We start from the raw sequence: 72,089 nt of genomic DNA, 5'->3' as shown, positions 1-72,089 counted from the left end.
GCCTTTCTTTCAGCCTCTGCTTCACACTTGTTATATTTCCTCCTGGGAGTATTTTGTTCCCCCATCTAAGAAGGACTGAAGCATCCATGCTTTGGTCTTCCTTCTTCTTGAGCTCCATGTGGTCTGTAAATTCTATCTTGGAAAATCCAAGCTTTTGGGGTAATACCCACTTATCGTACGTGTTCTTTTGTGATTGGGTTACCTCACTCAGGATGATAATTTTCTAGCTCCATCCATTTGCCTACGAATTTCATGAAGTCATTGATTTTAATAGCCGAGAAGTATTCCATTGGGTAGATGTACCACATTTTCTACGTTCATTCCTCTGTTGTAGGACATCTATGTTCTTTCCAGCTTTTGGCTATTATAAATAAAGCTGCTAATTCTCATTGCCTTGTATAAAGCTCAAGTCCACGTAGATCAAGGACCTCCACATGAAACCAGATATGCTGAAACTAATAGAAGAGAAAATGGGAAAGAGCCTCGAACACATAGGCAGAGGGGGAAATTTCTTGAACAGAGCACCAATGGCTTAAGCTCTAAGGTCAAGAATTGATAAATGGAACCTCATTAAATTGCAACGCTTCTGTAAAGCAAAGGACACTATCATTAGGACAAAGGGCAAACAATGGACTGGGAAAAGATCTTTACCAATCCTATATCTGACAGAGGGCTAATATCCAATATATACAAAGAACTCAAGAAGGTAGGGGCTCGAGACCCTATATGTACAACAATGCCAAGCCACCAGAGCTTCCAGGGACTAAAACTACCTAAAGACTATACATCGATTGGACTCTGACCTCATAGGTAGCAATATCTGAAGAGCACCAGAGGGGGAAGCCCTGGGTCCTGCTATTATAACCCCCAAACTAGACTGTTACAAAGGGGTGGGAACACCCACAAGGAAGGGAGGGGGGAGGATGTTTGCCAGAAACCGGAAAGGGAATCAATATAAGAAATATTCAAGGAAGGTAGACTCCAGAGAGAAAATAACCCTATTAAAAATAGGGTACAGAGTTAAACAAAGAATTCTCAACTGAGGAATATCGAATGGCATTGAATGGCTGAGAAACACCTAAAGAAATGTTCAACATCCTTTGTAATCATGGAAATGCAAATCGCAACAACCCCAATGTTCCACCTCACGCCAGTCGGGATGGCTAAGATCAAAAACTCAGGTGACAGTAGATGCTGTCGAGGATGTGGAGAAACAGTAACACATTGTAAGTGGGAGTACAAACTGGTAAAACCACTCTGGAAATCAGTCTGTCAGTTTCTTGCAAAATTGGACATAGTACTAACTGAGGACCCAGCTATACCACTCCTGGGCATATACCCAAAATATACTGTAGCATATAACAAGGACATATGCTTTCTCCTTAATAAAAACAGAATTGAGCCATTTGTTCAGGATAATCAGTGATAAATGACTGCTGGAAGACTGAGTAGAAGATAAGCTGTCTGAGCATTTCCACTTCTGTAAAATAATCAGAAGATCTAGATTTATTACAGATTAAACATAGCTGCTCAAGTGTGTTATATTTCAATTCTCAATAACCTGGATTATACCTAAGAACAGTGTAAGTGATTTATATAGAAATTAATACATGGAATTCAGTATAAATTTTAGGTGTAAATGTTGACTTCCCTGACAACTAGCTTATCTTTTGGACTTCAATCAGTGTTCAAAATCAAAATACCTGAGACTGATGATGTCAAGTTTCTCTCTGAGGTTGACACTAAAATTGTTATTCCTCTTGTCCTTTTTTATCAGCGCTTCACCCTCAAAGTTTCTTTATGTGTCTCTTTGCTACTCCAAATAATAATAACACCGTAAAAACGGTTCACAGTGTAAACAATGATATAAGAAAACATTTGAAAACAAAATTAAAGATTTTCAGAGTGCTTTAGTGTACATACCTCATTGATTTGAGGAGTCTTTTCAGTAATCAGTGCAGATGCTATTTGAAAAAGTATCTTCATGTCATGCAAGAGTGATCACTGTTTCTTCAAGTGCATTCTTGTCAAGTGTGTGCACACTTAATAGATAACATTGGATTTGTTGTCAAGTGTGCTTACTCTCCTATTTTAAACTCCTTTTCCATAGAATTCTGAAACCTTTTGCAAGGCATATTTGATATACAGATAGAGTTAGCAACATTGATGTCAAGGCAATTCAAATGTCTTTGTATTTTATTTGGGCAATAAGCATGCTAATTCAAAATAGTCATTACATAGTTAAATGCTACTTTACTAATTTGAAAATAATAAATTATATCTTGGGATGTTTCACACGGAATTGTGATTCAATGCCAAGCACAAATGAATTGAACACTCTTGATTCTTCCACCCAAGTTAGTTTCAGCCAAACAGTTAATCAGGATTGAATGCTCAGCTTTGGCTATAAGTAATAAATGTGGTGAATTTGTAGAAATTATTTAAATCTTATAATTTTCAAATTTCATGATTTTTAAAAGAAATGTAAGGATAGTCTCCCTCATGCATTATGTAGGGGAAAATATAAAGTATATTTATAAATTTGTATACACTGGGTATCTAGCACTTGATATTTATTTAATATAAATTAGCTCCTAAAGTATTGTTAAAATAATAATAACTCAAACTTTCACCTCTGTGATGTGTTTCCAGAATCAAATTCTTTTAGCTTGCCAGCTGCATACAATTCCCTCTTTGCCAATGCTCCTAGCAGCTTCCTTTTTATTATGATCAAGAAGCTGTCTCCTTAATGGACTTTAAGTTCCTTAAGGTATGTGAATTCATTCTCGCTGGATTGTCAGTGCTCAACCCACTGTTGACATAGAGTCTTCATTCCCATATAAGTCCTTCAAGCTGAATGTCTCACTTTGATATAACTAGACATTGTCTGAAAGAAACTAAAAAGAAAGAAAGAGATAATCCTGTTATGTAACTTCAATGTAAGTCAGCAGTGTAAAACTTTTCTACTTACAATAATCTGTAATTTAATAAAATATTTACTTTTGTTATGTTATTTCCTGGCATAAAGCAATGTAAGAGCTAGATGAATGTGATACCTTTTGATACAACGTACAGATTAAAATGAAGAAGATTGACTGGCTGTTGTAATCCCCCTGCAATACAGTAATAAACTGAAAGAATAAGCCCCCAGCATAAGCAAAACTCATCATAGTAATCCAGAAACTAAATAACTTATGCATATTCCCTGAAACTCACGTTATATCTCCTTCTAAAGAAAAGGCATTATATCCTGTTCTTTAAGGGTTGTTTGTTCTCCTGACTTGATGCATGGTTAATTCTAGTTTCAAAATTGATTAAACCACCTGATTGATTGCAGTGATTACGTTTCTCATCTCAAGCTTGGAGATAGCATTTGTAATTCTTATTAAAAATTGATTACTATTTAATACTGATAATCTTGTTGAATGCTGCATAATAAATTCAAAACTGAAAACTGCATGACCAATTATTAAATATAAATATAGAATAAATCACATTATGAACTGACAGAAAAATTCAAAGTCATAACATTAATGGTAACACAAACCTGAAAAATAATCATAGTAAAGGCAGTATTTCTCTGGTCTTAAAGAAGGCTTTGCATCTTCCTTGTGGGCATTTATGACTTTAAGTTGTGAATAAATACAGCCTTTTTAATTGTTTATCTGATTAGAATTTGCAAACATGAAATTGTATAGTTATCTATTAGCTTTCTCTGTATAATTATGACTAGATACAGAGTTGAAAAACACCTTGATTTAAGGTGTGTCTTCCCCGTACATGAAATCAATTACTCATAATGCGGTGTTATGATGGAAATACTGAACTGTGCTTTTTAACTGTGTACTGAGAATCCGAATGCTTGTAACTGATTATACAGAATACTAACATCCTTGAGAGAACAGGTATTCCTTCTATCTGTTAAACAGTTCTTAGTGAAAACAAAACTTCAAAATATCTGATAAATGAAAGGGCTTTCAGGAGAGTGTGGGAGGACAGAAACTGGTAACTTTAAGGTGTCTGATGTCCTGTGAGTGAATGCTTCAATATCTCCTGTGCTCAGATCTTAGCACTGCTCTTTCCAGAACAGCTTGAAGAGGATCATTAGGCAGAACCTGAAACTTGCTGCCACTAGCAACCACACACAGAGTAGATGTCGAAAATTATGCCAAGGAGAGAAAAGCCCCTAATGAGTAGACTACACTGGTGCTGGGACCTGTAAAAGAACAGTGTTCAAACTTCATGCAGTGATGGTCAGAACCACCCATTCTGAATCTTGCAGCCTGTGCATATCAAACATGTCATTTTGCTACAGGAGACATTTGAGATTAGTGGGAGTGACATGCCATGCAGAAGAAGGCTGAGTAAGCAGAAAAGGAGAACAAATGGGAAATAAAATGACCTCCTAACATTAGATGAACGTGACTCCATCAGGCTAGAAATCAATGACCTGAAGGGAGCTGCCAAAGAAAATTGGTAGGGTACAATGCAACCAGCCAAAGGACTTTGTAGCCTTTGGGGGTCTTGTCTTGTACTAAGTACACTTCTTCTAGGTCATAACAGTCCTACCACGCCAAGTCATAACCATAGTAACCTCTGGCTCCAGTGCTAGAGAACACAAGGCCCTCTATGATCTCATGAGGACTGAGTGAGCCAGAGACAGGCTGACTCCATAACAGGCTGCAAGCTGGCAGTTTGTAAAACTAGGTCTAAGTTTCTAAATTTTTGTTTCCCAGAATTGGAAAGGTCCAAAGCACAGCAATTACAAGAAAAACTCCTCACAAGAAGCCAACCAGGAAGCTGTTCCATTACCTAGCCTGAGCTAACTCAAGGGAAGTCAACCAGGAGCTGTAGAGGCTGCCTTACCACCTAGCTTGAGACATGAGTGTTAATCAGCAGAAGTCCCCTAATCACCCAGGACCCTAACAAATCACAAAGGCACCCATACTCCAGGAGATAGAGCTAGACAATCAAGGGGGGGAAAGATAAAATTCACCTAACAGGTTTTAAATTGACCCTGCAGAGTCCACACCTCTGTCTCCTATCCTGAAGTATAATGGACAGCTGCATGCATGTTCTCTGCAGAATAACTGCTCCTTGCCAATGCTTATCACTTGAGTCTGGGTTATCATTCCTTGAGAATCACGGACCCTTATAATTTAGTGCAAACAAAGGCACTTTGCTATCGTTTCCATCCCCTATGGAAAAGCAGCTAGTTTCAAACATCATCTATGGAACTGACTTCAAAAGAGAAGAGGCAATTAGACTTTGTCTTGAGGGCCCACAACACATTTCAGTGTAGCCATTAAATTGTGTCTCCACATCAGTTAGGCATTAAATCTCAATTACTATGGACATTACATGGACAGTTAACCATAGGTTGTCATACGCTGGGGTAGAAATTGTTTCACATACACTTCAGTTTCAAAGTTACATGGTATCAACAGTGAATTAAGTAAATGTTATTGAGAGAAAAGGGATCCTTCTTCAACAAGGGCAAATAAAGGTTATCAAATAAATTGTGCATTTAATACCAATGTTTGAAGGTTTATTATTTTTTAAGGTGGGCCATGGTGGTCAACTGTGGGAGGTGGAGCAAGGTGACAAATGTTACTGAGATTAATTCCAGTTCTGGAGGTTTAGAACTATTCAGCCTTGTAGTGTGTGGTCTTTCTCAGTGACAATCCCTGCCTCTACTACTGCTGCTGTGGCTACCCAGGGTTCTTGAAATGTGCAAAAGAGAAAAATTCCTCCAATTCTCTAGAAACATGTTGATTTTAAATGAATCGTTAACTAGCCCCTGTGAAGGAATGTTAGCAGAACCATTGTTTCCTTCCCTCCAGTCAACCCCAAGGCCCAGTGTGGGAAGTCCTGCTCAGGGCACCCCTTTACTCTTGTTTCCCTTTTCCAGCAGGGTTGCTGGCTTTTCCTGATAATTGTCTACTCCTAGTTAACTGGTTTAGACTGGAAATGATTCTGTTTCCCTTTTAAAATCTTTGTTCTGATTTCCATGACATTTGCCTCAGTAGATTGTAAACATTCATGTAGATTGACTGTGCCTAAACCTTAGTTTTTCTCACTGCATCTGGATAAGTAGCTCATTTGAGATTAAAGGTTTGGAACATTGTGAACTGCCTAATTTGCCATGTTTATAAATCATGCATATATACATGTGTTATATATATGTGCATATATATGTGAGTAGGTGCATCTGTATGTAGATGTACATGCACATAAAACAGTTTTGTGTACATTAAGACATTTACTAACCCCTATGAATTGCCTTTCCTCTTTATTTTTAAGAAAGCCTGCTGTATGACAGAACTCGAATTGCCCTACATTGCAAAGCTTCTAATAGAAAGGACCAGATCTCTCTGCAGCTTCTTTCTCTTTGTGCCAAGCGAATCTTAAATATAGAGTTCTCATTGCAATAATGGTTCCTTTGAGACTTTTCTTGGAGTCTTTCCTCCTTCAGCCTGGGGACTGTCTGTTCTGTTTGGATTTCTTTCTTTAGAGAAGACCCTCACTTCATATATTCTTGAAAGAGTTTATTTTTTACTTGATTTTTAACTCTAGATGTCTTACTTCAGAAGAAATTCATCTGAAAAAATATATTTTAATTCAAACAGAATTACATCATCTCCTTCCTTTCTTTTTTCTCACTAGCTTCTCACAAGTAGCTTACCTCCAGCCATTCCTGACTTTCAAGTTAATCCCTGTTCTTATTTACTCTTTACATATTACTCATTACATATATTCATGTTTATGTGCACATAAATGTAAACCACAGCTTGCTGACTCCACTCTTGTTGATGTGTATATGGTTTCTGAAGTAGAAATCTTCTTAGCTCCTTTTTCTTTCTTTTTGGTTTGTTGTTTGTTTTTTTTACATTTCAAACTTCCGTGGCTTTTGCTTACTGAGTAGTAAAATGTCTCTTTCCCCCAGTAAGTGGCTCATAGTCACAAACAGTTAGTTCTTCAGTTTGAATTAATAGAATAAAGAATCACAATTATTGCCTCTGCCTTGTTGGACTCATTTGCCCTTTGCTCTGAATATTCTACAAAATGATAGTCTGGAAATTTGAATTGCGTTTTTTTGTGTAAAATATTGTTTAAAAAATAGTGTCAAATATTTATTGGGTTATAGGTTCTTCTACAAGATCATTGACTTTACTAGGTCTGAGCCTTTGGCTAGATTTCCAGTACCAGGCATGATTTCTCTCTGATATACATACATACACACACATACAGACATACACATACATATATACATGTACATTCACACAAGCACATGTACACATACATTAGACATCTAACAATAATTTTAAAAATAGGTTCACAATTTGAAAGTGAACAGGGAAAGGAAAAGAAAATGGAAGACATTGGGGACAAGAAAATAGAAGTATGATGTAATTTTAATGTGAAAAATAGGAAAAAAAGAGAAAAAAGTAGGTTTTGTTGTATCTCTTTTTAAAAATGAAATAAGGAAGAGCAAAAACATTCCTCTATAAATTGCTGAGTCCATAGTCCCCACAAATGGTAGCATGTGACGTGGTTAAAATTGCTTGTTGTATTAACAAATTGTCCAAAAGGATAGCGAACGCATTGTGTAAAATAGAAATGTTAGTACTAACCAAATCTAGCAAATGTCTTTTCACTTATACTGCTTTGGCAGATTTTGTATGCACTCATCTCTAACTCAACCTCCTTTTATAACCCAGATGATAGAGCATGTAGCAGAGAGATAATGGAAATTATAACAGGAACCTCACTCTCGTGAGGAGACCATTAGAGTGAAAGGAAATACATGTATCAATTAACCTCCCAATAAAAGACAATAAAGTGGTGGGAAATGTCGTATAAAGAGAGTGATGTGCCTTAAGCTTGGATTTTTGGAAACTGACACTCAGAGCAACAACTAGGACACCGAGATGCTAAGGAAACAATTATAAGTAGAACAAAATAAAATATTCTTTTTTTCTGTAGCTTAAACCCGGGGTCTTACATATAGAAAGTAACAAGTAGTGTGCTGCCGAGCTATACCTCCAGAGAAGTAAAGCATTTCTAGAAGCAAAAGAAATGAGGATGTATGTCCTTCATGCTAACGAGCACAGAAGATGGCATTTCACTCAGAGCAAAATATTAAGCAACAATGTAACTTAGATTCTGGGATATAACAGTAGAAGACAAGCAAAGCAACAGGAGATTGTAGGTTGAGTAAAGGATGTGGCCTAAGGAAATCATATAGCTAACTAGTTATAAAAAAAGTAATTGAAAGATGTTATTATGTGTCTCAGTCTAAATGAGAAAAAGTATACAAAAGAAGGTATGATATTATTAGTCAAACTAGAATAGATACTGAAAAAGCAATCTCAGATGATAACGTTATGATACTCTTGATTCACAGCTCCTGACAAGTCAGGCAAGGCATTTGATATGTTTCTGAAAGTATGATTAGGAAGCATCATCAAAGTTGATTGTGAGTGGTAAAAGCAAACATAAACCTCATACACATACACATAAATTCCTAAATAATTACTATATTTACAATTTTTTACAGTTTATAGTTATAAACTATATCTTCTAGTTTAAAAGAGAATGAAATAATTTCAAGAGATTAATATTTAAGAATACTATGGCCAGGGAAATGACTCAGTAGTTAAGAGTTGGTCTCCCAGAGGACCTGGGTTCAATTCTGGGTATACATATTGCGTCTCACATCCATCAGTAATTCTACATCAGAGGAAGAGAGTTGATACCCTCACTTGGCCTCTGTGGGCATTGCATATAAGTAGTGTAGAGATATAAGCAACATACTCAGAAAAGAACAAATTAACAAAACAAAACAATCCCCTAAAGAATATATAAAGTTGGTCAGGTATAAAGCCTGTAGGACTATGGGAGATCCACAACTCTCAGATTCTATAAGAAAACTGTGGATTCAGGAAGGTGAATGATATCAGACACAGGTTATGCTCCATGGGCAAGCTTGTAGTTTCATAAGTCAGTGCAGAAGTTATGTATCCAGCAAGGAAACTAAAGCATTCATAGAACATGGCACACAGGTTTAAGAAATTCAAGAGCTCCCAAATATACTATAAGCACAGGCAGAAGGTCCCTGTTGACTCAGGACAGTATCTGATCATCTGAAGACAGTGGATAGAGGATCTGGCTAAAAATACCAATCTCTTAGCAGGAAAATGACAGCTCAATACTACTAAGACTTAGTAATTTAATGAACAAAATAAATGCATCCATTAATAGAAGAAAAAAAGACTTTAGTTTAGAGAAGGAATTAATGAAGACTTTCTGAGCAGTTGAAAGTAAGTACAACTATTTTAGAAGGCCAGAATATGTTTAACAGAACCTATGAAATATGCTTCACACTTTCTGTAACTCCAGTTTCAGCAAAATGCAAAGCCTCCACCCTCTCTGAACTCATACACTCATATGCATACAGAGAACTAAAAGATAAAAATAATCCAGATACAGACAAAAAGAAAAAGAAAAATTTGATCAGTGAACTGACTCCAGATGAAGGCCAATGCAGAATCAGACCAAATTTATTTTTTAAAACTAGTAAATTCAATGATCTTAAATAATGTATAGATACTTGAAAAGAAAAATCACACTTATGTTTAAACAACACAATGAGTATATGAATGAAATCGGTATAGGAGAATAAAATCTGAATACAATACCTTGGTGTAAATCCAAGACATGAGAAAACCATTAATGGGTTAGAATTGCTGAATACTAACTAAAAGGATATGATGCTGGAAACAAAAGCCTCAGTTATCCAGGCTGGATATGGTGGTGCATGCCTCTAAATTCAGGAATCTGGAAGCATAGGCAGGTATCTATGAGTTCAAAGGAAGCCTGGTTTACAGAGAGTTTCAGACAAGCCTCAACATAGATATTGCAATAAAAACAGCATGATATTGCCAAAAACATCTGCACAGTGATCAATAGGATATAATTGAAAATGCTGTCATTATTCTTTGCACCTATGGACACCTGAATTTTTTCTAAAAAGTCAAACGTATGGACTAGATAAACATCAGGATCTTCAGAAATGGTGTTGGTCAAATTAGAAATCTGCATATAGAAGAATGAAACTACAACAGTTATCATTTTTCCCAAAACTCAATTCAGAACAAATTTAGGACCTTGCTATAAGACCTGAAACCATGAATCAGATAGAAAGGACAGGAGGTAATAAGCCTGAAGTTATTAGTATAGGAAAAAAATTTACATGGGACTTTTTAGTGCAGACTTTAAGACAATTAATAAATGATGCCACATGAAACTAAAAAGCTTTTTCACAGCAAAGATTACCTTCATTAAAAAAAGTCAGCCTACACAATGGTAAAAGACCTTTGCCAATTATAGACCTGAGAGAAGGTTTAGTATCTACAGTGTACAAGAACTGCAATACCTAAACATGAAGAAAACGAGTAGTTCAATTAAATAGGTGGTATAGACCTGAGCAAAGAGTCTCGAAAGGTGAGACACAAAATGCTTGAGAAGCACTTCAAAATGTTCAACATCATTAGCCATCAGGAAATGCAAATTAAAACTACTTTGATATTTCAACTTACTCCAATCAGTAGGGTCAAGATAAGTAAAAGAAACGATAGCAGATGCTGACTAAGATGCACAGAAATGAGAACACTTATCCATTTCTAGTCTGAGTACACAATTGATCAGAGTGGAGTTTTCTCAAAAAGCTTAGGATATATCTTCCACACAATAATCTATGACACTGGGAATGTTTATTGAAAGGGCTCTACACCTTACCACACAGATACTTGATCTTTCATGCTCATTGATGTTCCAAACAAAACAGGTAGAAATTGGAAACAACCTACATGTCCACCAATCAACTGATAATCAAAATGTGATGTATTTGAACAATGAAATATAATTGAGCTGGTAAGAAAAGTGGTATTATGAAATTTCCAGGTAAATGGAGGGATCCAGAAACAATCATCCAGATGAAGTAACTAAGACCCCAAAGGATAAACATTATTTTCTCTTATGCAGTGACGTTCATTTTTAAACACTAGATAGGATACTTTTGTTCCAAATGCTAATAGAGGTTATACAGCTAATAAGTGACCATGGGGTAGGAAGGCATCCTCCAATGAAAAGGAAATATGATATAATATTATAAACAGATAATGGGGAAATTAGAACAGGAGGATTAAAATGGAAGGGTGATGAAAGAGTACAAAGTTAATATTGGAAGGAAGCACTAACACTACAGGCCTTAAAGTCATATGGAAAGACAGTAATTTTGAAGCTTATTAAGTATAAACATATGTAGAAAAATTTTAAATGTAATCACTACATGTAATGTGGTTGAGAGTAGAGTATCATATGCAATCAAAGTTTCTACTGCCAGGATCAGGTAACACTGTTTAAGTGCTTTGCCAATGTTTCCTATAGAAGTCCCAAACATGCAATAGGGACTAATGCTATTGCCCGTGTTATTTGTTAGTCTTCATAACTTTACAGTATGACACTACTGCTGAAGGCATGCCTAGAGCCTAAAAAAGTTATGCAGGTACTCAAAAGAAATCTCACTGCCACTAGCTATCCTTCATGGTGATGAAAGTTTCTATGCATGCTCTAGGAGGAGAAAGTCACTATCAATTTTACATTGCTTAATCACAAGGAGTCATAGTAATGAAAATGCCTGCCAGGTATTGACATCGGTACAAGAGTGGCATGAATGTTATGAGAACAACCAATCACCACCTCTAAATTGGCTTTAAGATCCACTCCACAAGATGAAACAAATACATAAGCCTTTTTAAGTGTCCAAGAACCTGAAACGAGGTAGAGGATGGTGTTAGGGGAAAAGCTGATGTTATCTGCTCAAGGAACATAACAATAAAATCACTACTAATGGAATATTGGATATAAAGGATAAATATTGAAGACATCATCTACAGAATTGGTGATAAATTTAACAACCATTTATCTTAAAGAGATTTGCCAAAACCACTTTGAAGTCTGCATGTAGAAGAATGCAAATAGACCCATATCTATCACCTCGCACAAAGCTCAAGTCTAAGTGGATCAAAGATCTCACCATAAAAGCAGACACACTAAATCTAGTAGAAGAGAAAGTGGGGAACTGTCTTGAAATCATTGGCACAGGAGACAAACTCCTGAACAGACGCCAATACTTCAGGCACTAAGATCAACAATTAATGAGTGGGGCCTCATGAACATAAAGAACTTTTGCAAGGCTAAATATGCCATTAGTAGGACAAAATGTCAGCCTACAGAATGGTAACAGACATTTTCAACTCTTAATCTGACTGAGGATTAATATCCAAAATATACAAAGAACTGAAAAAACTAAACATCAACAAACCAAATGGCCCAATTGAAAAATAGGGTAGAGAGCTAAACAGAAAATTGACAACAGAGGAACCAGAATGGATGAGAAACACTTAAAGAACTGTTCAGTGCCCTTAGTTGACAGGGAAATGCAAATCAAAACATCGACTTTGATATTCCATCTTACAACTGTCAGAAATGCTATGATCAAAACCTCAAGTGTCAGAACAAGCATATGAAGATGTGGAGCACAGTGGTGGGAGGGTAAACTTGCCCAACCACTTTGGAAATCAATTTGAAGATTTCTCAGAAAACTGGGAATAGTTCCACTTCAAGACTCAGCTATAACATTCCTCAAACATGCCCAAAAGATAACCCACTATACAGCAGGGAAACTTGCTCAACTTCTTTATAACAACTTTATTAATAATAGCCAGAAACTAGAAACAACCTATACGTGCCATAACTAATGAAGTAAATATGTTACAGCTACACAGTGAAATACTATTCAGATACTAAAAATAGAGACATCATAAGATTTGTAGGCAAATGGATGAAAATGGAGACTTTTATCCTGAGTGAGGTAGTGCAGACCCAGAAAGACACAGTTGATATGGACATCAGGAATAAAGTGCAAGATGACCATTTTCCAATCCGTAGACATCAAGAAAAAATATAGTAAGGAGGAATCAATGAAAGTTGTGTGAATATCACTTATTTATTTATTTCCTTTACATCCCAGTATCAGACTCTTCTCTCCTCTGATTACCCCTTGCACAGATCTTCCTGCAATTCCCCTCTCCCCATTTCTTCTGAGAAAGGGGAGCTGCCCTCTAACCCGAACCTCACACCAACTCTTTCCAAGACTAGACTCATCCTCTCTCTCTGATACCAGAGTAGGCGGCCAATTTAAAAGAACAAGATTCACCGGCCAGCAACAGATTCAGAAACAGACCGAAAGCCATTTGTTGGGGAACCCACCAGAAAACCAAGCTGCACCTCAGCTACATATGTGGTGTGTGTGTGTGTGTGTGTGTGTGTGTGTGTGTGTATGTGTGTGTGTTCTTTGGTTGGTGGATTTCTTGAGGATGTTATTCCCACTGTGATAATTTGACGGAATATCAAATAATATCAAATAATAATAACAATATCAAATAATTTTAAGTTGCATTTTTATGATTAGTAATGATGTTGAACCCCTTTAAAAACATCTATTAGCCTTTATCAATTTTCTGAGAATTCTATATTGATTTTTTTCTTTTCTTTTATTGGATATTTTCTTTATTCACATTTCAAATGCTATCCCCTTTTCAGGTTTCCACTCTGGGAACCCCCATCCCATCCCCCCTCCTCCTGCTTGGATTATTTAATTCTTTTTGCTTCCACCATTGAATTCTTTGTATATTCTAGATATTAATCCTTTTCAGAAATGTAGATTTTCTTCATTAGGTGGCTCCTTACTTGATTGTTTCCTTTTGATGCTCAGAAGCTTGTTCGTTTCATGAGATTTTGTGTGTCACATGTTTGCCTTTTTTCTTGCTTGAATCGAGTTCTATTTAGAGTGTCTTTTTCTCTGTCTACATGTGGTATTACCCTCACTATCTTCTCCTCCAGCACATCCAGAATTTTAGATATTAAGTTTGATCATTGATCCACATGGAGTTTATTTTTAGGCAAGATAGACATAAGGATTTAATTTCACTCATGTCTATATAGACATTCCTTTTCCCCCAATACAGTTTATTACATAGGCCGTCATACATCCACTGTGTGTAATAGTATCTTTGTTATAAACATGTTGGTTATAATCATGTAGACTTAAAGGTATATCTACTATGTCATCCCACTGACTAAAATTTCATTTTGTGCAAACACAGTTCTGTTTTTATTATGACACATGTATGGCATGCTAGGTGAGGTGATCAAGGGGTTGCTGACAGAAGTTGATTATTATTTTCTTTTGTCAGCTCATGTGAGTCATGAGGATTGATATCAGGTTTCAGTTGGCAAGAAACTTTTACTCTGGCAGGGCTGTTTATTTGTGCTAAAAAAGCAAACAGAGCAAAACAAACAAACACACAAAAACCAAAAAAAAAAAAAAAATGTTAAAGGTCAGAAGATTGCTTAGATGCCTTGAACAGTATATTATTGTACAACTTATCCACACAGATACATGTGTATAAACAAAAAAATAAAATACAAGGTAAAAAAATTTCCCATCAGTTTCTTGGTGGTAAGAGAGTAGATGTTTTCTAGAGGACTGTAACAATACTTGGTTTACGTACTGGCAACTTCATTCTGTGACTTTGTAGTGGATGGCTTTTGATATACATTATACATATCATCCTCAGAGGGGTCCTTAACCACTTACCATTCATCATTCTATATTACAGCTAAGAAAATGAAACCTTGTTTAAAGATGCTTAACTACTTTTCAGATCAAATAAAAAAAGTTGTTCGTATGATACTTAAATTCAGCCTAGAACTCTGTAAAGATGAGGCTTTCTGTTCCTGAAAGATATCTCTTTCCTATGTGTCTCATAAATACCTGAAAGATTATTCAATCCCACAATCCCTTAGCACAGGTCCATATGAGCAGTACTGAGTTAATAGGATAATATAACCACTCTGGAAATCAATTTCACAATCATTCAGAAAATTGGAAGTAGTTCTACTGGAAGACCCATCTACCTGTATTGTTCCTGGCCAAAAGATGGTCCACAATATCACAAAGACACATGCTTCAACGTGTTCATAGCAGGCTTATTCATAATAGCCTGAAAATGGAAGCAACCTAGATGTCCCTCACCTGAAGAATGACTAGAGAAAATGTTTCATTTACACAATAGAATACTACTCAGGAATTAAAAACAAGGTCGTCATGAATTTTGTAGGGAGATAGATGGAACTAAAAATGTCATCCTGAGTAAGGTAACCCAGATCCAAAAGAACATGCATGGTATGTACTCACTGTTAAATGGATATTAGCTAATAAGTACATAATACCAGTAATACATTCCACAGACCCTAAGAAGTTAAATTATAAGGAAGACTCAAGTGAGGATGCTTCAATCCCTTTTTAGAAGTGAAAGGAAAATAACCAAGAGATGTAAAGGGAGGGAGTGATCTGTTTAGGAGAGGGGATGGTAAGGGCAAAAGCAGGAACAGGGTCATTTATGAAGAAAGACAGGAAAGAATACCAGAGGGCCATGGGAATGAATAGAAATGTACAGCTGGCAGGTTAAGGATGGGGCAACCTTTAAAAATTCCCAGAGATCTGGGGTGAGAGAAGCTACCAGGACTCAATGTGAGTGACAATAGCCAAAATGCCCAACAGCAGAAATATGGAACCTGAAGAGACCACTGCTAGCAGTCAGACTAGACCTCCATTGGAGGGATGGGGAACCAACCTCACGTCAATATTTTCAATCCAAAATTCAAGGAAAAAAATGAAGCAGAGATTAAAGGAATGGTAGACCAGTGACTGGTCTAGCTTGGCAACCATCCCATGTGCAGGCACCAAACCCTGTCACTATTACTGATGCTATGTAATGTGCTTACAGACAAGAGTCTGGCATGGCTGTCCTATGAGAGGCTCTACCAGCAGCTGACAGAGACAGATACAGATATCTACAACCAACCATTGCACTGTGATTGGGGACCCCTCTGGAAGAGTTGGGGGGAAGGACTGAAGGAGCTGAAGGGTATGGCCACCCTATAGGAAGGCCAAAAATATCAAACAATCTGAACTCCTGGGAGCTTCCAGAAACCAAGTCACCAACTGAAGAAAATACACGGGCTATTCCAAAGCCTCAGGCATATATGTGGCAGAGACCTGGCTTGTCTAGCCTCAGTGCAAGAGGATGCTCCTAATCTTGTAGAGATTTGATACCCCCCAGAGAGGGGGATGACCATATGGAGGCACTCTCTCAGAGGCAAAGTGAATGGGAGTGTGGGGGAAGACCTCTATGAGGGGTGACGAGATGTGGTTGAAACATTTGTGATGTAAATAAATAAAATAATTAAAAATGAAGAAGAAGAAGAAGAAGAAGAAGAAGAAGAAGAAGAAGAAGAAGAAGAAGAAGAAGAAGAAGAAGAAGAAGAAGAAGAAGAAGAAGAAGAAGAAGAAAAATAATCAGGTACCAGCACAGCTTCAAAGGGGGTAAAAACAACACAGAGACATAAATATGACTAAAGTCTAACCTAACGGCCCCAGCCTCCCTTCCCCAGCCACCTCTCTATTCATACAACAAAATAGGATATGTTAGTCAAACACACTGCAACACTGGCAAATTAACTGTAACCACTAAACTTTAGATCACTAAAAGGGAGATGCTTCTAGGAGTTACAAAATAACTTCTGACATTCTGAATTTCTTTCAGAATAATCCTGGAGTTACAGAAATAGCTGAAATGAAATGAAATAAAATGAAAAGCAAGATACTATGAAGTATAAACCTAAAGTATCTTTCATATTTGAAAGAAAAAGTACCTTCAGGGGATGGCAATGCTGACATTTTCTCTCCTCTTTTATCAATTGGAATGGTAGTTTCATTATCTACTATTGCAGCAACCTACCCTCTAGTCACACTGACTCAACAATAAAATGCACAGCACTGTGCCCTTTCTTCTGTCCATCTTTGCCAAAGTTCACAAACAAACATACCGCACAAGCTACCACAGGGCAGGGATGGTTTCTCTATAAAACAGCAGTATGAACAAACTGACTATATTCGTAAGAAGTGGCATGAAAATTTCACTCTTTAATATAGAAAAATGAACTTTTCATTATTGTTAGAAAAGGAAGCTTTCTAAATATCATAATAGTAGTAAGTAGTATAAATAGTTCATTATCAAAGACCTATGATCACAGAATTTTATTATTTATTTGAATTATTCATTAGTTAAATATGTTTTGCCTATTTGTATATTAAGTAATAAAACCATTGAAAAGTGTTCTATAATATGAATAGTACAAAAAGTAGTTGCAAGCTTATGAGGACAAAAATATGTAACATGTAATCAATGAATACTTATGTGAATATAGGTAAATAGGATTAATATAAGAAAATGATTGGAATATACTTTAATTCATATATATATATTAATTGAAATCAACTAAAACATATTAAAGCATCTCACTGAAATACCCACAACCATCTAGAACTTCAATGGTAATAATCTCAAGGACAAAATAAAATATTAAATTACCTTAACTCAGATTTATCCAGGTTATACCCTCAAAGCACTTACTACTTTGAAGAGAGAAGTTAATAACTCAAGCAGAAGTTTAAAATCACTTCTGATAAAGCATTAGTGAAATTTTTCAGAATTCCTTAGACTCTGTGTTAAAATAAAATGTGTTTTGTTTTGTTTTGTTGTTGGTTACCTAAGAACATATATATTCAAATCAATTCAATTCAAAGTTGAAGGAACTTTTCAAACGAATTTCTTTTCTTTTGTTTTGTTTTGTTTTTATCTTTATTAACTTGAGTATTTCTTATTTACACTTCGATTGTTATTCCCCTTCCCAGTTTCCAGGCCAACATCCCCTTAATCCCTCTCCCTCCCCTTCTATATGGGGCTTCCCCTCCCCATCCTCCCCCCATTACCACCCTCCCCCCAACAATCATGTTCACTGGGGGTTCAGTCTTGGCAGGACCAAGGGCTTCCCCTTCCACTGGTGCTCTTACTAGGCTATTCATTGCTAATTATGAGCCCAGGGTCAGTCCATGTATAGTCTTTGGGTAGTGGCTTAGTCTCTGGAAGCTCTGGTTGGTTGGCATTGTTGTACATATGGGGTCTAGAGCCCCTTCAAGCTCTTCCAGTCCTTTCTTTGAATCCTTCAACGGGGTTCCCGTTCTCAGTTCAGTGGATTGCTGCTGGTATTCGCCTATGTATTTGCTGTATTCTGGCTGTGTCTCTCAGGAAAGATCTACATCCGGTTCCTGTTGGCCTGCACTTCTTTGCTTCATCCATCTTATCTAGTTTGGTGGCTGTATATGCATGGGCCACATGTGAGGCAGGCTCTGAATGGGTGTTCCTTCTGCCTCTGTTCTAAACTTTGCCTCCCTATTCCCTGCCAAAGGTATTCTTGTTCCCCTTTTAAAGGAGTGAAGTATTCCCATTTTGGTCATCCTTCTTGAGTTTCATCTGTGCATCTAGGGTTATTCAAGCATTTGGGCTAATAGCCACTTATCAATGAATGCATACCATGTGTGTTTTTCTGTGATTGGGTTACCTCACTCAGGATGATATTTTCCAATTCCATCCATTTGCCTATGAATTCCATAAAGTCATTGTTTTTGATAGCTGAGTAATATTCCATTGTGTAGATGTACCACATTTTCTGTATCCATTCCTCTGTTGAAGGGCATCTGGGTTCTTTCCAGCTTCTGGCTATTATAAATAAGGCTGCTATGAACATAGTGGAACACGTGTCTTTTTTATATGTTGGGGCATCTTGTGGGTATATGCCCAAGAGAGGTATAGCTGGATCCTCAGGTAGTTCAATGTCCAATTTTCTGAGGAACCTCCAGACTGATTTCCAGAATGGTTGTACCAGTCTGCAATCCCACCAACAATGGAGGAGTGTTCCTCTTTCTCCACATCCTTGCCAGCATTTGCTGTCCCCTGAGTTTTTGATCTTAGCCATTCTCACTGGTGTGAGGTGAAATCTCAGGGTTGTTTTGATTAAAGATGTTGAACATTTCTTTAGGTGTTTCTCAGCCATTCGGCATTCCTCAGCTGTGAATTCTTTGTTTAGCTTTGAACCCCATTTTTTAATAGGGTTATTTGCCTCCCTGTGGTCTAACTTCTTGAGTTGTAGGATTGATAAAGATCTTTTCCCGATCAGTTGGTTGCCGTCAAATGAATGTCTTTACTGCTATCTAAGTAGTATTTCTATGGTAGGATTCAAATAGAAGAAAATAATGGCTAAACATGTAGGATATTTTCAGCTTTCAGGATAGCCACAATAATTAACAGATAAATCAATGTAAAAAGAGCTAGTTATGCAGTGAGTATATTTCTGGGCATGAGTAATGTGTATTCATATTATACACCAAGACAGACAGACAGACAGACAGACAGACAGACACACACACACACACACACACACACACACACACACACAATCACACCAGTTCCTACAATATTAAAACACAAAAACTGGAGACAAGCTAGCTTTCTTACAAAATATCAAATGCAGTCTTGAATAAACTCAATTTCAGTGAAATTATTTTTTCAAGAGAACAATACTATATTTGGAGTATCAATTTACCTCTTCTGTGTTTTCATTTTAAAGGAGCAGTTATTGATTTCTTTTTAATTATTGGATTCCAGAAGACAAAACCAAGCAATAAACAGAGGGGAGAAACAAAGGGGATAAAGTTGTACATATTGTGCTGGCTTCAGCCAGGCAAGTGAAGTGAAGGGATGAAAGGAAGTATACACTGCCAAAATCCAAAACAGAATGTAGGACACAGAAAACCACAGACAAACTGTGAGAATCAAAGAGGGAATGCTAAAAAGTAAAATCGAAGATATATTAATGCCCACCTTTTCCTTCCAGCTAGATAGACAAATAATTGGATAAACAGTGAAGAAATCCTAACTGAGGATATATCCACTTAGTATCCATAAATCCACTAAGGGGAACATCGCACAAACAGTTTCAGACAAGTAGTAGGGGCACTAAAGTTGGGAAAATCTACAAAGCTCATTGTTCTCTATCCCATTCCTGCTTTTGATTAATGAAACAAGGGATTGGTCAAGATCACTAGAAAGGCACTATAGAATGCAGAGTTTGAGGAAATAACTCAATAGAGGAACTAGACCTCAAGCTAAAATGGAAACAAGCAGAAGGGGATATGAAGCTGGGAGAGTCTCAAAACCTTGCATCATGATCAGAGCAGAGCAGAGCCACCTGATCACAGGATGCCTGTAAGGAATACACAGGCAGCATTTGGATGGCTAGAACTAAGGACAACACCAGGGCTGGTCATCCCTTTGCCAGAAACAGACCATTTTGTTGCTTACTTCAGTTTGGAAGGGGAATAACATTTGAAATGTAAGTAAAGAAATATATCTAATAAAAAATTTAAAAAGGTTTGTATTATTATAATTTTATTTCCCTATTTTACATGCATATATATGTATAATTTTCATTGTTTCTAATTTTAGTATGTACCGTTTTGTAATTTACTTCTATATACATATACAGAGAGTATAATTTTATGGTAGAAATAAAAACCATATGAAATTTAACATATGCTTGAGGTTTAGAAGCTATTTTTTTATTGAATTGTTCTTTTTAACCAGTCTCAATAAAGTTACTTCTTTTTTTTTTTTTTTTTTTTTTTTTTTCTTTTTTCAGCTGGGGACCGACCCAGGACCTTGGTTTGCTGGCAAGCTCTACCACTGAGCTAAATCCCCAACCCTAAAGTTACTTCTAATGTTCATGAAGATTATATTTCTAAATGGCCTTGATCAGTATCAAAAGCCAATATAATTTAATTTCAAATGGAATGCTAGACCTCTCATTCTTGATATAATGTAGAAATAAATGAGAAAATAATTGAAAAAAAAGGCTTATTTTTAGAAAATTTGGGCATTTACTCATAAATACTTCATGGTTGAGGAATCATCAAGTAAAATTTTACTATCCTTATTACTATAACTAGTCAGACTTTACTAACCCATCCTAGGTCATTCTAACACACACCTCTCCTCTCTTCCTCTTAGTATCATACCTGCACATCTATTTAGTCTGTTTCTGCCAGATTCAGATTCAGGCACCTTGTCTCTTTGCTTTGCTTAAGAAAGGATCTCTTAGTGTTGAAAATTGGTGTTTGGGTGTGGTCCCTGCCTAATCCACAGTGTAGAGGTGAGTACCCTCAGTGCTCTGGTCCCTTTATTAAATGCCTACATAAAACAATGGAGATTATACCATAAAAACCATATACATGGATGCAGGAAGTGCTGTTGGATAGTTAGATCAGGTACAACTACATTGTGGGTAAATACACAAAGTAATTTTACTGATTTCTATTGTGATTGGTTTCCCAGGACTCTAATAGAATATGTAATCAATTTTGGCATAGAAAATTTCCTAGTAGTAGTTATCTAGGCCTTAACATTTTACTTAGGCCTTAACATCCCATCTAGGCCTTAATATTTTATCTAGGCTCTGTCAATACTGAAACAACATAAAGATACAACATAGAAAATTACAGAGCAATTTTCCTTATGAATGTATCTGCTAAAAAGTTCAAAAATGAAATTCAAGAACACATCAAAAAGATCATCCATCAAGTTCAAGTAGGCTTCATCTCAGAGATGCAGGGATGGTATAACATAAAAACAAAACAAAATAAAATAATGAAAAAAAAAGACAGTAAATGTAATCTACCATATACATAAACTGATAGAAAAAAAAACCATAAGATCTTCTCATTAGATGCCAGAAAACCCATTCAGAAAGTACAACAACTCTTCATAATAAGAGTCTTTGAGACTTTAAGGATATAAGAGAACTACCTAAACATATAAATTGAATTTGCTGCAAAACTATAGCCAATATAAAATTAAATGAAGAGAATAAAAGGGGTCTTTTATTCAACAGATGTAATTGTCATCTTGGAGGCTTTTTGTAAATTAGCCCACCATTTTTAGTTCTTTCTGATCTCTAGCTTGCTAGTTTAACCCAGGTGTTCTGCCTCCAAACTCTTCTCAAAGCTGACTGATTCAAACTGGCTTCTCTCTGTTTCTCAATAAATTTCTATACTTTGAAAAACTACTTCTGAAATCCACAATCTAAATTGAACCAAACTGAACTGCCCCCTCTCCCTGCCCTGGTCTTAAGTAGCCACTCATTACTGTCTTTTCTCCTGAGAGTTGGGCATATCCTACATCCGCCTCTATCACCTCTTTCTCTGATTCATCACTTTGTTTGCCCCTCAATTAGAACATTAAACATAGTGGATTCTGTCTACAAACTAACTTTACCATCATTATTTAGGATTAAAGGTGTGTATTAAGTTTTTGTCTGCATCCCAACCAGAGGTATTAAACATGTGTGGCACACAGACTTTGAAGGTTCTTGGCTGTAATCTTTTGCCAGAGCAGCCATGCTGCTGTAATAGAAATCCTCAAAATGACAGAAACTCAAAGCAACTCCAGTAAAATCAAGAACAAAAAAAGATTATACATTCTCTCTATATCCATGCAAAATAGTACCTGATGTTCTAGTTAATGCAACTGAAGGAAACTGAGAGGATATAGATTGTATAGGCAGAAGTCTATATATCGTTATTTGTAGGCAACATAATAGTATATCTATTGACTCGAAAAATTATAGTTGCTAACTTCTACAACTGATAAATACTTTTAGTAAAGTACCTGGATTAACTAAAAAATCAGTTGCCATCCTATATAAAAATTATAAATGGGATGAGTAAGAAAACAATACCCTTCCCAAGATAGGCAAATAATATAAAGTATCTTGGGGGTATTCTACCTAAGAAAGTATATAACTTGTGTGATAAGAACTTCTTCTTTCAACACAGAAACTGAAGAATAGACAAGAAGCTAGAAAGATCTACTATATGCATAGATTGACAAGATTTAAATAATAAAAACACCTATCATACAAATGGCAATCTACAGATTCAACACAACACTCATCAAAATTTCATCATAATTCTTTACAAATATTGAAATGACGATTCCCGGTTTTATGTAGCAAAACAACAACAGAAAACTAATGAATTCCAATCAAATCTTGAACAAGAACTGCTGAAGATACTCCCATCCCTGGTTTGATGTATTATCACAAAGTGTATATGTTTAAAAAACAAAACAAAACACAAAGGTATTGGCATAAATTAGATAAATTAGTCAATGAAGAAAACTGAAACCCCAGATCTTAATCTGTACATATATGTGCACTCATATCTTGATAAAGAAGACAGAAATACACATTGGAAAAAAGAATACATCTTCAACAAATAGTACTAGTCAAACTGGATGTTGATATGTAGAAGAATTTAAATAGATTCATATTTATCATCAGCACAAACTCAAGTCCAAGTTAATCAATGACATCAATATAAAACCAGACAGAGTGAATGTGAGAGAAGAAAGAATAGGGAACAGTCTTGAATTCATTGGCAGAAGAGACAACTTTCTGAACAGAGCACTAATCGTGTAGATACTGACATCAAAAATTAAATGGGAACTCTTGAAACTGAAAAGATTCTGTAAGCCAAAGGAAGCCATCAATAGGACAAAGAGACACTCTATAGACTGGGAAAAATATTTTTATCAACTCTACATCTGATAGAAGTCTAATATTTAAATTATACAAGGAACTAAAGAAATTAAATGTTACAAAACAAATAATGCAATTTAAATGGGGTATTGATTTAAATGGAGGAATCTCAAATCTCCGAGAAACACCAAAGAAGTGTTCAATATCCTTATCCATCCAGGAGCTGTAAATCAAACTACTTTACTATTCCATTTTACACCTGTGAATGGCTACAATCACTACCTTAATTTACAGCTCATGGTGATGAGATTTTGTGCAAGGGAAAACTTCTCTATTGATCATGGGAGTGTAAACTTGTACAGCCATTATAGAAGTGAATATGGTGGCTCATCAAAAAAGCGGGAATATCTTTTTCAAGACCCAGCTATACCTCTCTTAGGTAGATCCCACAAGGATGTTCCATCTTGCCACAAGGGCACTTGCTCAACTATGTTCATTTTCAATTTTTTCCTAATAAGCAGAGACTGGAAAAATTTAGGTGTCCCTTAACTGATGAACAGATAAATTGTTGATCATTTGAATACTGAAAGTTTACTCAGGGGTTTAAAAATTATATCATGAAATTTGTTGGAAAATGAATACAACTAGAAAAAAATAATCCTGTGTTAGGTAAACCAGGCACAGAAAGATAACCACAGTAAAAAGTCGCTTATAAGTAGACATTAGCTGCTAAGCAATTGATAATTACGCTAAAATACAAAACCCAGAGAGGTTAGGTAAAGAGGAGACATTGTGGGAAGTATGGATCTACCTGAGATGGAGAAATAGACTAGATTCTACAAATGGACTGGTGGCTGATGGGAACTGGAGCAGGGAACATGTGGTGTTAGGGGAGGAATTGGGGTATAGAGAGACTGCATAAAAACAGCTAGAATTAATAGTCAATTAAAGGGAAGTGTGGAACCTCCTGCAACAGAAACTTCATGGACTCAATGAGGGTGACGCTAGTTAGAATGCAATGATTAAAGTCTGAACTGCCCATATTCTATAGGTAGGGAAATTTACCAGTTTTGGGACTGGGTATTATTTGGTTGATTTGTTTGCCTGTGGGGTCCTGTTGAGATCTCTAAACAACACATACTGCTGTAAGACAGAAGTAGTAAAGTAAGGACAATTTCCACTTAGCTAATTGAACTTAGAAAGGTGAACCTGGCACAGGCTTGCGCCCTTCACCCTTACATTCTAGTATCATTGGGGAAAAAGGTACTCCCTAGACTATAGAGAAACCTAGAGAGCAATCCAGCAACAAAACTCTCCACCTACAATCTGTCCTGTGCTGCCTGGAAAATATGATAGAGTATATGTGGCAGAGAACATGTGAGAAAGGCCAACCAATATATGATTTATCTTGAGGGCCACCACAAAATAAGGAACCCATAACCCACATTGATTAGATGGCTAGGAATTAGAACTGGATATCAGAGGCCTACGGGTAGAAGTAACACTACAGACACACACACACACACACACACACACACACACACACACACACACACACACACACACCCCCTTAATCCAACCCCCAATGAAACCCAAAGTAAAATCAAGGAAATGATTCTTAATTAGATTTTGCTATGCTCATAGATCAGTTCTTTCCAGTAGTTATCAGAAAGACTTCCTCTGGCAGCAGATGGGCGTGTGTGCAAATACCCACAGACAGACATGGGGAGAGAGGATATAAATTGGAGCGCTCCATCTGGTCTCTTCCTTTGGAAACTGAGGAACTCCATGGAAGAAAGAAAGGAAAGACTATAGGAGTCAAGGTGAATGGAGGACACCAGGATGCCTTGCCCCACCAAAGCATGTAAGCAGAGGACTCACACAGGTTCAAAGTGACTGAACAGATAAATATGGGCTCTGCATGGGTTTGCATGATGTCTTCTACATATATGCTATGACTGTTAGTATTGTTGTGAGACTCCTAACAGGGACTTGGTCTATCTCTGCCTCTTTTGATTGCTCTTTGAACTCTTTTCCTCATATGGGATTGCCTTGTATAGCCTCAATGTGGGAGCTTTTGCCTTTTGTATTGTATCTTGTTTTGCCTGCCTGTTGTCTCTTGGAGACCTGCTCTTTTTTGAAGTGAAAATAGTGGGTAAGTGGTTTGGAGGAGTAAAAGAAGTGGGGAAACATAAGAGGAGTGGATTGGCTGGAACATTTGATGTAGATGTGGTGTATCAGGAAAAAAATCTATTTTCAACAAAAAAAATGAGATTTTAAACTACAAATATATACTATTATGTATTCAAAGGAAATGTAAGGGAAAATTTCATGTTTCTTAAATAAGTTGTATATATAATGAAAAAAATTTAACATATCAAAGACTAGATTTAGATATCAATAATGTACAAGTACACAAAACAGTATTAGAAAATATAATTTATACTGACTTATTCAAGACCTATTAGAACACAGAAAGGAAAAGACTTTAAAGATCAGTTGATTAGTATGGCTTGCTAGACTCAAAGTGTAGAAGCGAAAATGCAAGAAAATATGTCATTAATATTAATAAAAATAGTTATTTAAAATATAAGATAAATCACAAGTCTTTAAGTTGTAAAATGCAAGATCATTTAATACTTGGATATCAACAGAGTTAAACTCTATCTATACACATGTACTTTATAAAGCATATGAACTACTTAGCAGATGAAAGGATTTGAATGAAGTGAAATACCATGGTAATGTGAACAAAGTGACTGCAGGAATTTAATATGCATGAAGCAACCTCACCATCAGTACTATAACACCAATGAGGCACTGCAAGTTTATTTATAATGGGATAAAAAAGACTTCAGTCTTACTTTTTAAAATAATATTAAACTAAAGTGCCAGAAAGACCTAAAAACTGAAGAGCACATGTGTATCAAGGGGAAATCTTATTTTAAATACACAAAGGGCAAAGGAGCATATGAGAACTCTAGAAGTCTATAAGAGCTATTGACATGTTTTCTACATTCATCAGACAGGACTTGTAGAAATTGAAAGCTTTTCTATGATCAGATCAAGGAGGAAAGAGGCTGTGTTTCCATCTGAAGAGATCAGATATGAGAGAAGTCAAATATTGGAAGTTCACAAAAGAGGTGTGATGCAATAAAAAAGGAATGTGCCCTTGATTTTTTTTACTATAAAATGAGAAATATGTGTGAAGCTCAACATTTGGTGTGTCAGCCAAAGCCTTAATAAGGAAGCAGATGTAAAAAATTAAGTGTGACTGTTTCAGACACAGCAGACAGGTGCTCTGCGACTTCCAGAACAATGATGTTTCAGTAGAGATGAAGAGTTTTCAGACATCTTGTGGGTTCAAGCACTTGTGTCAGCATCTTTGCCACTTGAGTTAGAACTCTCATCAAACGTGTAAGAGATTTTTTCAGTTTCATATCATGTCTGAAGCCTGTGAAAAGACCAAAAGTTATCCCAATTTAAAAGTTTTCTTCAGATTTCAGTTTTCCTTGTGTTAATTTTACCCCACTATGATGACATTTTGAGGGGACTAGGGGATTTTATAATGATGGTTTATTGAGTCTAACACAAGAATACGAGAAGTATTATAGCAAAATTCATACAAAGATAGTGAACATTTTCATATGTCAGTGAGTATTCCACATATCCCGCAAAGGAAATGCAGTCAATTTTAAAAAATTAATTTTTCTTTTGCATAAGAATGTTTGGCTGCATTTACGTATGTATTGCACACAAGTGCCTAGTTTAAAAGAAAGTAAAAAAAGAAGGGATTTGGACCTCTGAAACTGGAGGTAAAGACATTTCTGAGCTTCTTTCTGGGGACTGGGAACAGACAGTAGCTACTCTGAAAGAACAGTCAGTATTCGTAATCAGGGAGCCATCTCTCCAGAACTGATCTGGGCTGCTCTTACTAAGACAAGATACTTGATGTTTGTTTTGATGACTTGCCTTAGGTGTTCAAAACTCATCAAGAAACAGACAAATAAGTCCTCTGCTTTATCCAAAATACTGAAAGACCCCCAGTGTGGGGAGACCCTCACTCAAGTCTCGGGATGACTCGACCCCCCAAGAACTCACACAAGACTGTCCTTGCTGTAATCACATCAGGTTTATAGGATAGGAACCAGTGCACTGGGGTCAAGACTCGTATCCCACGCAGGGGCAATAGAGTTCGACTACCAGTAGTTGGGAGAAGGGGTATTTAAAGGAAGAAGCCACAGCCCAAGGGGACAGGGATGGTGTCATGTGAAAAATCACAAGTTTCCTGTCTCTCAAGATTGCTTAAGTTTATGGTCCGCTAGTTCCTAGGAGGAGGTTTTTGCTTCTCAAGGTTGTTCTCTAAGATTTTAATCTAACTTTATGGTCAGCTAGTTCCTGGGAGAAGCTTTCTGTCATCTTTACTAGGTCAGGAATTGCATATCTAAGGGCCTTATCTTAAGTCCTTTAACCTAGTTCCTGGGAGAGCAGGCTCAAGAAATGTGACCTTTTACCTACTTACAGGGAGAGAGCAGGGTCTGGAATTTGAGGTATTTAGGGCTTCTTAGGGGTGAGGTAGCATTTTTAAACTTCTGACTTCTTAGCAGCATTTTTTTATTCTTTCAAGATCACTCCAATAACTTTTATTTTTTTTTTTAATTTTGTATAATCTTAGAATATCAAGGGTGTTCAGTATTAGGCATTGGGAAGATTGTCAAAATGTTTTCTTTTTTCTCAGTCATAAGCTATATGAACCTGAGATTTTGAAAAGATCTGTACCAGTCCTACATCTGACAGAGTGCTAATATCCAATATATACAAAGAACTCAAAAAGTTAGACTCCAGAGAATCAAATAACCCTATTAAAAATAAGGTACAGAGCTAAACAAAGAATTCTCAGCTGATTAATATTGAATGGCTGAGAAGCACCTAAAGAAATGTTCAGCATTCTTAGTCATCAGGGAAATGCAAATCAAAACAACCCTGAGATTCCATTTCATACCAGTCAGAATGGCTAAGATCAAAATCTCAGGTGACAACAAATGCTGGCGAGGATGTGGAGAAAGAGGGATTGTTGGTGGGATTGCAAATTGGCACAACCACTCTGGAAATCAGTCTGGAAGTTCCTCAGAAAATTAGAACTTGTACTACCTGTGGACCCAGCTATACCACTCCTGGGCATCTACCCAAATGATACTCCAACATACAAAAAAGTCACTTGTTCCACTCTGTTAATAGCAGCCTTCTTTATAATAGCCAGAAGCTAGAAAGAACCCAGATGTCTTTCACCAGAGAAATGGATGCAGAAAATGTGATACATTTACACAACGGAGTACTACTCAGCCATGAAAAACAATGACTTCAGGGGTTGGGGATTTAGCTCAGTGGTAGAGTGCTTGCCTGGCAAGCACAAGGCCCTGGGTTCGGGCCTCAGCTCCGGAAAAAAAAATTCTTTAAAAAAAACAAAAAACAAAAAAACAATGGCTTCATGAAATTCTTAAGCAAATGGATGGAACTAGAAAATATCATCCTGAGTGATGTAACCCAATCACTAAAAACCACACATGGTATGCACTCACTGATAAGTGGATATTAGCCCCAAAGCTCGGATTACCCAAGATGCAATCCACAGATCATATGGAGCTCAAGACGAACTAACAAAGTGCCCATGCTTCAGTTCTTCTTAGATGGGGAAACAAAAATATTAATAGGAGGAAATATGGAGTCAAAGTTTGCAGCAGAGACTGAAGCAAAGGCCATCCAGAGATTGCTCCACCTGGGGATCCAGCCACTACACATAGAGCCACCAAACTCAGACAATATTGCTGATGTCAAGAAGTGCATGCTGACAGAAGCCTGATATAGCTGTCTCCTGAGAGGCCCTGACAAATACAAAGGAGGATGCTGGCAGCCAACCATTGAACTGAGAATGAGGTCCCCATTGGGGACTTACAGAAAAGAATGAAGGAGCCGGGTTTGCAACCCCATAAAGAGCTCCCAGGGACTAAACTACCACACAAGGAGTACAAATGGACACACCCATGGCTCCATCTGCATATGTAGCTGAGGATGGCCTTGTTGGGCACCTATGGGAAGAGAAGCCCTTGCTTGTTCCTGCCAACACTCGAAGCCCAGGGTGAGGGAATGTCAGAGTGGGGAGGCAGGAAGAGGTAGGTGAATGGGTGGGGGAACACCCTCATAGAAGGTGGAGGGGGATGTGATAGGGGGTTTATGTATAAGAAACTGGGAAAGGGGATAGCATTTGAAACATAAATAAAAAAACATCGAATTAAAAAAAAAGCGAAAGAAAAAATAAATCATTTATAATTGTATCCCAGGATCTTTTTTTCTTGCCCACCCCCCCTGCCTCACATGTAAACAGTTTGACTTGAACTTCATCAAATATTCATGTGCTCTACTCTATAACTATTGGCAAAAGTTTTCATAAGTAGCTTGGGCATCTTATACTAATTTAAGATTTTTTCTGATTCTCAAAGTAAATAACACTTTAAGGAGGCCCACTTTAAGGAGGAATTTAACAAGTGAAACAAAGAGTTACCTATTCCAGAGAGAAGGTTAGAGGTCATTCATCAAAGGTGGAGCAGCTCAAGTGCTTCTGTGGTGTTGACTTTTAAGAAGTTTTTATTAGTCGTTGGCAGGCTGATGGAATGAATGGTATTAAAGTGCCTGCTTTTTAAACATGTTAGAATATATCTTCTATTGAAGTTATTTCTGAGCATGATCCCCTTGACAAATTAAATATAGGCTATCAAAATTATAATGCAAATGTAATGTGTAAATATAATATGGGTCATGGAGGATTTTAGAGTCTTTATTATTGATAATGTGTGGCAATTACAAAACTTTCCTGGGGCCTTAGTTTCTGCCTTAGTAGAAATTAACTGTCTGTCTGCCTGCCTGTCATTTGCCTATCTGTCTGTCTACTTGCCTGCTCTGCCATCTGGTTACCTGTCTGTTTGTCTATCTATCTATCTATCTATCTATCTATCTATCTATCTATCTATCTGTCTGTCTGTCTGTCTGTCTGTCTGTCTGTCTGTCTGTCTGTCTATCTATCTATCTATCTATCTATCTATCTATCTATGATCTATCTAATCTGTCCTGTTTTCTTCTACCTTTCCTGTGGTAAAAGGTTTGTTTTTGTTTTCAGTTTATCCTTCTCTCATAAAATACTTCGCAACTGTGGACTCACTCCTTCCTTTCATCTCAGTCTACACACACACACCCACACTGCCACCAAACACATTATTTCTGTTTCCTTTCAGAAAAGAGAAGGACATCCAGAAATATCAACCAAACAAGGCATAGCAAGATGCAATAGCACTAGGTACAACCTTGTTATCAGTGATGGATAAGCCAACACAGTAAGAAGTAAAGGTTCCCAAGACTATGCAAAAGAGTCAGAGATACTCTTACACTCTCACTGGTAGGAGTTCCACAAAAATCCCAAGACACCAACCATAATATATATCAGTTGAGGGCCTACCAAAGACCAATGCAGGTTCTGTGATTGAAGTGTTGAAAGGAAAATTATACAGATTTAAGGTTTAAAAATATAAAATTAAAAGAGTAAGTTTCAAAATCCTCAGACTCAGGGCTAAACTATAAGAAACAAGCCCAGACAAGTCCAGGCAGAACTGCCGCTAGGACTAACAGAACATAAAGATAAAGAAAAGGAATGCAGGAACCAGCCCAAGCTATCAGGACTGACTCATAAACCATCTGGCAGAAGGGCATCTCCCCCAGCTTACTCAGAGTCACACTTTAACCAGATGTCCTTCAAAACCTGATAAGCCACTGGCTTCTAAAATCCCGAACACCCCAGTCAGCACGTACTCTTCTGCTGTGCTGTAATCTCACTGCTATGTTTGAATGAGCCAATCACTTATAGCCGCGCCGACTCTCCCCATGCCCCTGTTCCTCACCCTATAAAAACTCCTTGCTTCTAAAAGTCCGGGTCAACACCTCTGTCTCCTCCATGGGGTACGTGTCGGCCTGGAGATCTCCATAATAGATCTCTGTAATAAACCTCGCCTTTGCTTATTACATCCAAAATGGTCTCTCTGTGTCTGGGGTCCACGATTTCCCAAGGCTTGAGTAAGGGTCTCTCTTTGGGGATCTTTCAGTGTCAGTCTCTATGAGCCCCTATAAGCTATGTTTAACAGATTCTGTGATTCGTGTACTTCTAGTTTTCTTGATCTCTCGAAGTTCTACAATCCTTCCTCCTCCTCTTCTGTGGAGTTCCCCATCTTCCATCTAATTTTTCACTGTGGGGTCTTTGCTTCCATCAGTTGCTTGAGAAAACCTTTCTGATGATAATTGGGCTAGGCACTGATTAATGAATATAGCAAAGAATCATTAGGAATAATTTTCAATGAATCCTCCCCCACCACCCAGGACTCTGGGCTATCCAGCTTCTGATTTTTAGCCATCCATGACCACTAGGTTCTTTACCCTCCATTAATAGGTATCCTCACTAGGATCACCCACATAGGTTTCTATAGGATTCAAAATTACTCTCTAAATCCCACCTAATTTCAGTTATCTCTCTCCATAGTTTCTTCCTCTGTCACTACTTCCCCCACCATTAAGGCTAGGCTCGCAGCCAAACATAGTAGAAATAATTTAAATGTGACTTCTAGGAGTCTGAGAAGGAGAAGAGTTGAGATAAAAAAAAAGATTGTCCCTCAATAGCTAGATTTTTGTTCAGGAGTTTCATAAGCACTGATGACCCAAGCCAGCAAGTTTGTTCTATCAAAACTCCTTATATATCCCTCAAGTGGGGAAACAGACACACACACACACACACACACACACACACACACACACACACCAAATCAGTAATGTTCATCAAACAGCAGAACCAAGAGGCACTCAAGAGTCTGTCTAGTTTCTTTTTACAAGTTACGTGCTATAGAGTGATCAAAACATTTCACAGCTTGGTATCTGGAAAATTTGACCACAGCTATTTAGGGAAACTCTCAAGATCCAGGACCCAAACTCATTCCTGCCTGCAGACTTGGTGCCTATCCATTGATGGCCTTGACAACTATGTTCATTACAGGGAAGAAAATACAGTATCCCACATTCCATGAACAAGATCAGGACCAGCTTTTGGCTCTACCTACCATCCCAAACAGCCACATCTGAAGTATCTATAGATCCATGGATGAAGACCTAAAAGATTGGTGGTGAAGACTGACATGGAAACAAAGTTCCCATTCTGCAAGAAAACAAGGAGAGCATCAGTGGACAAAAGAGAAGGTTGGTCACTGATTTCAAGCACAAAACAAGCAAAACAGAAGCCTAAGAAGCCCAATCCTTGCATGGTATGCTACTCATGGAGGAGGTATTCATTTCAGTTGCAATTATAATAGTTCTCAGAATTTACTGTTGTAGATGTGATGTCTTGAATTTGGTAACACTGTATGTAAAGACAGACAGCAAGATCAAGAGGGAACTCACTAACATCTCATGAAACAAATCATGGAAATCAAACCCATTGTTACCTGAGGGCTTGCCAAGCCTATGTATTGCATGTTAAAGGATCCACAAAAGGGATATATTCATAAGAGATAGAGGTTTTAGCAGAGCCACATATAAATCATGTATTTGTAGAGGAAGGATATGATATTAGTAAGGGAAAAAGGCCTGATATGTTCAGCAGTATCTTCAAAGATTGCCTTTGAGCTGTACTTTTGTTCATATTTGTACAAAGGGAGTTTCGACTACACTTTGGGTTTTTAGAACAAAATTCATTTTAAATTGGATATTGTTTTAAAATGAAGAAAAAGTTTTATGTATCCACTTTTACAATGGATGTGCAAAAAGGTCAAAAATGTAATCAAATTTTTTAGTGCCCATTATACTGAAATGAAGGGTTAAAAAAATCAAAGTGAATATTTGTCACTTAAATTTTTTTCACATTAAAAATAGAGCTATTACATTACAATTAGTTTTTAACTAATTGTCTGAGCAGATTGGTGGGATGTGACAGAATTTTTGGAATGAAACACTGAAAGACTTACTTAAGCGGTCAGAGAAAGCCCAGCACTTTCAAGCAAGCTGCTCTTATAAGGGACCAAGTGAGGTCTATCATCAGCACCAATACTTGGTGGCTCTCAGTGGCCTGTAGTTTCTGACCCCAGGGGAATCCAATGCCTCTGGCCTCTGGGGGCCCCTGAAGAAATGTGCCTACTCACCCACAGATACATGCCACATATAATTTCAAATATTAAAAAATAAATCTTAAAAAAACAGAATTACTTAATTTATAGAGAGCTGAAGGCACTATATTAGATTATCTCTTAATGGTGGCCTCTGTATGGTAAGTACTTCATGCCTTTATATTTAAGCTTTCTCCCTCTGTTGCCAATAAAGAGAAATTTTGGGTAGAGCTAGTATAAGTCCATGAGCCAAATGTTGACAAGAATGACATTTCCACTCTGATTCTAGTTTCTATTTAAATGGTTTTCAAGAGTTACGAAAAAACATTGTGATTCATATTTGGACTGATGCTTAACTTAAATGGTAGAAATGAAATCTTTTTCCTGATTTAGAAACAAGAATAAGAAATAATTTTGAATTGTTAAATGTGGTGTATAGATCATTATTTACTGCTTTAAGTGTATTGTAATTTGAAAAAAAGAATAAAAGTCTTGAAAATTAGTATCAACCTTTGAATATTTAAATCAGAAATTATGACTATTTTGTTGACATCTGAAGGAGATTATTATAAACTAAATTACTTATTATATTTAGGAACATACACAATTTTATTTGGGTTCTTTCAAATGAAAGACACAATGACTTGTCATAGTAAGGAATAGCTAAAACCTGTAAATTCAATTTACTTCCTTTATTTATTATACATTTTCATATTTAGAGAGTAAATATTTTTATTCATATACTAAATAAATATTAAAAATATCTCTATATACAAGGTTGATATGGTGAAGTGTTCGGCCTAGCAGTTTACTTTCAGCTATGTTTTGAAATCACAAGAAGACAATTAACTACACTTTACCTTGCTAGTAACAGGGTGTGGAGCTGACTATAATTCATATTGTAAAATGAGTCCAGCACATTGAACAATATTTTGTCTGCTAAACATGATACAGGGTTAAGTTCATTGGTGTAAAACACAGTTTGAACTTTCCAAATCTACTTACTTGAGACAAATATTTGTAAGTTTGAACTTTCATTTATTTTGTGTCAGAGTTTTAAACAGAGAATTTTAATGTATTTTATGGGGTGTTTTCTCAAATGTCCAATCAGCTTTAGAAACTCACAATGAAGTAGTAGAGTCAAAATGGTTAAAGGAAAGTTACATGCGAACAAATGAATAGCTATATCTTCTGACTTCAGTTTAAATTACAGAATTTAGTCTTCATTAATTTTCTTTTATATTTTAAACCAAAGCATTTATTTCACATACAAAATTAGAAATGTTAATTACTAACACATTTAAGAGAAATAAAATGTAATTATTTTTGCCCTACTGAACAAAGATTTGTTAAATGAAAGACCTTGTTAATTTAAAAGCTATTACAAGTTATGGTTAATCTTAATAGTTATAATTTTATTGAGAATAAGTTGCTTAAACCTTTAATTAAAAGTGGAATAATCATTAAAACTATGTCATTTGGAAAGGAAAGGGTCTTGAGTTCAAATACTTTCTGAATTAACAGTAATCTCGTTAAAATACAAGCTCCACTATCTTGCATTGTACCAATTTTTGAAGACAGTTCTGACTTTCAGATTTATGTAATGAAACAGCGCCAACCAAGGGTACAGAGGGCCAGGAATTGAAGAGAGGTGTGTAGCAAAGGTCGTGAACTGGGGGTAGCCACCAGCAAGCCCCAGATGTCAGAGAAGCAAGAGGCTCCCAGGACCAAACAGGGAGGACATTAGATGAAATACTCAACAAAGGGGAGGGAGAGCCTGTAGAGACCATATCCAGAAGTTAGGCAGGCCCCCAGTTGAAGGGTGGGGCCACTCACACTTTACAAATTAATCCAGAATTGCTCCTGTCTAAAGGAAATACAGGGACAAAGAGTGGAGCAGAGACTAAAGGAAAGATCATCCAGAGACTGATCTACCTAGGGGTCCATCCCATATGCAGCCACCAAACACAGACACTTCCTGATGCCAGGAAGTACTTGCTGACAGGATGTTTCCCGAGAGGGTTTATCAGAGTCTTACCAATACATATGTGGATGCTGGTAGCCAACCATTAGACTGAGCACGGGGACCCCAATGGAGGAGTTAGGGGAAGACTGAAGGAACTGAAGGAATTTGCAACCTCATTGGAAGAAAAACAACATCAACCAAACAGACACCCAAAAGTTCCCAGGAACTAAAACACCAACCAAAAAATACACATGGAAGGACCCAGGGCTCCAGTTGCATATGTAGCAGAGAAAGGCCTTGTTGGGCATCAATGAGAGGGAAAGCCCAGGCTCCTGTGAAGGCTTGATTCTCCAGTGTAGCGGAATGCTAGGGCAGTGGAGCAGGAGTGGGTGGGTTGGGGAGCACTCTCATGGAGTCAGTGGAGGGGGGTTTAATGGGGGGGGCATTGAGGGAAACCAGGAAAAAGATAATATTTGAAATGTAAATAAACAAAATAACCTATTTTAAAAAAGGATAATGTTCAGGTAAACGATGCATGCATTGCCACCCAAGACGCTATAAACTGCCACCTTGGGAACTTAATTGTATTCACCAGAAACACATTTCCTGGTTCTTGATGGGTTCATGAAGACATTCTTTGGACAGGGTAGAACTGAATATGGAATATTCATTCGTAAGGAAGTAGCCCACAACAATAGCACCAGTTAGAACACCAAACCATCTTCAAAATGAGTACAGTATTAACCAGAACTCAATCAAATGCTGCACTGAGCATTTCATTAATTAATTAATTAATTAATTAATTAAACAATCAATTTGCTTACAGATCCTCCTCCCCTGTTTTCTTCCAATGTTTCACTGTTCATTAATCTCTGGAGTGTATTCTACATGATGGATTAACTTTTACCTTAAAGGTAGCAGATAGAATGAAATGTACAATGTAAATTAGGAACTTGATACCTAATCCTTTTATGGGTTGTATATTTTAGGGGTTGTATATTTAAGAAAATTTAGGCATGGAGAATTTTAAAAGACTTTGCCAATCCCTGTAGTTACTGTCATTCAGTTTATTTCTAGCAGTTACACCAGCACCACCTATTTTAGGCCACTGCAGTCCTCACATAGTGGATACAATCTCATCTTTCTCAGTGTGCCAGCACTTGCACTTTCTATAGGGGTTTTCCAGTTTTAATTCCAGGAAATCATTGTATTTCAATTCTTAAAAATTTTTAACCTTCATCGAAACTCAGAAAAAAAATGTCGTGTTGTATGCTTGGGAACAAATTAAAATATTTTTTTCTAAATTTTGCTTTAAAGACTTTGGCATAACACTGATTTACCACTCTTAGTTAAAATAGCAAAGTAAAATGTTAATCTGTCCTTTAAAATTAGAGAATAAATACAAATGAGTAATGTTCTAGTAAAATTTGAACTTATAATATGATATTAAATTTAAGTTTTATCTCAAACATGTAATACGAGATTTTCATCTGAATATGACTATCAGTACGATGAAGGACCATGATACCAACTTTTTTTCCCAAAAGCATTAGAAAGAATTCTGATGGCAAAGCAGGGGTCATACAAAGATCTCAGAGCACATCCTACAAAGTGATATTTCAAGTTAAGTCCCAATCATAGAAATGTGATGGGCAGACATGTTAAATGGGGCAAGCTCCCAGCAGATTTCAGGCCTGTTCTAGTAATGCTGAGGAGAGAGACAAATATACAATATAAACATACAAACTTGTGTCTGAATTAAAAGGCCTGTGCATGATTACACACACACACACACACACACACACACACACACACAGGGATTTATTTGCATCTTTATGTGTATACAAGTCACAGAAAACATAAAACTACTTTCAGAAATATTTATTTTGCCACTTGATTTTAATTTCTATACTGACTATAGCCAGGAACGATTCTTTGTTAATAATTTCAAAATATTCAGAGTTGTCTCCTTTGCCTTACAATAAATTTACATTAAACTTTACACATAAAACTTCAGAATTAACTAAAGCTGCTCTTCCCTAGTTTGGGCGCTAAGTCCCTACATGATTCACAATGGCTAGCATATTCGTGTAATTCTTCAGCCCTCCATTCGTCATGCCCTGTAAAGAGAGTTGTCTTTGTATTTCCCTGGGCAGAACAGAAGATGGATGTGTGGAACCAGCAGACTGTTGGTGTAATCAATGCTGCTAAAGGCAGCTGCCTAGCTAATTGCTTGGGCCCTGGTTGGAGTATGTGATGTACACTGCATGGGCTGCATTTTTCTTCTAGGGAATATGGAAGTGTGCTGTAGGACATTATGAGGAGAACCTGGACTGGCATCTCTGAAAGAGAATGCTTAAGCTATTGATATAGTGGGTGAGGAATGCCAGGAGACTTTTACTGTTCTTGTTTATAATGACCAGAGTATGTTAATATTCAGGACTGAGTCTGGGAGCAAGGACAAATAAATAGAATCTGTATGTTTTGTTTCTTTCTCTCAGAGCATCATGTAACTCTCTGTGCTGTGATGTCACTCCCACATCTCAACCACACTTCAGTTCTCAGATTCAAGCATCCTAGGGAAACTTTCTTCTTTTCCTTTCTTCTTGTGTGATCTTATCTTTGAATGGAAGCTAGACCCACACCTATAGCCATCTATCCTACTCCTCACATAGATTTCAGTCAGCAAAGGTTGAGTTGTGTCCATCCTTCTTCAGTGTATAAGAATGTGGTAATAGAAGAATGAATTGTAAAGAAAAGAGACAAGGTAGAAAATTCTTGAGTGCCAAGGAGTCATTTAAGAATATAGGAATTTTAAAGAGTTAATAATCTTTGGATTACCTATGATAGAATTATTATGTTTAGTTATTTAAAAAATTGTGTACAATATTTTCCAACCAAAGCTTTGCATCTTTTTTTTCCTTTCAAATCCACTGATGCTCCGTAAGCAATATGTGATTCTCTGAAGATATTTAGTCAAGTTTTCACGACTGCCTACAGCTCAGACATTTGTTTAGCCTTTTTCACCCTTTCTGAAACACAGTCCCTTCCTATCAACCTCATTAACTTTGTCAGGCTCTCCTCTCCCAAGGCCAATATTTCTGTTTTGTGCAAGTGGCATTTTTTACAGAAACATTCTCTTCACCCTGGCCACATTTGGCTCATGTTACATATAACATCATATAGTCTTCCTGACGGGATGATTTGTTTCTTTAATTCCATGCAGTTACGGGCACCTGTATTTCTGCTCACAACACCGAGCTAAGTTGTTTTTCCCTCTGAGATTCATAGACTACTTCTATGACTGGAAAGAACACATTAACATTAAATGTCAAAATTACTACATTTAATTTGAAAAGAGTAGTTTCCTTAAGCAAATTCCTAGACAAAAACCAAATTGATCTTATACAATCCTTGTGAGTGAATGGGTTCCTTTTCACAGTCTGCTTGTTGTTCTTGCCAAGAACTTGGAGAGGTTCAACAGGAATAAATTAATAGCAATTTACCTCAGCTATGCCTTCCGAATCCATGTATAATTAATAAGAACATAGCATCTGTAAAGGAAAGAATCTATAAATGTAATGGGGGAAGTGATGATACAACCAAGAGAGCTTTCTTGAGCTGGAGCCATGTTTTAAAAGATTAAATAGACTGGGAGAATATAAATAAGCAACAATTACATAGCCAGTAATAATAATAATAATAATAATAATAATAATAATAATAATAATAATAATAATAATAATAACATATTGTTTTCATCCCTAGTGCCCAGGTGCTTGTGTCATCTCAGAATGTTTCTTTTCAGATTGTCTACTTCTTCTTGCATAAAAATGGCCATTTTGTTTAGATGTCCCCACTACTCTTTTCCTTTTATCTTAATTTGCATAAGCCTCATCTATGTATTTTTACATTTCATTTTATTAACTACTTATTGTTTTTGTCCAAGCTATGTAAAGTATTTCACAATTTTGAGAGGAACAGTTATGGATACTGCTAAGAACTGTGGAATTTCACCTTTGAAGACAATCCTTTTGTGCACTAGAAAGCTGTAACTTTTCGTCCTCTATTTCTGATCACAGAACATTTTAGTCATAAGTATTAACATGCTAAAATATTTAAGTTAAGTAAATGCTACCTTCCTAAACTAGAATCATTATGATAAATGATAAATATTTAAATAGAATGCCTACATATTTATAATGTTTAATAGCAAATACTCATATATAATATTAATTCATTTGTTCTGGTATCTTTTTCATTCTCATACAAACTACCAAGAGTGAATTGCAAGACAAGAAAATTTGAATACCAAAACACTGGGTGATAAGAAGATATCAATAATTAAGAATTTATATTAGTAGTCCAGGATTTGATAGATTTATTTCTCAATTTTGTATATCAGTGTTCTCTAGAGTTTATAGAATCAATACATATCTGCATACACACACATACACACACACACACACAGACATACACACACATATATATACACAAACGTATCTGTTTATGTATGTACATACAGACACACACACACACACACACACACATACACACACTTATGGGGGTTGTTAAAGGACACAAAAGGAACACCCATTCAGAGCCTGCCCCACATGTGGCCCATGCATATACAGCCATCCAATTAGACAAGATGGATGAAGCAAAGAAGTGCAGGCCGATAGGAGCCGGATGTAGATCTCTCCCGAGAGACACAGCCAGAATACAGAAAACACAGAGTCGTATGCCAGCAGCAAACCACTGATTTGAGAATAGGACACCCGTTGAAGGAATCAGAGAAAGAACTGGAAGAGCTTGAAGGGGCTCGAGACCCCATATGTACAACAATGCCAAGCAACCAGATCTTCCAGGGACAAAGCCACTACCTAAAGACTATACATGGACTGACCCTAGACTCTGACCTCATAGGTAGCAATGAATATCCTAGTAAGAGCACCAGTGGAAGGGGAAGTCCTGGGTCCTGCTAAGACTGAACCCCCAGTGAACTAGATTGTTGGGGGGAGAGCGGCAAGGTGGGGAGGATGGGGAAGGGAATACCCATAAAGAAGGGGAGGGGAAGGGGGATGTTTGCCTGGAAACCGGGAAAGGGAATAACACTCGAAATGTATATAAGAAATACTCAAGTTAATAAAAAATAAAAAATAAGAAAAAAAGGACTTACAGATTGTAAGTCAATAGTCCAAATTTCAGTTTATCAGCAGAGATTATAACAATATAGTTTGTTCTTCAAATTTTTTTCTCCATCTTTATTAAATTGGGTATTTCTTATTTACATTTCAATTGTTATTACCTATCCCAGTTTCCAGGCCAACATCTTGTTTAAGATTATAGTAAACAATCATGTTTAAGACTATAGTAAAATATTTAATAAAAATTTTTAACTCAGATTTACAAACTGGATAGTTTTAAAATTCTTTTTAATCCCAAAACCATCAGTATGGTTTATCCTGAGTTGAAATCTAAAACTCCTGGAGAACTCTTCTGGTTGCTGAATGGGACACTGATGAAATGTAATCCTCTATCGATACACAAATCATGGACATCAACAAGACAAGAGCGTGGATGTAGAGAAAGGGAATTTGCACATACTTTTGTTGAAACTTATATTAGTGTGTTAATTGAAGTAAACTGCATGGGTAGCTTTTTAAAATTGGAAATAGAAATTCCACAAGACCAACTCCATCATTCATTTGCAGTAACTGAACACAATGAATTTTAAAGAATAAAGAAATACTAATATCAAGGTAGAGGATAGGAGGTAGCAAGATTGTCAAAGGGTTTAATAATGTAAAACCGGATAAAATTAGAGGTGGGAATTAATTCTTCGGCATTGTCCTATACTAGAGTTACTATATTGGATAATGTTATAGAATATATGTCAAAATAACTGGAAAAAGACTTCTAAGCTTCTAAACATGTACAAATGATAAAAAATTAAACAGAGTAGCTAATATCCTGATTTGATCATTATGTACAGTGCATATCCAGCGAATCATTAAAATAAGTGCAAAGAATGTATGGTAAACATATATATTCATTTAAAATATTATTTACATCACTTTCTCGAATATAAATGTGTATCATAAAGCTATGCCAGCTAGGGGAAGGGGATATGTCTCCTCAAATGATATATTTCATAATGTTTGATGATATTTCAGTTTCCTCCATACCACATAGTAAGTTCATGTTGGTCTTCTCATCATTTGAAACATTTATTGAGGCTCCATATGGTTGGAACAAAAAATAAAGGAGTAGCTTAGTGTGTTCTGCATGCTTATCCTTTCTGACATTAGTCTATTTCTTCTTTTCCCAAACATAATTTTGTGTGTGTGTGTGTGTGTGTGTGTGTAAAGCATGTGCATTTGTGCATGAGAGAGACAAAGACAGAGAGAGAGAGAGAGAGAGAGAGAGAGAGAGAGAGAGAGAGAGAGAGAGAGAGAGAGAGGTAAAGGAATGTAAATGTGCACATACATGCCATGGCAAGTGTATGAGTGTATGAAGCAGTCAGGGGGAAACTTACAAGAGTTGATTCTCTCTTTTATCATGAGGATAAATGCAAGTAATCAGACATGGCACCAAATATTTCCATCTGCTAAGATATCTAGCCTACCCTATATTCTATATCTTTTTGTCATTAACTTAAAATGTAGACTCTCTTCAAATCCATATCATTTTTTATTGTCATGCTGTATTGGGTCACACAGCCATTTTGAAGGTAATTTTAGCTTAGGCAGGATATAGAGCCCTTTATTAACCCCTTTATCCAAGTTGACCAGAATGTTAAATGAAGTTGTCATAAACTGAATTACTTTAAAATAAAGCAATAATTTAAGTTTTACTCTTACATTTTTTCTCTTGTACCTTATCCATTTATCTGAAGAAATCTATGACTAGAAGGAGCTAGCACATTATATAATATCCTGAACCTGAGGATCATTGTGCTGTACGAAAAATTGTTAACATTGCTATCCAAAAATGAGGTTTGCTGAAAACTAGTGTCATTCAAGAAAGATTTTTAGATATCATTGATATCTAAGCACAACATAATTAAATGATTTCTGAATTTAGATGTATGCACTATTGAAATTTAAAAGTAAGAAAATGAGTTAACAGTAGATACAAATCATAGTTTTCATTAACTATATTGGTTTTATGATTTTTTCTATTTGCAGAGGCTCTTAAATATTTGGTGCCAGCTTCTTTGTGGATATGTATGAATTGTGACTACTTACTCTTATACTGAAATATAAATTGCATTTAGTTTTGCTGGCCAGCCATTATTAGCTTTGTAGAGTTTATTATATTTTTGTGCTTCCTAATAACTTTGTGGCTAGGTTAAAGACTCACTTTCAAAATGTAAATAAGAAATACCCAAGCTAATAAAGATGGAGAAAAAAAAAAGACTCACCTTGTTAAATTCAGAAATATCCTAATGCATCTTAACTCAATTATTTAGAACTATGAAATGTCTTCAATTAAACTTGTGTCTAAAGTAGACTAATTTTCAAAAATCATATTTTAAAACAATTATTTATTTATTTAGTTTTACACTCCAGATTTTATCCCTCTCCCAGTCTACCACCCCAACAGTTCCCATCCCATAGCTCCTCCGTGTCTCCAAAGGATGTCCCCATCCCACCCCACCCCCCACCAGACCTCTAAACTTCTGGGGCCTATAGTCTCTTAAGGGATAGGTGAATCTTCTCTGCCAGAATCCAGACCCAGGAGTCATCTATTGCTTAAGCTGAAGTCATCTCAGCTGGCGTGTGCTGCCTAATTGGTGATCCAGTGTCTGAGAGATCTCGGGAGTCCAAGTTAATTGAGACTCCTGGTTCTCCTACAGGGTTGCCCTCCACAGCTTCCTCCAGCGTTTCCCCAATTCAACCAGAGGGGTCAGCAGCTTCTGTTCATTTGTTGGGTGCACTTATCTGCATCTAATTCTTTCAGCTGCTTGTTGGGACTTTTGGAGGGCAGTCATGGTAGATAACACTTTGTGAATGCCTTATAGACCCTATAATGGTGTCAGGTCTTGGGGCCTCCCCATGAACTAGATCCCACTTTGGGACTGTCGCTGAACTTTCTTTTCCTCAGGCTTTCCTTCATTTCCTTCCCTGCATTTCTTTCAGAAAGGGAGAATTATGGATCAGAACTTTGACTGTGGGATAGCAACCCCATCCCTCACTTGATGCCCTGTCTTTCTGCTGGAGGTGCATTCAATAAGTTTCCTCTCCCACTGTAGGGCCACCCCCATTTTGATTCCTAAAAGTCTCTCACTTCCCAGGTCTCTGGTACATTCTAGAGGGTCCTCCCAACCTCCTTCATCTCAAGGTCTCATGTTTCCATTCTTTCTGTTGGCCCTTGCTGGTTGTGGTGGTGCAGGCTGGTAGAATTTGCTAAAAGAGGCAGAGGCAGGAGGATCACGAGTTCAAGGCCAGCCTGGGCTACACAAAAAGCACATTATATCTATTCCAATACCTAGTTGCTCAAATTTAATTTCCTAAAACTCCAAATTACCTAATGTCATCCTAAGGCAATCTGTGCATAATTATTTACTTATTCTGTACTAAATTTTACTTGTCAAAAATCCATCCTTATTTTAAGATCATCTTGTTTATAACTGTTGTTTTACCCCCAAGAAATGCACTTCTTCTAACATTATCTTTTATTTAAAAAAAACTTCTGTCTTTGCATTTTCATGCAACTTTAGATTTATAAATCATTAATATCTACAGAAAAGTTCACCAAAAAAGTTAGACTTGACCAGATTATATCTATACATATCTTTGATCATAGTTAACATCCTAAAATTAACTATCCTTTCTGCCATAACCATAGTCTACTTGTTCATTCATTTTAGCTTTTTTTAAAATTATTTATTAATTCTTTCTATGTATATATAGAAAATATTAAATGTAAGTAATTTAGTAATTTGTGTTTTAATAATAAAATGAATATTTTAAATATACTTCTCATTATTTTTGCTGTTAAAATTGATTTTGTATCAGTTTTTATCTTAGATGTTTCTAAAATTAACATGGGAATTCTCCTTGGAATTATTTGGAAATAATAAAGAGAAGAGGAAGTTGGAAATAGGCTCAAAATAATAGAGGAGAAAGTCAGAAATAGCCAAAAACACCTTGTTAGAGGACGAAATTTTCTGAACAGATTACTAATGGCTGAGGCTCTAAGATCAACAATTGACAAATGGGACCTCATGAAACCGAGAAGCTTGTGTAAGACAAAGGGCACTCTTGATATGACAAATGGGCAACCTACAGATGGGAAAAGTTCTTCACTAACCCTCTATCAATGGATAACTAATATCTTTTTTTTTTTTAAGCCAAATCTGTTTAATATCGTTCTTTTATAAGGCAAAAGACATACACTTGTACTGGGAATGTAATTCAGTTGCTAGAAATTTTGCCCAGAATGCACAAAGTGCTAGCTTTATTTCCAACCCCTCATTTGCCTGGCATGATAGCACATACCTAGAATCTTATTGCCCAAGTGGATATAGAAGAATGAAACATGTTTCAGGTCATCCTGGACTACATACCAGGTTCAAGGTCATTGAAAGACAAAGGGAGGAAGAGATGAGCAGACTTTGGACTTTGCAGGGGCCCAAAAATCCCAAATTTAACCTGAGGTTCCTGAAGGGATATTGAACCAGGCCTGAGAAGCTAATGCCAGTAATCCCACACTGGGGAGACTGGGACAGAAAATCACCTACAGGCCTGCCTAGGCTTAATGGATAACTAATATTAAAATATACAAGAACTCAAGAAGTTGACTTCATAAAACCAATAAACCAATTAAAAATGGTACAAGAGCAAAACAGAAATCTTTTTTTTTAATTTTTTTTGATTTTTAATTTAAAGGTTTTTTTTTTTTATTAACTTGAGTATTTCTTATATACATTTGAATGTTATTCCCTTTCCGGTTTCCGGGCAAACATCCCCTCCCCTCCCCTTCCTTATGGGTGTTCCTCCAACCTCCCCCTTGCTGCCTCTCCCCAACAGTCTAGTTCACTAGGGGTTCAGTCTTAGCAGGACCTAGGGCTTCCCCTTCCACTGGTGCTCTTACTAGGATATTCATTGCAACCTACGAGGTCAGAGTCCAGGGTCAGTCCATGTATAGTCTTTGGGTAGTGGCTTAGTCCCTGGAAGCTCTGGTTGGTTGGCATTGCTGTACATATGGGGTCTTGAGCTCCTTCAAGCTCTTCCAGTTCTTTCTCTGATTCCTTCAACAGGGGTCCCGTTCTCAGTTCAGTGGTTTCCTGCTGGCATACGCCTCTGTATTTGCTGTATTCTGGCTGTGTCTCTCATGGAGCGATCTGCACTCACATTTTGATCATCCGTCTTGAGTTTCATTTGTTCTAGGCATCTAGGGTAACTCATGCATTTGGGCTAATAGCCACTTATCAATGAGTACATACCATGTATGTCTTTCTGTGATTGGGTTAGCTCACTCAGGATGATATTTTCCAGTTCCAACCATTTGCCTATGAATTTCATAAAGTCATTGTTTTTGATAGCTGAGTAATATTCCATTGTGTAGATGTACCACATTTTCTGTATCCATTCCTCTGTTGAAGGGCATCTGGGTTCTTTCCAGCTTCTGGCTATTATAAATAAGGCTGCGATGAACATAGTGGAGCACGTGTCTTTTTTATATGTTGGGGCATCTTTGGGTATATGCCCAGGAGAGGTATAGCTGGATCCTCAGGCAGTTCAATGTCCAATTTTCTGAGGAACCTCCAGACTGATTTCCAGAATGGTTGTAGCAGTCTGCAACCCCACCAACAATGGAGGAGTGTTCCCCTTTCTCCACATCCTCGCCAGCATTTGCTGTCACCTGAGTTTTTGATCTTAGCCATTCTCACTGGTGTGAGGTGAAATCTCAGGGTTGTTTTGATTTGCATTTCCCTTATGACTAAAGATGTTGAACATTTCTTTAGGTGTTTCTCAGCCATTCGGCATTCCTCAGTTGTGAATTCTCTGTTTAGCTCTGAACCCCATTTTTTAATAGGGTTATTTGTCTCCTTGCTGTCTAACTTCTTCAGTTCTTTGTATATTTTGAATATAAGCCCTCTATCTGTTGTAGGATTGGTAAAGATCTTTTCCCAATCTGTTGGTTGCCGTTTTGTCCTAAGCACAGTGTCCTTTGCCTTATAGAAGCTTTGCAGTTTATGAGATCCCATTTGTCGATTCTTGATCTTAGAGCATAAGCCATTGGTGTTTTGTTCAGGAAATTTTTCCAGTGCCCATGTGTTCAGATGCTTCCTAGTTTTTCTTCTATTAGTTTGAGTGTGTCTGGTTTGATGTGGAGGTCCTTGATCCACTTGGACTTAAGCTTTGTACAGGGTGATAAGCATGGATCGATCTGCATTCTTCTACATGTTGACCTCCAGTTGAACCAGCACCATTTGCTGAAAATGCTATCTTTTTTCCATTGGATGGATTTGGCTCCTTTGTCAAAAATCAAGTGACCATAGGTGTGTGGGTTCATTTCTGGGTCTTCAATTCTGTTCCATTGGTCTATCTGTCTGTCTCTGTACCAATACCATGCAGTTTTTATCACTATTGCTCTGTAATACTGCTTGAGTTCAGGGATAGTGATTCCCCCTGAAGTCCTTTTATTGTTGAGGATAGTTTTAGCTATCCTGGGTTTTTTGTTATTCCAGATGAATTTGCAAATTGTTCTGTCTAACTCTTTGAAGAATTGGATTGGTATTTTGATGGGGATTGCATTGAATCTGTAGATCGCTTTTGGTAAAATGGCCATTTTTACTATATTAATCCTGCCAATCCATGAGCATGGGAGATCTTTCCACCTTCTGAGGTCTTCTTCAATTTCTTTCTTCAGTGTCTTGAAGTTCTTATTGTACAGATCTTTTGCTTGCTTGGTTAAAGTCACACCAGGTATTTTATATTATTTGGGTCTATTATGAAGGGGTGTGTCGTTTCCCAATTTCTTTCTAAACTTGTTTCTCTTTTGTGTAGGAAGGCTACTGATTTATTTGAGTTAATTTTATACCCAGCCACTTTGCTGAAGTTGTTTATCAGCTTTAGTAGTTCTCTGGTGGAACTTTTTGGCATCACTTAAATATACTATCATATCATCTGCAAATAGCGATATTTTGACCTCTTCTTTTCCGATCTGTTTCCCCTTGACCTCCTTTTGTTGTCTGATTGCTCTGGCTAGAACTTCAAGAACTATATTGAATAAGTAGGGAGAGGGTGGGCAGCCTTGTCTAGTCCCTGATTTTAGTGGGATTGCTTCAAGTTTCTCTCCATTTAGTTTAATGTTAGCAACTGGTTTGCTGTATATGGCTTTTACTATGTTTAGGTATGGGCCTTGTATTCCTATTCTTTCCAGGACTTTTATCATGAAGGGGTGTTGAATTTTGTCAAATGCTTTCTCAGCATCTAATGAAATGATCATGGTTTTTGTTCTTTCAGTTTGTTTTATATAATGGATCACGTTGATGGTTTTCAGTATATTAAACCATCCTGCATGCCTGGGATGAAGCCTACTTGATCATGGTGGATGATTGTTTTGATGTGCTCTTGGATTGGTTTTGCCAGAATTTTGGAGTATTTTAAATCGATGTTCATAAGGGAAATTGGTCTGCAGTTCTCTTTGTTGGGTCTTTGTGTGGTTTAGGTATAAGAGTAATTGTGGCTTCATAGAAGGAATTCGGTAGTGCTCCATCTGTTTCAATTTTGTGGAATAGTTTGGATAATATTGGTACGAGGTCTTCTATGAAGGTCTGATAGAATTCTGCACTAAACCCGTCTGGACCTGGGCTCTTTTTGGTTGGGAGACCTTTAATGACTGCTTCTATTTCTTAGGAGTTATGGGGTTGTTTAACTGGTTTATCTGTTCCTGATTTAACTTCGGTACCTGGTATCTGTCTAGGAAATTGTCCATTTCCTGTAGATTTTCAAGTTTTGTTGAATATAGGCTTTATAGTAAGATCTGATGATTTTTTGAATTTCCTCTGAATCTGTAGTTATGTCTCCCTTTTCATTTCTGATTTTGTTAATTTGGACACACTCTCTGTGTCCTCTCGTTAGTCTGGCTAGGGGTTTATCTATCTTGTTGATTTTCTCAAAGAACCAACTTTTGGTTCTGTTGATTCTTTCTATGGTCCTTTTTGTTTCTACTTGGTTGATTTCAGCTCTGAGTTTGATTATTTCCTGCCTTCTACTCCTCCTGGGTGTATTTGCTTCTTTTTTTGTTCTAGAGTTTTTTAGGTGTGCTGTCAAGCTGCTGACATATGCTCTTTCCTGTTTCTTTCTGCAGGCACTCAAGCGCTATGAGTTTTCCTCTTAGCACAGCTTTCATTGTGTCCCATAAGTTTGGGTATGTTGTACCTTCATTTTCATTAAATTCTAAAAAGTTTTTAATTTCTTTCTTTATTTCTTCCTTGACCAGGTTATCATTGAGTAGAGCATTGTTCAGTTTCCACGTATATGTGGGCATTCTTCCCTTATTGTTATTGAAGACCAGCTTTAGGCCGTGGTGGTCCGATAGCACGCATGTTTGGCTGAGAAACACTTAAAGAAATATTCAAGTTCCTTAGTTATCCAGGAAATGTAAATCAAAACAGTCCTTAGATTCTAGCTTACACCAATCAGAAATAGATAAGGTAAAAAACTCAAGTGCAGTCTTATTTATAATAACCAGAAGCTGGAAACAATCTAGATGTTTCTAAACTGAAGAATGAATACAGAAAATATTGTTTACTTACACAATGGAATACTATTGAGCTATTAAAAACAAGGGCATCATGAATTTTGTAGGAAATTAGATGGAACTAGAAAATGTCATCCTGAGTAAGGTAACACAGATTCCAAAGGACATACATAGTATGTATGCACTGATAAGAGGATATTAGCCCAAAAGTTCAGAATAACCGTGGTACAACTCACAGACCATATGAAGCTTAACAAGGAGGAAGGTACAAGTGTGGATACTACAATCCCACATAGAAGAGGGAACAAAATAATCACGAGAGGCATAGGGAGGGAGAGACCTGGGTAGAAGAGTCAGGGAGGAGGGAAAAGAATAGAATCAGGTATGTGGGTGAGACAGGAGAGAAGTTCATAGGACCAGGAAAATTAATATAAATATGCAGCAATGTGGGGAGGGGATTGGGGGAACCTTTAGGAAATCCCAGATCCCAGGGATGTGAGAGACTCCCAGGATCGAATGGGGATGACATTCACTGAAATTCCCATCAGTGGAAGATGGAAACTAAAGACACCACCTCCAGGAAATAGATATGGTCCCCATTTGTAGCATGAGGCCACCCACCCATCTTCAAAATTCTTGATCCAAAATTGTTTTTGTCTAAAGGAAATGCAGGGACAAAGAAGGAGCAGAGACTGAAGCAAAGACCATACAGATACCTCCCAGTTTGGATTCATCTCATGACCAGGCACCAAACCCGGACACTATTGCTGATGCCATGGTCTTGCAAATGGAGCCTGGCTTGACTGCCTTCTGAGAGGCTCTACCAGCAGGTGACTGAGACAGATGCAGATACAGCCAACCACTGGCATGAAGTCAGGAGCCCCCATGGAAGAGTTAGGGGAAGGAATGAAGGAGTTGATGGTGGTTGCAATCCAATAGGAAGAACAACAGTATCAACTAACCCAGACCCCTCTGAGCTCCCAGAGATCAAGCAGCCAACCAAAGAATATGTACATGGTCGAGTCTGTGATCCCTGCTACAGATGTAGCAGAGTACTGCTTTGTCTGGCTTTAGTAGGACAAGATGCCCTTAATCCTACAGAAACTTGATGCCCCAGGGAAGGAGGGTGCCCACAGGGTGAGGTAGGAATGGATAGGTGGGTGGGAGCATACCCTCTCAGAATCAAAGGTGAAGGAGATAGGTTGAAGAAATAGTGTAGGGGGGACCAGGAACGGGGGCAATATTTGGAATGTAAATAAATAAAAAGTGATAAAAGGACTGTATTTGAAGATAATCCTGCTATCAACACCAAATAAGTACTGCCATCATTTTTAGCAAGTAAGCACCAACTGTCATTCTTGCCCTGTTGGACTCTTAAGTTGACTCAAAAGAATACTGCGTGGAACTGTTTGCTAGTTTCCAATCTTCAATAGTTCTATTAAGTGTGATGTTAAGACTGGGTCATTTGAGGTACTCAGTTATATTCATTTCTTACTCTTGGTTGCAGAATACTGTCTTCTTCTTTTGTTCTATGTCATGTTAGCTAGAGGCCAGCTGGCCAAACCATCTTTGAGAAAGCATTTCAATTGAGCAAGTGATCTCTTATAGATTTTGGTGACATGATATACATGATTATGATTCAACTGCTCTGTACTGGTGTTATTTGTCCTTCCATTCGCTTCTTCATGAATTTCTTTTTAACTCGACTTCCTGTCATTATTGAAAGCTCAGAACAAGATACAGGAAAACTTTGGAATGTTTTGAAGGACAATGGTAAATTTTAATGGCTTCTAATTCACACTCCAACGATAAAACTTCTATTGGCAGACATTGGATAAGGCACTTCCTAAATATAATTCACAAAATATAATTTAAGAAGAGAAATTTACGATTCAAATTCTTGCTACCATATAACCACTTAGTCATAGATATGCTAAACTACGTAGCACACAGTTTAATTACTTCCTAGCCTTGTTTTGCCCCAAATATCTAAAGTCAATAACTGCCAAGACCCATTTGGAAAAACAGAAACTCGTTTTGTTTTTCAGGAAATCTTGTTGTACCCAATGCCTAGCTTTTTATTACCTATGGACATTACATTTCGCCTTATGAGTTATTGAACTCTTTGTCCATTTGATGGTATTCTGAATGGCTGGGATTGAATGATTTTGTTATTAGGGCTCATTTTGTATCTTTGCCAAGGTTCCTGTATTTTAAACCACACTGCTTACAAATTTAATTCTATGAGTTCATAGTTCATAGACTTATATCAGCCGGTTGAATTTATGCCTCAGCTCTCTGTGTCAGTTTAAAAGGAGAAGTTTTGAACAAATAACAAGAAAATGCCATGTCCATTCATATAATACAGAAACATGTTTGGTATTATTTACAATGCTTGTTTATTCAACTCATAAGTGTTGCTGGAGGCATTTGTGTAGAAACCAAACTGAGCCTGCCTATGTCATTGAACTGAACATTATACTCAATGGTGCCTGCCTCTTGGATATCTATAACTGATTCATTTACATTTATAATGCGTGCATTCATTAACATTGAAAAATGTTCAAAAACACATAGGGAGATGATATATATTCTGTTTAGTACCATAGCATAGTGGAACAGCACAGGTTTAATGTTTTATAATACAATAATAAGATATATGAATTCACTGAAATATCAATTCAATGACAGACAATTTGTGTAGAACAGGAAGTTGATTGTTTAGTTATTTCTCTGTAAATTATGGCACATGTTTAATCCAGAATCCAGAAAATGAACCACCCTTCTCTCATGTGCCATAAAATATTATGTAACAGATAGTGGTATAATTTAATCCTGCATTTCATAACATCTGACCAAGGGAAAAACTACTTAAGCTAAATGAGAGATGTCTGGTGATTTCCTTATGTTTGGAAAATGGCCCCAAACTCTTTGTACTAGGTCCAAAATGTGCTTATTACAGGGTCATTTATTCACTCACAAAATGGAATCTCGGTTCTAGTGCTGTTAATGATGAGGGAACTACTTAGGTATATTAGCAGCTGGTAGTTTTCCCAGTGGGAGCTTAAAGGACCAGATAATTGTGAAAAGACAAGTAGTTTTGATGACTCAGAAAAATAGGTGTTATTAGAGGCAAGATGCAGAATTCCATTTGCACAAAGAATTTGTCTGTACTGTGTGTACATTGTAGATCTCCTAGTGAAAGGGAAAAAATAGTAAAATAAAGCCATTTTATTTAACTTTTGAATTTTTTTCCTCCTATGTTTTATACACTTACAAGAGGGAGCCTATGGGTAGATAACTTTAAAGGTATCTCAAAAAATCAATCCAATAAAGGTCATAGGCATCCAGCTCATGATCCTGTGAGTTACTCAGTTGTAAAACTTAAAAATGTAATAACATTGCAAGTTATGAACTCAGAAGAAAAGGCTACAATCGATTGAAAAATTTATGATAAATTACATACTCGGAAAGTATTTCCTCAATCAGGAGAGCAAATATTTCTACTAACATTCAGTTTTCTTATACCCACATATAGCAGGATTCTCTTCTCACTCCAATTCTGGAGAAGAGTTATGTACGTATTATAGCTGTATGAGTTGGAATAAAATAATAGGACTTGAAGGCCATGACTCAATAGGTAAAGCATTTGCTGTCAAGCTCGATTACTTGAGTTTGATACCGCGGATCCACCTGGTGGATGGTGAAAATTAATGTCCATAGCTTGTTTTCTGACCTCCACTTGTAGTTTGTATCCTTTATATGACCATGTACAGAAACACACATAAATTGATAGTCAGATAAACCATAAATGACAATTGCACAATAATTATTTTTAAAAACATGATACACACACGCGCACGTACACATACACACACACATATATGCATATATATTTATTTCCTGAACCAGACAACCATAATTATTTTAAGATTCATTCATATTATTGTATTATTTTATATATTGATGATTTGTATTTATTATTGATGAATATTCCATTACATCAGAATATCACAGTATTGTGGGTTTTTTTAACCAGCGATATGTTCCTATGATATTTTCCTTCATTGAATTATATTCCAACAAGTTTCCTACAATCCCTATAACAGAAGAGAACAAATCCTCAACAAATAAGCTTTTGTTAAAGAGTTACAAACAATCTGTGGTATAGGAAATAGTTCCAATTTCTTCCCTAAATCACAGGAAAGCTACCTTGTATTTAATTTTAATAAAAGAAAATATTTTACCGATAAGTTGAGCCATTTATGTTCTCAATGTAGTAAGGTGGTGATCTAAAAATCTCCATATTCTTTTCAGTCCTTGTACTCATTAATCCTTTATTCCTTGCTAATCTAAAAGGTGAATAGCATGCAGTAATTTAATTCTGCTGTGTAATTATATTAATAATATTTCTGTATACTTACTAGACACTCAAATTTGTATTGCCAGAAATTCATTGGTTTAGATTTTCAAGCAATTAAAATATTTTGATAATTGAAACATGGTATAAAAACATAGTATGCCTATTTTTTATGTAATTTGAATCAGGCATATAGTCTAGACGTAAGGTTCTAAAAGACAAATATGTAATCCTTTGTTTCTATTCCCCTTCTATTTCCATCACTAGCAATTCAATCACAGCTAGCTAGAATGAAAACAGACACAATGCCTTAGAGCAAATCTCAAAGGAGAGAATTCTGTATTTTGGCATTAAATTTTTGTTGTAGAATTTTTAGTGTTCTGAAGACATTTTCTAGGGTTCCTCAACTGAATGTATGTGTTCTGTACATCAATTTAAAACATGCTATATTTTGGTGGAAGTTACTTTTAGTTGTCAATCTCATATAACATAGAATTGCTTGGGAAAGGAGTGTCATGGGAGTTAACCTAGGTGTTTGACTCAAGTTGTATTAACATAATCGCTATGAGGCGCTCCAGTATATTGTTCATAGCACCATTACCTAGGCAACTGAGTTGTAAGTATACATGCATTCATTCTCATTCATTTTGATTCTGGATGTGAATTGACTAGATGTCTCAAGTTCCTGTCACCTTCAACAACGCCAATGATGGATTTTAACCAGGAATTGTGATCTAAAATAGATTATATCTCCCAGAAGTACTTTTAGACAAGGTATTTTATCATAGTAAAAGCAACGAAACTGGGACAGTTTTATATCATTTATTCCTAAGAAAACTTTTGTTTATATGCTGGCTTATGTTCTTTAAATGTTGGCTAATACCTTCTAGATCATGTTTCATGAAGAAATCTAATACATTTGAATGGATGTCAAAGGGTAACCAGATTCTTCTATGTAGCTTTCAGTCAGTTGTGTGTAGAATAATGATATGATGACCATTATCCCAGTAGATAAAGAATGAGTAAAAGAGTCTTAGAATTCAGCATTTGATGGATTTACTATCTATTTGATTTGTTTCAGGAATTAGAGATCATAAATCTTGAGTAAGTTCAGGAACTGCAGACCTTGGTTGATGATCTTGATCTCCACCACTTCAAATCATTTTTTTTTGATACAGCCCTTAGTACTTATGTCCTGTCTTCATGTTATAGTCTTTATTTTCAAGTACTTGGAAGCAAGGTTATCTGCTATTTCTGTCCATTTTCAACAGACAAATTGTATTGTGTCCATTCTACTGGTAACTCCCAAAATGTGGTTCTCTTGTGATTTCTCTGTCTAGTTTTCTGTGTTTACATTAGCAAGAATTTCCTTGTCATGATATTTTGCAAGCATCCTAATATGCATGAGCATGAGTAAGTTCTTAAGTTTGAAACAATAGTACCAAATTTTCACATGCGGCTTTGGAATGACTGTGGATGGTTTCAGTCTCCATTTTCAATGAATGTTATACATTCTCTGTTTAAACAAACAGTATCTAGATTTTTGTAGGGAAATATCTCAATAAAATTTTACTGACGTTGCAGACCTCCCTCAGAATTCTGTCTTTTTTTTTTCTTTAATGACAGAAAGTATTTTTTATGGATTATGAGAACAAAGACACAAATACTAAATTTATGATGGGCCAAATTTTGTTTTGAAATTTTTTGGTATGGTAAGCATATGTGTGTGTGCATGGTATGTGCATGGTTCATGGTATGTACAGGATATGCTCGAGTGCGCTCGTGAGCGGGTGCGCGCTCGTGTGTGTGTGTGTATGTGTGTGTGTGTGTGTGTGTGTGTGTTGTGTCTGGATGTGTGTGCCCTCATATACGTGGAATACAAAGTTGATGTTGAGAATTATATTTGTTAGCTCTTATTCATTGAGGCAGGGTGTTTAAACAAACCTCAGAGACTGCTGCTGTGTCTCCTCTTGCTAGCTAGGTATTGCTTGCCAGCTCACACTCTCCTCATATTCAGCTTGAAATTACAAGTGGCCTTTATCATTTTAGATGAATCCTATGCTTTCTTGAATAATATTGACCCATATTGGCTCAAACAACAGTTTTCATTAATGAGAGATTTTCCCTACAAATGATTTCCAAACTTTGACATAAGTCAATTTTTTCTGTAACCTCTTTTAAAACAATATTTTTGCCCACAACTTTGGCCCAGAATTCCTGCCTCTTATCTTTAATCTTCATAATGAAAGTCATTTTTGTCTGACACAGACAGGAATGCAAAAACCAGAGCTTGTAATCTGGGTGATACATTTTGTTTGACGTGACAGGAAACTCTCTAGAAATTATTAGGCAGTCACAAATGCGTAGAAGCTGCTTTTTTGTATTTTCAATTTAAAAGGTACACTAGTTTTATTAGATATTCTTCTAAGTTAATGAGGATGGATTAAAAACAGTAATGAATATAAGGATGGAAAATTGTCTATTAAAATAAATGTTAATGAACAGACAGAATTTGTTCTATATTTAAAGTATCATGTTTCTAGCATAGTTCTAAACAAGTTTTCTTTACCAGGGCATGTGAGGTTCAACTTGGACCTGCCTTAGACTTTCTCCAAATGTGTGATCCACATGTCTGATCCAAAGTATATGAGTCTTTCAGAAAATAATGCTTGTTCAAGTTAAGTAATGAATCCTTACTCAAACAGCTAAGTGCAAAAGATGAAAAAAAGAAAGGGAAAATATATTGAATGCTTATTAGATAAAACAATTCCAAAGTAATATCCCTTTCAATGGACACTGATTCACCTAAATTCTGAAGTAAAATAAGAGAAGACATTCATCTTTAACATGATGAAAAGAAAAAAAAGATTGGTTGTCAACCCAGACTTTTATATAGGAAAACATGTCCTTCCAGAATATGTACAACATATTTGAGATGACAGAAACTGAGTATGTGATGTTAGGAGGGTCTCCCTTTAAGTAAAGTTAACAGGAATTTGTTTGTTTGCTTGTGTCTGACTACCCAGCAAGTAATGAAAGGAAACCTTGGAATTTCACCAGGATGAAAGCCAAAAGATGGCTTGTTGAAGTAAATGTTTCCAGCAATATATCTGACAGAACAAAAGTATGTAGACTGTACAAATAACTCAAAAACAAAATAAAATAAAACTAAGTACCCAATCCCCAAACAACCAATGCTTTAATAGCTTTAGAAATACTAGCTGCAGCTAGAGAGGTAACACAGCCATTAACAGCACCAACTCATGTTACAGAAGACCAAGATTCAGTTCCCAGCACTAACAGAGTGGTTCATAGAAGTCTGCCACTCCAGTTCCTTCCTGGAGAATATATCACGTGCTGATGGCTTTCACAGGCACCAGCAGCATACATGATACATAGACACAACATACATGACACATGAAAAGAAACACATAAACACATAAACACACAGACACACACACACACACACACACACACAGAGGCCAAACACATATAAAGTAAAATAATAAGATAATTGAAAACAGAAAAATGTAATAAAAATATGGTATTTTAATGACTGGAGAGATAGCTCCTGGTTAAGAGGAAGAGTTTCTTCACAGGCACTGAGGTTCCTTCCTAGCACCTATGTCAGGTGACTCATATGTACCTGGAACTCCATCTCCAGGACACCAAACAGTCTCCTTTGACCTTCTAGGATACATGAAAAGAAACACACATACACAATACACACACACACACACACACACACACACACACAAAGACACAGACACAAACACACAAACACATGCACACTCATGCACACACAATCATAAACACACACTCATGCACACACACACACTCATGTACACATAATCATAAACACACAATCATCCACATACATTAGAAAGTGAGACAAATCTTGGAAAATATTAGTTTAACACATGTTATTTCACAAAATGGTTGGTTTCATTAGTTTCTTTTCCTAAATGCATGTAATGTACTTTGCTTACATTCACACCTCCCCCACTTCCCCTTTCTTTTTTTCCACTCTTGCCACTCCCCTTATTAAATATTTCTATTTCCATGCCTGTTTTGTTTTTGTTTCTTTGATCTCATGGTGAAGTGTTCTCTGCACATGAAATGAATGTTGCACAAAAGAACTCACGACAATTCTCCAAAGGAGAAAAGATGCATGTGTGACATTTGTCTTTCCCAGTCCTGTTAATTATGCATATGAGGAGGATCTCTAGTGACATACATTTTTTTCTTCTGAAGAGTACCTGATTTCATTCTTTTTTATGGCTCTCAAACATTCTATTATGTATAAACGCCACCTATTCTGTATATGCTTATCTGATGGTAGGTACTCAAGCTAATTTCATGCTTTTGGTTATGTGAAATATGACAAAGTAAATATAGAAGGCTCTATTATATGTTAATTTTGGTTACTTAGGGTATATAATAATGAGCATATTCTATTACACAGCAGTCATATTTTCACTGCATGGCAATTTCCTCACTCATGCCACTACATAGGCAACCTACAGAATGGGAAAATAAAATCTTTATTAACCCCACATCCAATAGAAGGTTAATATCCAAAATATATAAAGAACCCAAGAAGGTAACCACCAAAACAAACAAACAAACAAACAAACAAACAAACGACAGACAGACAAACAATCAAAAATGGGGTATAGAACCAAACCGAGAACTCGCCACAGAGGAATCTTGAATGGCTGAGAAGCACCTAAAGAAATAGTCAAAGTCCTTAGTGATCAGAGAAATGCAAATGAAAACAACCCTGAGATTCTACCTTACACCAATCAGAATGGCTAAGATCAAAACTTTACTTGACAACATTTGTTGGCGAGGATGTGGATCAAGAGGAATACTCCTTTACTGCTAGTGGATTGCAAACTGATAAAACCACTCTGGAAATCAATTTGGAAGTTCCTCGGAAATTTAGAAATAGTTATACCTAAAGACCCAGCAATACCACTCTTTGTAATATAGCCAAAAGATACCCCACCATGCCACAGGGGCATGTGTTCCACTATGTTCATAGTGGCCTTATTTGTGATAGTCAGAGGCTAGAAATGACTCAGATGTCCCACAACAGAAGAGTGGATACAGAAATGGGTTAATTTACAAAACAGAATACTACTCGGCTATTTAGAAGGAGAATATCCTGAATTTCACAGGCAATGGATAGAACTAGAAACTACCCTGAGTGAGGTCACTCAGACGCAAAAGGACATGCTTGGTATGTTCTCACTAATAAGTGGATATTAACAACAACAACAACAAAAAATAAAAATAAAATCGAGTGCATGAATACCCAAGGTAGAGTCCACAGAACTCAAAAATATCATCAGCCTGAAGGCCCCAAAGAAGGACTCCTTAGTCCCACTTGGGAGAGACAAGAACACAACCACAAGAGGGAGAGGGAGGGTGAAACCTAGGAGGGAAAGGGGACAAGCATGGGGGGAGAGGGAAATATGATCTAGTATGGGGTGGGGGAAAAGGAGTGAAACCCTGGGGTCCAGAAGAAAGAACAGAAACAGGCAAACTCGGGAGGAAGGAGCTTGAGAGGACCCTGCAGAATGTACCAAGGATCTGAGAGGTGAGAGACTCTCAGGGCTGAAAGGCAGAGGTAGATGAAATGCCCTACAGTGGGGAGAGGGAACTTGTTGAGCCCACCTCCAGCAGAAAGACAGGGCATCAAATAATGGATGGGGTTGCTATCCCACAGTCAAAACTCTGACCCGTAATACTTCCTGTCCAACAAAACTGCAGGGATGGAAATAGAGAAGAGCCTGAGGGAAATAAAGTCCAGCGACAGATCCATACTGGGATCCAGCTCAAGCGAAGCCTCAAGACCTGACAGACACCATTCCTGAGGGTATGGGGAGCTCGCAAAAATGAACCTATCATGACTGCTCTCCAAAATACTCAACAAGCAGCTAAAAGAGTCAGATATGTGCAGCCAACCAATGAACAGAAGCTGCTGACTACCTCTGACTGAATTTGGGAAAAGCTGGCAGAAGCTGAGGAGGAAGGTGACCCTAGTAGTCTCAGTTATCCTGGACCCCCGAAATCTCTCACACATTGGATCACCAAACAAGCAGCATATACCAGCTGATATGAAGCTCCCAACACATATACAGCAGAGGACTCCGGGATCTGAGTTCTGTCAGAGAAGAGGCAACGAACTCTCAAGAGACTGAAGGCACCAGGGAGTTTAGAGGGGGGTGGGGTGTGCAGGTTGAGGACATCCTTGTGGAATCAGGGAGGTAAGGTGGAGATATGGGATGTGGAATATTCTCAGGGTGCACCGGGGTGGAATAAAATCCAGAGTGTAAAAACAAACAAACAAACAAACAAACAAACAAACAAACCAACCAACCATGGTATAATCAATCTTTACTCTCATAGGCATTCCAGCAGTTTATAGTTACTATTTTTGTTGTTGAATCATTACCTTAATATTTTCCTTTACTATGCTCTTGTTTCATCCCTTTTTTGTCTCTTTTAATCTTCTGGTTTCGTTCATCCCATTTCTTCTTTAGAGATGGTATTTGAATCACCTTCCCTAACTAAGTGTATGTTCTACCACTGAGATATCCTTCTAAGCCCAGTTTTCAGGTTTACAGACTTGCTGTCCAAGGAATGAACAGTCGTCAGGAGAGGAAGTGAAATTGGGATGTGTGTCTATTTTCTGTTGTTAAGGTCCCAAAAGTGCAAGAAATGCATGAATTAAAAAGTGTCAGGAAAGATACCCAATACTTTTTTTATCTTCCTCTCTGTGCCAGTCTCGTCGTTCAGCAAGACTTGATACAGAAAAAAAACCACACTGTTCTCAAGTTCAATGCCAGGTCTTTTAATTCATTTTCAAACGGATGAGGATTTCTTGTTGAAGAATGTCACAATAGTGACAGTTAACAGCTAGCTCTCTTCCACTGTCACACATCTGGAAAAATAGCCTTGACACGTATGAATCCTAGTATTCTTTCTTGACAATGCATGCAGGAAGAGGCTCTGTTAGCCTACCTAGACATCAGGGCCATCTCTCTATATTCACTTATTAAGGAAAAAGCATCCTCTGTTTTCCATTTGATTTGGAAGCATGAACAGATGTCTTATAATTTATAATCTACACTCTATGTCAGCCCTATGTCAAAACATCTATGCAACCAAGTTTTCACTTCAATTTCTTTGAAGTCGTCTGAATCGTAAGCATTGCTTTTGTCTTTCTTTCCTAAGAGCATTTCCTCAGAACTCAGCTTCTTTTCTCAGCACATAAAAACTTGGAGCAATAATATCTTACCATAAGGCAGCTGAAATGCAGTGATTGGTGTGAAACATACCCTCATTCATATGGACTTGGCTGCTTATTCTTCTAGTAGTCTACAGACTGTTTTCTCAGAGACTGTGCTCTGCTTATCCTTATAGGCTCCTGTGTCTCTAAGTGCTAACAGTTGGTAAGAACTCAAAGAGCATAAATAAATGAGCCAATGAAAAAGTGAATTTTAATTCAAAAGAGCTATATCAAATTGCTAAGCAACATTAAATCCAACTAATTACATCTATAATAGGTATAATCATTGTTTTACATCATTTGACCAACAATGGCTTTGTGTCTTGGGTCACAATAATGGGCATTAGTGTAAGAATGCCTCTGTATTTGTCTGTTTCCCTCCCTTTCTCTCCTATTCTCCTTCCAGTCCTCCTAAACATGGATGCCCAAACAGTTTTCAATAAAGAAACCACGTTTCATCAACAGCAGATATCACAAGTAATAACTCTCAGGACATTTACTATATTTTAAACTCCATAGCAGAGAACTGTTCTACAGAGTCATTGAACTTTTTGGAAAAATATTTCTCAATTTTAAATATATGATATTCTAGTTAAAGCTTTGGTCTTTGAAGACAGAATAAAATTTTACAGTGTCTACTTCAAAATCACTTGTTCCTAGCACTTCTGTATTATTGGTAGTGTCTTTCTTTGATTTGTTTTGCTTTGTTTGTTTCTTTTTGTTTTTTTACATTGCAATTACCCAGCTAAATAATGGTTACAGAACTAACGAATAAACTGCCACCTCTCCTTCTTCCCCCAATCCCACATTTAAATAACTATTTCATTCTGATATACGGGAAAATATTTGGAATATTTCTTGCAATCATTTCCATTTATAATATTAACAGAGAGAATTCCCATTTAAGTGTTCATATTGATTCTAAACAGTTAAATAAAAATGGCCAAAATATAAAGAGTAAAATTAATTTAAAAATGATATCTCTCTATTACATTTGAAAATAGTCAGTGTCTTACAGAGTAGCAATGTATTTGTAACAACCACACATGTTTAATATAAAAAGAAAGTGTATGAGGTCTGTATTCATATTGCCAGTTGATAAATAATCCAGCTATAACATATCCTTGGATTGGGGAGAATTGAAGAATGCTATTAAGATATCTGAATTGGCCTTTCAAATTAGGAAGCCCTAAAATACAAAAGAGAATTTCTGCCTGAGATGCTCTGAGATTGTACCACAGTTGTGTTACAAAGTTACAAAGTGCTAAAAAGCCAATGCTGTGACCTTGGCTGGTAGCCTTCTCCCATCTCTGCTTGCATACTGCTTTCTGGGTTGACCTTAAGAGACTCTATCAGCTTTCTGCTGTGAGCTATGAGCAAACTGCTGGCAAGGCACTATCAATGTTCCTTCTGAAAAATCAACAGTGACAGTTCTCCCCTAGTCTTTCCTGTGCTCATTATCCTTGTCTCCATGGCAAAAATACCTACTACAAACAAAACATCTTCCCATGTTCAGACTTTTCAATAGTGGAGCTTAGCTACAGGGTAAAAGTCATGCCTAAGGGAGGTTTTTTCCTGCATGGATGTACATACACAACCATATGATCATCATTTGAGAAGACTAAGATGGCTCGGCAGATTAGAAAGCTTGCTGATTTTTCAGAGGGATGGAATTATGTTCCCGAAACCCAAGTTAGACAACTTACGACTGTTTAGGATTCCAGTCTCATGGTATCCAATACCCTCTTCTAGCCTCCATGTGTAAACACGCATATACATGGATACACAAAGACATCTACCTACACATAAAAAATTAATATTTTATTTTGATTGGCTTTTATATTGAACCAAATGGATGGAAGTACTGTTGCCTCATATGTATATCAGTATAGGATTTTCATCTGAGGGAAGGGCAATGTATCAGTGTCCATATTTCTGAATAGAAGTAGCTGTTCTTCCCTTATCAACTCAACTGTCAGTTGCCCACAGTTCCTCTGCTAGAGGTAGTCCTTCAAAGCCATTCTGGGATTTCCTTTCCTTTTTTATTCATTCTTCTCTTATACATTTGCATTCCTGGCCACAGTTTCTCCTTTCTCTTCTCCCTGTCTCTCACCTCCACCTTCCCTCTCTCTCAGATCTACTCCTCCTTCAGACAAGGGCAGGTCTCTGCATGGATATCAACCAAACAGGGAATATGAAGTTACAATAAGAGGAGATGCATCCTCTCACATTAAGGCTACCTATATTAAGACAACACAGTAGATGGAAAAGTGGTCCAAAACCAGGCAAAAGAATCAAAGACAGTCCCCTCACCCCCTTCACAAGAATAGCAAGCTGAAAAAGGTTGTAGCAACTCTCACCCAGTTGATTGCCAAGGCTGATTTGACTGATCTCTCTGTCTATGCAGGCCTTCCCTTCTTCCCTCTAGGTGTGTTCTTTTCCCAGGATAATCTTCCTGGAATAGAGGAAGATCTGTCTGCACTGTAAGACCCTGCTATTTTCTCCAAACAATCACTCTTTATCACTCTTTTTTTTGTTGTTGTTAACTGGCTTGGTCTTACACAGATCTTGCACATATGACTACAGCTGCTATGACTTCATATATGCAACAAGTATGTCATTTTAAAAGGACAACATTTGCAAAACATCTCTATCTCTGGGCTCTTGTGTTTTCTTTTTTTCTGTTTTTCAAATTAATTATTTTATTAACATCCCAAATGTTGCCCATCCTCTCTGAGAGGGTATTGGCCATTTGCATATGCTCTCCCTGGGGCTTCATCTTTACAAGATTAGTCACATGCTATCCCTCGAAGGCCAGACAATGCAGCCCTCTGCTATATATGAGCTCTCTGCAACATATGTTCTGGGGACTAGCCTATGTATGCTCTTTAGTTGGTGGATCAGTCTCTGGGCCCAGGTTAACTGACACTCTTGTTCTTCCTATGGATTAGCCATCAACTTCATTTACTTCAGTTCTTCCAAAAACTCTTCCAGAGTTCCTGAACCACAGTCCAAAGCTTGACTGTGAGTATCTGTATCTGTCAGGTGCTGCTAGAACCTCTCAGAGAACAGATATGTATCTGCAAGGACAATACAGCATTAGTGATAGTGTCGGGGATTGGTGCCCATTCTTGGGATAGATTCCAGCCTGGGCCGGTCACTGTCCAGCCATTCCTTCATTCTCTCCTCCCTTTTTATCCCTGTATATTTTTAGACAGGACCAATTTTGGGTTGAAAGTTTTGTAGGTGGACTGGTGTCTACTTCCCTTCACTGGGGATTCTGTCTAACTACTGAAGGTTGGCTTCTCTGGTTACATATCCCCACTCTTGGGAATTTCTGCTAAGGTCACCCACACTGAGTCCTGGAAGCCTTCCATATCCCAGGTCTTTGGCACTTTCTAGAGGTTCTCCCATTTCTGGCAGCTGCAGATTTACATTTAGTCTCCTGGCTTTCCAGGCTTCTCTTACATACCACCCCCATACATCAGACCTTTCACCCCTTTGCCCTTCGCCCTGTCTCTCCCATCCAGTTACCATTTAGAATGGGGAACAAAAGTTGACAGTTTAAAAATATATGGTAACATTTTAAACATTCTGCTACATGAAGTTATTCAATCTTTTCGGTGACCAAAAGTATTTGATTTTATCCTAGGTTCCTAGGATATTTACTCTCATGTTTTTGCCAACCAAGCAGTGTCTGATTGGATTAAATCTCACTGAGTGTACCTTAAAACGAATCAGTCTTGACTGATTACTCCCACAAACTTTGTATCATCGTTGCAGTTGCACAGCGTGCAGTAAGGTATCATAGATTCTGGCTTAGTTATCATTAACTTAACACCTAATATTCATATATAACCAATTGCGTATCATGTTTTTCTTTCTGGGATTGGGTTACTTCATTTAGGATAATAATCCCCCCCCAGTTTTATGCATTTACCTGAAATTTTCATTTTTTTTAAAAAAATGGGTGAGTATTGTATAGATCTACATTATTTTCTTTATCCATTTTTTTTGTGAAGGGGCATTTAGTTAGCTTTCAATTTCTGTCTATTATGAATACAGTAGCAATGTACTTGGTTAAGCAACAATCTCTGTGGTATAATAAAGTATACTTTGGTGTAGTTGGATCTTCAGGTTGTCAATTTCTATCTTCTGGAGGAGCTAACTGCCTTCTGATTTTCATAATAAAAGTTAGCAGTTCAGTTCCAACAGCAATGAATGAATGTTCCACTTACAATCTTCATCAGCATGAGCTGACATTTGTTTTATTGTTTTTAAACATTCAGACAGGTATATGATGAAATCTCAAAGTAGGCTTGATCTACATTTACATGATGACTAAGGATGTCATATTGGGAAAAGATCTTTACCAATCCTACATCCGATAAAGGGTCAGTGTCCAATATATACAAAGAACTCAAGAAGTTAGACTCTAAAGAGCCAAATATCCCTAATAAAAATGGAGTACAGAGCTAAACAAAGAATTACCTGAGGACTATGGAATGGCAGAGAAATATCTAAAGAAATATTCAATATCCTTAGTTATCAGGAAATGCAAATCAAAACAACCCTGAGATTCCACCTTAGAAGAGTCAGAATGGCTAAGACCAAAAAGTCAGGCGACAGCAGATGCTGGCAAGAATGTGGAGAAAGAGGAACACTCCTCTATTGTTGTCAGGACTGCAGACTGGTACAACCACTCTGGAAAGCAGTCTAGAGGTTCCTCAGAAAATTCCACTACCTGAGGACCGAGCTATACCTCTCCTGGGCATATACCCAAAAGATGTTCCAATATACAACAAAGGCACATGCTCTACTATGTTCATAGCAGCCTTATTTATGGTAGCCCGAAGCTAGAAAGAACCCATATTTTCCTCAACAGAGGAATGGATACAGAAAATATGGTACATTTAAAAAATGGAGTGCTACCTAGCCATTAAAAACAATGACTTCTTGAAATTCTTAGGCAAATGGATGGAACGAGAAAATATCCTGAGTGATGTAACCGAATCACACACAAAAAAATGCATGGTATGTTCTCACTGATAAATGGATATTAGCCCAGAATCTCAGATTACCCAAGATGCAATCCACAGACCACATGAAGCTCAAGAAGGATGATGAAAGTGCAGATCCTTTTGTCCTTCTTAGAAGGGGAACAAAAATATTCACAGGAGGAGACATGGAGACAGTTTAGAGCAGAGTCTGAAGGAATGGCCATTCAGAGCCTGCCCCACCTGGGGATCGACCCCATACACATACAGGCACCAAACCCAGACTCTGATAGGAGCCTGAGATAGCTGTCTCCTGAGAGGCTCTGCCAGAGAGGAATACAGAGGAAATACAGAGGAAAATGCTAGCAGCAAACCATTGAACTGAGAACAGTGTCCCAGTTGGAGGATTTTGAGAAAGGATTGAAAGAGCTGAAGGGGCTTGCAACCTCATAAGACAACAATGCCAACCAACCAGAGTTAGAGAAAGGATTGAAGGAGCTGAAGGGGTAGGCAACCCCGTAAGAAAAACAATAGCAATCAACTAGCACTCAGGGACTAAACCATTAACCAAAGACTACACATAGACAGATCCATGACTCTAGCTGTTTTATGTAGTAAAGGATGGCCTTGTTGGGCACCAATGGGAGGAGAACACCTTGGTCCTGCCAAGGCTGGAACCCCTAGTGTAGGGGAATATCAGTGTGGGTAGGCAGGATGGGGTTGGTTGGGGAGGGGAGACCTCTTATAGAAGAATGGGGAGCGAGAGGGTATAAGGGGTTTATGGACTGGCAATCGGGACAGGGAATAACATTTGAAATATAAATTTAAAAATCCAATAAAAATAAATAAATAAGAATTTCTCACCTATTTCCTTTGTTGCAAATTTTGTTATATCCATACCCTGTTTCTAAGTGGGTTGCTTTCTTGATATCTAGGTTATTAAAAATTTCTTATATATTTTATATTAGTCTTCAATCTGATGTACAATTGATATAAATTTTCAATTCTGTAGATGGCTACTTTTTCTGAAAGATGGCATCCTTTGCCGTATAGAAATTGTTGAGTTTCATGAAGTCCCATTTAATAGTTTTTGGTCTTAGTGTTTGTGCTAATGATATTCTTATCAGAAAGTCATTTCCTGTGCCAGTGAGTTCAAGGCTAGTCACCATTTCCTGTTCTATTAAGTTAAGTGTATCTGGTTTTATCTTAAGGTTTTTGATTCATTTAGAGTTGAGTTTTGTATAGGGAAAGAAGTAGAGATATATTTAAACTCTTCTTATGTGGCAATCAATTTTGATAAACACCATTTGTTTAAGATGCTGTCTTTTATCAAGTGTGTATTTTTGGATTCTTTATCAAAATCAGGTGTCAGTATCTGTATCAACATATGTGTGGGTCTTCTTATTTGTTTCTGTTGATTAGCATGTTTCTTTTGTGTCAAAACTATGCTATTTTTACTACTACAGCTCTGTACTGAAGCTTGAAGCCAGGGATGTTGGTACCTCATCTGTTCTTTTATAATTTAGGATTATTTTAGATACCCTGGGTTTATTATATTCTATATACAGTTGAAAATTGCTCTTTCAATGTGAAATGTATTTAAATTTTGATGGGAATTATATTGAATGGGTAGAATTTTTTGTTAAAAATGCCATTTTTTCTGTTAATCCTACCAATCTACAAGCATTGATGATCTGTCCATTTTCGGATGTTTTCTTCGAGTTCTTTCTTCAACCTCTTAAAGTTATTGTTTGTTTGTTTTGTTTCTTTCATTAACTTTATATCCTAATTACTGTTTCCCCTCCAAGTAGCCCACTCCTAATGTCCGTCCCCTGTTTCCCTTTCCCTTCTCCTTTGAGTGAGTGGAGGCACCCCTGGGTATCCCTCCATCATGGTACATCAAGACTCCACAGGACTAGGCAATTTTTCTCCCACTGACGTCAGATAAAACAACTGAATTAGGGAATGAGATTCTATAGACAGGCAACAACTATAGGGATAGCTCCTGCTCTACTTCTTCAGGACCCACCTTCTGAAGACCAAGAGGCACAAGTGTTACATATGTGCCCGGGGGCCTAGGTCTAGCCTGTGTATGCTCTTTGTTTGGCGTTTCAGTCTCTGAAAGCTTGGAAAGGTTCAGGTTACTTGACTCTGTTAGACATTCTATGGAGTTCCTATCATATTCAGGCTCCTTATCCCTTCTTGCTACTCTTCCATTTCAGTCTCCATCCAATGTTTGGATTTAGATCTATTCATCGTCTGATTCAGGTGCTGGGTTGAACTTCTCAGAGGACAGCCGTGCTAGGCTCTTATCTGCAAGCACGCTAGAATACCGTTAATAGTGTCAGTGACTGGTGCTTCCCCACAGGATGGGTCTCGAATTGATGCAGTTATTGCTTAGCCATTCCTTCAGTCTCTGTTCCATCGTTGTTTCTGCATTCCTGGGGTGCAGGATACATTTTGGGTCAACCATTTTGTGGGTAGGTTGGTGTCCATATCATCCCACTAGAGTTCCTGCCTGACTACAAGAGGTGACTTCTTCAGATTCCATATCCCCATTTCTGTGAGTCACAGCTACTGTTACCCCCACTGATTTGCCTCTATCCCAGCCCTCTAGAATGTCTGCAAAATGCCACCAACCCCTGATCCCTGCTAGCTACAGATTTCCATTTGTTCACATGGCTCTCTGGCCATCCCAACTGTCTCTCCCCACATGTGATCATGACCTCCCCACTGACCTCCCCATTCCTTCTCTCATCCAGGTCCCTCTGTCTCCTAAGACTATCCTAAGTGATATTCAAGTACTCTCACTTGCGATTTCTATAATGTTTTGCTAGTTTTGTAGTTACACCCAAGATATTTTATATTAATTGACACTATTATAAGAGGTATTATTTCCAGGATTCTTTCTCAGTCCATTTTCCATTTTTATGTAGGAAAGCTACTGATGTTTGTGAGAAAAATTTGTATCTAGATACTTTTCTAAAAGTGGAGAAGTTTATTGGTGGAATATTTAGGATCACTTATGCATATTATCATCTCATCTAAACATAAACATATTTTGCAGTCTTTCCTCTCAATTTGTATGTCCCGATCCCCTTCAGAAGATGCATATAACACCTTGGATTTACTTTATGAATTAGAAAATAAGGGGCATCCAGTAAATATTGTAAACCAGCATTTCTCCAGTATACAGTATTTCATTTTATTTTTGAACATTTGAGTTTTTTTAATCTCTTAAAATAGGATCCAAACAGGCTTATTAAAATAGAAGTTATGTTGTATTCCCATTCTGTCTAATTTCTCCCAGTAACCTTTTATATAATTGCAAGACATTAAACTGTTATGTTCTACTGAGTCTAGAAGGGGCTTCTCCCAATTCTCTTACTCTGGCTCTCTTGGTGAAATTGGATTCTAGTTAACTGGAGACCACAACAGGGACATTATTGGCTCCATTGTGACCTCCCACATATTCTCTCAGCTTTCTCCCTCAGCCTCTCATAGGTTTATTGAAACATTTGTTTCTCCTGTTCAACATAAGGTTTGAACAATTACCTTTTTCAGAATTCTTTGCTTCTAATTTTTATTTTTTTTAACTATTGGAAAATTTGGAGTTTTATGTATGTTGACAACTATTATCTATATCAAGTCATTCTAGTCTTCTTAAGATGGATTCTCATTAGTGATGCAAAGAAAGAAGACACCACCTATTTTGGAAACAATATGAGCTACATTCTACCATTTCAACGCCTCACAATAAAAGATAATTATATATAAATATTTTCTAAAAGTGAGAAGTAATGACAAGTTTGAAAACACTTGTCTAATATTCATCTCTTAATATTTCCAGTATACTAGAAAACACACTGATTAAGACCATTCGCTAAGGATTGTATATTGTGAGACACTGGCATGACAGATGGTCAACAAAGCAGAAGGCATTCCATCTCTTATCAGCACATAACTCTATTACACTGGTCTGTGGGCCAAGTTAGCACAGACAGTGCAGTTCTTCTACTAAAAACCTGTTCTCTGGACACATTGTAAAGGGGGAAGTGATAAAGTCAGCAGAAGTAGACAGATAATGCTGGGAGAAATGCCGGGTCTTTAATACATCGAGTAAAGTCAGTGAGTAAAGTTAGAATCAAGCTATTTGCTATGAGTGGGAATGTGTGTAATTTGACTAGAAACTCACAGCTTAGTGAATGAAGTATTGTTATCCAACCATTAAATTATCACATTCAAGGAATGTTGACCAGGGTTAATCAATAAAGTGTGATATTTAAAAATGTGCTCATGTTTCATTAGCATACCTCTCCTGAATTTCATTGCCTCTGCCTCCCCTTGCATCAAAGCTTCCTGTTTTTCATAGGTTCTGAAAACAATAATTTATGACCAAGAATTACTTTGCATTCTTAACTAAATTGTAATCACAGTGGATGCAATAAAGTCAATACTTTAAACAACCTTATCATAAAAGAATTAATCAAAAGTCACAGGTAACTAAGAAAGTCAGCGTATAGAATCAGTTTGTGCAAAATTGACTTTGCTGGGAGTCAAAAGTTTGATTCCCAGATCTGCCCATCAAAGTCCAGACATGTGCCTTGATGTGTAATGAAAGCGTAGAAGCTCCTTATGATGGTGGTGGACAGAATAAAAATATTAGTGCTGAAAAGTGCTTAGAAAAACCTGACCCACATTCAGCAAACAAAAGGTAATGAATAAGTGATGAAAGAGTAAAGACAAGTGTTCTTGTCTTATATTTTATTCCAGGGAACTGAGAAGCAAAATGATTAAAGATATGTTCAGTAAATTATTGTTACCTAAAAGATTATCATGTTGTCTAGCATTCTTGGTGATTTATGCCAACTGTCCTTTTTCTTTAATTAAACCAGAAAAATTAATTAAGTGGGATCTTACTTGTTCTGACAAGTTTACGTTGGAAAATATTTCATTTTACTATGTGCTGTTCATAAGTTATGCACTGATTTCAAAAGGGAAAAATGAACAGGGAATGAATAAAAAGTGATAAACTATTTTTTTGCTGACTCAGTATGTCTGCTGAGAAAAAGAGATGTTAATCATGATCGAGATGATTCCTAGAAATTGTTCATGAGAGTTTGTTGTTTGTTTTCCTAAATAAAACATAGAGTCTTGAATCTTCTTTAACATTAATGGCTTGACTTTTAAAGCTTAAAGTGATGGAAAAGATTCTTTGATTTGCTGACTGAAATCTTTCCAACAAAAGAAAAGAATGGGACCTGTGAGTTCTCAGTGATTCACTTGAAATTTACTTTGCACCACTAGTCTCGCTAAATAACTGTTTTCTTAACACTTTCTGCTCAGCCTGATGAACCTCAATAACGGGAATACACTGTTAACTGAAGTGTAGGAAGTACCAGTGCTTGAAGCTAATGCACTCTCAGAGCTGCACAGTACGAACACAGCAGGTGCAACATGAAAGGCAATAATATAAAATTGAACAGACCTTAAGTACTATTATTATTACTGTAGGCCAGTTTTTATCACCCATTTCCAAAGTCGACTTCCTGTATCTAAAGTATTGATAGCAATATTAGTGTTCTACACTATACTTACTTTTAAAGAATAGCAGAATTTGCCCATGAAATTCTGTAAAAATTCTGAGGAAATTTTATCCAATTGTCTTAGAACTGACTCACACATTTCAATGCAGCCATCGCTATTAATGCCAGTTTCAGAGAGAAGGCACCCATTGATCATTTGTGTATATCATTACAGAGTCAAAGGAAACTGATGGGAACAATATTCAAATCTTAACAACCATTATATAGCATACATCACAAGTTGGTGTTTACATATTGAGTGCAATATATATATATATATATATACATATATATATATATATATAATCTATAAACACAGTACCAGCATGAGCTCAAAGAAACCTACCAGC

The sequence above is a fragment of the Rattus rattus genome, chromosome 1, assembly GCF_011064425.1.
Source record: "Rattus rattus isolate New Zealand chromosome 1, Rrattus_CSIRO_v1, whole genome shotgun sequence".
Classification (NCBI taxonomy): domain Eukaryota; kingdom Metazoa; phylum Chordata; class Mammalia; order Rodentia; family Muridae; genus Rattus; species Rattus rattus.
The sequence above is the reverse complement of the archived record's forward strand: the minus strand, read 5'-3'. Positions refer to the sequence as shown.